General features: G+C 43.1%; 3 protein-coding genes across 3 annotated transcripts; all 3 read right to left on the bottom strand.

The window, feature by feature from the left end:
- Window positions 1-9,319: 9,319 nt before the first annotated feature.
- LOC8040147 (acetylcholinesterase) lies at window positions 9,320-14,156 on the bottom strand. Its single transcript, XM_040221378.3, has 2 exons — window positions 12,610-14,156; window positions 9,320-9,473 (listed from the first exon to the last, which is right to left on the bottom strand). The coding sequence occupies exons 1-2, from the start codon at window positions 14,154-14,156 to the stop codon at window positions 9,320-9,322; spliced, it is 1,701 nt and encodes a 566-aa protein (XP_040077312.3).
- Window positions 14,157-23,731: 9,575 nt separating this feature from the next.
- LOC121836738 (acetylcholinesterase-like) lies at window positions 23,732-27,516 on the bottom strand. Its single transcript, XM_042291872.1, has 2 exons — window positions 25,934-27,516; window positions 23,732-23,885 (listed from the first exon to the last, which is right to left on the bottom strand). Exons 1-2 carry the CDS (start codon window positions 27,514-27,516, stop codon window positions 23,732-23,734), a joined length of 1,737 nt encoding a protein of 578 aa, XP_042147806.1.
- Window positions 27,517-32,474: 4,958 nt separating this feature from the next.
- LOC121836737 (acetylcholinesterase-like) lies at window positions 32,475-34,145 on the bottom strand. The gene has a single exon (XM_042291866.1). The coding sequence runs from the start codon at window positions 34,143-34,145 to the stop codon at window positions 32,475-32,477; it is 1,671 nt and encodes a 556-aa protein (XP_042147800.1).
- Window positions 34,146-50,635: the final 16,490 nt, after the last annotated feature.

Raw genomic sequence — 50,635 nt, 5'->3', positions numbered from 1 at the left:
CGCCGTTCATGTTAGAACAAAACAAATACATTTGATGACGAGAAGTATCCGTGAATTCAATCCAAAGTGCTTCCCGCCCAAGCAATCGTGGTCGACGGCGTCTGGTTTTTCCTTTTCACGGCACATATCCACCTTCTCGGACGAACCGAGCACATGAAAACTGGCCTTCAAACCATTCTCGACTCTTTTAGTACAGCCCCAGTCGCGTCGTTTCGACGAGAAGGCAGGTTTTTGTCAGGTTCCTTTCAAAACAACGCAGGAATACACGTCTCGCATGGGGACTTCTACCCACAGCCCCAGACCGGAAGTGCGACCGACGCGCCACCACCGCGCCGTGACGTAACAGAGATGAGTTCGTGTATATTCCTGTTAAGGACATCCGCCCAACACTTCACTTCCGCTAGTTGCGGTACGGGAGCAGACGCCTTCACTTTTAGGGCGTTTTGATGCAGTTTGTTGTATGTCGTGTCCGTGTTGAGTGGCGCGGCGGGGCTCGGGAGTTTGTGACCGGTGTTATTCGTGATAACTGGTGTAACGCTAATGCGTTTTTTTTTTTTTTTTATACCGTTTTTTTTTCTGAATTTTGGAAATTCACGGGCCCGTGGCACTGCATTATGCTGAATCGCGAACTCCTTCTCTGTTGACGTCGTTATCCTGGTACCACTCGTGAATAGTGCAAGCGTTTAAACTGTGCACCGTCTCGCCTAGCCCCGGTGACGTACTCGACCTGTTGAAACTTATTGCTTCATAATTTTGGACTACGCAAGGCAGTTATCTCGCTGCTCTGGTTTCGCTTATAAATACAAGGCAAAACGCTCGTAGTTATCGCCCTCAGTACACGTTGGACATTTTCCACACTTTGACACCGGGTAACTGGATGAACGATAATTTACATTTACCTAAGAGGTCACTCTCGCCGCTTCCTCACCGTTGACCAGCAGGATCAGCTGGCGACAGCCGCGGATGAAAGGCTTGAGCATCAACAGCCCAATTGCACTCGGTGCCGATGCGGGCGATGCGGCTTTCTGTCAACCGGTAGGCCAGCACAAACCGTGACAGTTCCAGCTCTTCTTCATGACACGGTGTTGCAGAGAGCAGGGTAAAATGCAACTGCACGGACCACCGAAGCAAACGCATTTATCGTAAAAGTTGGCTTGTGATTGCGCCTTTGTAGATCATCTTATTCGATTTGCTGGAGAGACGCAAACGACGGACATAACAAAATCGTTTGCATATCCGCATATTTCGCAAAAGCATTTAACCAGTCACGTTGCCGAAAGCGCAAAACACGGAGTCCGCACCGTCCTGACTTCCCCTGTCTTTTACATGCTTTAGAGCAGTTTGTACCTGCTAGTACGAATAACTACTGAAACTGAAACTAGGGGCAGTGCCAGAGAGAAAAGGGACAAAGTTGGGAAAGCTTGCTCGCCCTCACCAATTTCTCAACTCTCAAGTGACTGTACAGTAATAAATGGACTAACGCCTTTTCCCAAAATAAAGAAAAAGCACTGTTTACTACGTAAAAAATGGTATCAGTTCATGCGTCTCTGGGCAAATAGAAAATCTTGCCCTAATTTATTCGCACCGCATGATGAGCGCAACAAACTCGTACGAGATTTACAGGAAAATATCGGTGGTGACTAGAGTTTCCCTGAAATTCTGTTAACGGATCGTTTGCAGGACCGAATCATCTACTCGAGCGGTGCGCGTCGCTGTGCAAATACGTCGCTGTGCAAACGCAGTCCAACAACACGAAGCATAAAAATGGCAGATCTAGGACAACAATCCGAATTTGAATTTAAATTGAACAAATTCTTCAATTTAAACGACGTAATTTTGTTGAAAATGCCCGCAGCATTTTATTCACGGTATGCGTCGGGATACTTCCTCATTTTGTAACAGAACGAGGAAGATTTACTTTTAAAGACGCTCGCTGAGTCCTCCCGGACCAGCTGGACCGGATCAGCTGGCGGCGACGGGACTGAACCCGTTGAACGTCAACCCCACACCAACCAATTCGCGCTCTGTGTTAGTGTGGCTTTCTACCTCCAAGAACCGCACCACACACCACGAACGTTTCAGATCTTTTTCACATCGCCGTGTTGCACCAAACAGAACGAGATCGCCGAGGTCAACACAGCGCTGTCGTGAACCTTGGCTTGTGGTTACGCACTCGTGGACCCTGTGACTCCCTTCGCTTTCCCAGCACACACGACGATTACGAATGATACTTTCCGTCTTCCGGGAACATCACAGGGGCACCGCGGGGCACTTCTTTGGTCACGTCTTCGCTACATGTGCTCGCAAACCGAGCAGCTTCCCCCCTTCCCGTCCAACCAAAACAATATTGGCGCAATGTTAAACGTGCGTTGTTGTTAGATTTTCTCCGACCAAATAAAAACAATGAAAGCGAACCGGCTCTAGCTTGCAGCGTACATCGGTGTTTCGCCGTGGGCCGTGGTCAGATTTTATCTACAGATGAAGCAACACTGGAAACTACGGAGCGCCGTAAATTCTGAAAAGGGTGCATGGGAAGCGGCAGTACCTTCGCTTGGAGTTCAAGGGTTGAAGCCAAAATGAAACCAACTGCAATATCACGTGTTCAGATCTAGGGCACGCTTTTTATATCCGTTGTAACTGTTTAAAACGAGTAATTAGACCCTTAAATTTATTTGTCGTGTGTAGGAAACAATTATCAAGATCCCTAAAATAAAAACAAACATGGCGACATGAGGGAAGCCGCATTGCCATCGACCAGAATCAATGGCAGCAATGGCGGTAAGCGCGGGGTTCGCCGCGTCCCGCGACATGGCGTAATTGCTTTTGGTGCATATCTGTCTCCGAGACAGGTCTCTTTCTGCGAAATTTGTCTCCACGGTCCTTTTTAGGTGTGCCCCCAAACATTCTGGTGCTTCAGTAGCCGGCAATGCTGCGGTCGTTGCCGGCGGTAATGCGTGTTTTCGAGCTCGGCTACACGGCTGTGCGTGTATGACCGAACCATAACACGTTTTTTACAACCTCGCATGATTTTTGAACGAATTATCCGTTACTAAACGTGTAAATTTATGGTAATTTGTGTAAATAGCGTGTTTTTCACCCCAAATATTCACCAAGTACGCGGAACTTGCTAACAGTGTACAATATCTTTTTGATCAGCATTAATAAAGATGTCTAAATGCTTGCCTCTGCTAGTTTTGGGAGTACGACCAGTCGATATGGATTGGAGAGTGGACGCGCCTTCGCGGGGCCTGTCGAAAAGAACTTTCTAAGTCGAAGGTTACGGGAAATTATCCAGTACATGGACCAAAGAAACTATGTCATATCGGCCTGTTGTGAGGCAGAAATTGAGTGCCCGCAAGACGAGCGACGACTCGTGGGTGGACCGTTCTATATTTGATAAGTTACCTATGTTAGTGGATTCGGGAATGCTATCCCACGTGTCTGGTTCGCACACTTTCGTCGGTGGATCACGAGTGTATAGTTCTACGTTTCATAAGTTAACTGCGTTATGGGATTCAGCGGTGCAGTTCTGTTCGTCCCGTTCACACCCTCGTCGGAGGAGATCCAGCACTGTCCATAGCCAGCTTGTTTTTCTTTACCTCACTGAGTATTCTCCACTTCCTGTCTTGAAACAGTATTAAAGCCACAGTTCGTTGTTGTGACAAATAATGATCACGGTGTAAATTACGTATGGCTTGTTTGACCGTGGTTGAAGTTGCTTTGAATGTCCTACAGTTATCCTCACCAAGAGACGCATTAGTGAGAACCGTATTCCATCATTCCAGGTCGCTCTGAGACAGCGCTGTCGTGCTAGGTTTTAAGGTAAATTGTAAGCACTTAGGGCTGATGCGCGCGTCAAGGTATTGTTTAAGTTAAGCGGCATGCAAATCGTGACGTACTCTTCTGTCAGCTAATTTTTTTAACTTTTACCGATGATGGCCAACGACGTATGCCTCACAAGACACGCATTTTCACGCTTTGACTCTTCGCACTCAACACTTCAGCCTCGGCAGACCAAACATAAGCCTGATGAGAACGCACTTTTACGGAGCGACTTAAACAACACTGCCTGCTCTCAAGAACCGGCGCCCGCCGCACAAACTGAATCAGCTCTATATGAACTTAGAGAACGATACTTCAAAAGGCCTTTGGTTGGTTCCCAACTAACCACCAAGCAACATAACGATATTAAACGCATCTTCCATGACCATATTGACCTCTTCGCACTCCATCCTCTGGATCTTAGCCTCTATGATAAAATTGAACATCAAATAGACCTCGTACCAGACGCAAAACCTTCCGGCCGACTGCCTTACCATTACAAACACACTAATCGACACTTTCTGGAAACCCAGATCGCCACGCTCCTCGAAAGAGGCGACCAGTCCCTCTCGTTAAAAAAATTGACGAGCTGGTTTTGCAGTAAACACGACCCAACATGTGAGTATAAGATTTTCACACTTTGAACTTTTGTGTGGGCTTTCGCCGAAACTCCCGCAGCAGAAATTTCGCTCTTACCAAGCGTGCAGCATTAGTGAACGCCTTCTCAAACTCCTAGGCATAAGAAGCGAAGCCACCAGTAACTAAGAACAATCTAAAAAAACTCACAAGACGATATAAGGCGCATCTCATCGAAATGCCCCGTTCGAAATCGGAGACCGTTTAGATGCGACGAAAGCAGCCTACGCCTCATGTATCTGAAATATTACCACCAGAAATTTACAGGCTTATATCAGATTACACACCAACGTATACCCATCACCTTTGATGTTCGCCACATCAACAGTTCTCTGACATCTGGAAGACGGGTTCGCGTCATTCACGCAAGTGAGATGAAAGCGTAACATTCACCATATGTGTACCGTACCGTGGTCCAACCAGACCAATCCGCCTCAGCAATCCCTGCCATTATAATTTCACAACAGAGCCGGAGACGGACTCGCACGATACCCCACCGGACCCCGTTCTCTTGGACTCCATCCCCTCGAACATCGTCCTCTCGGACCCCGTTCCGCTAAACTCCGTCTTCCATGTCAAGCCCAATCCCAGTGTTTAAACTATTAAGAATAAAAGCTTCTTTAACCCTAAAAAAAGAAGAAAAGAAAAGAAGTCGGATGTGAGCAGTGTGCCTGCCCACACCGCCAAACTTGCCTCAGAGATAGGTGAAGATGAAGGGGAAGCAGAGAACGAGAGCCAGCCCTTAGTCAGCCATCAGGCATAACTCAACAATCGCTTTAGCATTTTCTTTTATTTTTATTCATTACATGTCCTTTTATCCCACAATGTCTCACAATATTTGTATAGTTAAGGTCCCGTGACGTCAATTTCCGCTCTTAATTTAGCGGGAAAACTACATTGGTGCATAGTTCACGTAGCGTCAGGTTACGTGGCATCGATTTCCCCGCCAAATTCAGCGGGGAAACTTAAGTAGTGTATAGATCGTGTGGAGTCAATTTCTCCACTGAATTTAGCGGGGAAACTGAATTTTTGTGTCGTTCCAGTGACGTCAGTTCAAGTTACATCAAATTTCCCGGTAAACTTAACGGGGAAACAAAATGTGTGCATAGGGCACGTGATATGTATGTCCCCGCTAAATTTAGCGGGAAATTCATGGACGGACAGGCAACAATTTGGTATAAGTGGCAGCGTTAAAAAGCATTTTATGCTTTAATAAGAATAATGTTAAAATAAAAATATTAAATTTACAAATATTCATATACCTGTATCACTTTAAAACTGGCGTGGCCTATTCGGAAGGTTGTATTCTCACACCACGGTCGACAGATTATTAGGTTTGGCGTGCACTATATACTGCCTTCTTTACTACCCCCTCCTGAAACATTTTTGAAAACTTGATACGGATGAAGATAGATACAGCCCTAGAGGCTATAACAGGGCTATCGCATAGTGGGGCTATGAACCGATTACATGGGTGCAACACTCATTTATTCAGGATTGCGTTTGAGACCCCCTGAAATCACTCATATGTGAGATTTGTAAAGAGACTACTTGGAGCTGGTCAACCATTCAGGTGAGACTGAAGTACCATTTGTTATTTGAATTTCTAATCTCTTGGAGCAGTTCAGATGTTTTTATTGTAAAAAACCTGCCTTGGTCTAGGGTTTGTCAGTATATATTAAATCTAATAGACGTGAGTTTATAGAAAAACACGAGGTAGGTCGAAACAGGCACGTAGGAGTGGGAGGAGAACATACCCCCCCCCCCCCCGGAAAACTTCCACTTTGCTGGGGCCTCCTCTCCCACCTCCCCCTCACACAACATTTCGTCATGGGCGCCCCCCCCCCCCCCCCCCCCAATAAAAGTCCTGGCTACGTGCCTGAGTCGAAGATTCATTGTTCTCTTTCGAGGATTATCCTCTAGTTCGTCTCAGTGATGCAGAATGTACAAACTGCATTTGAAATGAGCAAGATGGATATTTTACTCGCAACCTTTAAAAAGTGGTTTGCTCTAGATTGTGCCTTGCTCGACATTGTGACTGGCGTTGTTTTACCATTAGCAGTAACAACATTGCCCGTTACCTCGGTGCAATTGCACGTTTTTAAGCTCTCAGTACCGTTGGAAAAAAGAAACAGCTAGATAAATAAAAATCAGCTGCAACGAGATGAGCGACCGGACTCTTGGGGCCAATGAGCCTAAGTGGTTGTCGGATAGCGCAGGTTGGATGGTTGCTCCTGTCCTGCCCGATACAGGGGACTTCTGTGTTGAAGTGGGCGTGGCGGGATCAGCTGTCGCAGGGCCCCTGTAAACGCGAAAATATGCGTTTAATTCTAAATCTAATTCACAAAATGGAGATTTAGGTTTTATAGGTTAACTTAGGTCGGCGAGATATTTAACAGGGTCTATCTTTTCTTAGAGCGTTTTGCTTGAACGATTATACCTTTCGTGTGGATATCATAAAAAAACAAGGTTTTAAAACGAGAGGTTTTTGACAAGCTGCATAGTTTTCTATCGTCAATTTTCGGTTACATGTACGGCGTCGCAACTTTTCTATTGTAAAACCAAAAATAATAAACATAGGGACGGACGGAACAGCACTGTCCGTCCCTATGTTTTTTCTTTCTGTTTTTATTTAACTTCAAAAACGCGCTCACGCCGAACTAAGTTTTCTATTGTACTTTTGAGTTTTCTTCAATTTATCGAAGGTTGTGAATAAGCTCATATCCGGGATTCGGGATAATATACCGACATTTGTGGTTGTAGTTTGTGTTTATCGAATAAATTACAAAATCTCATTGCTTGAATGTTTCAGCTGCTATAGTATAGCAAAGCAAAGCCTCAGGGCCCGAAGGCAGTAATGCCTTCGGGCCCTGAGGGAATAATAAATGAAATGAAATGAAAGTATTTGTTTCCTGTTTGCACGCTTTTCAAGACAACTCAAACACAACCTTGCTGAACTTGCACCGGAAGTGTCGACTGATAGTATGTGTTTTGCCAATAACAGAGGGATTAAGAAATGTCGCTCTCAATTGGATCGCAGTATTTAGAAATGCACTACTTTGTACAAAGCTGAAGTATTCTCGGTGCGACGTAAGCTCCGTGGGAATAAAAGAAAAGTTTATTTTTTCATGAAAGGCGCTTCGGTGTAGCAGGTGCTGACCGCGGTCAATAGTTCTTGGAGTTTTTCTTTTGGTTGTTGTTGTTTATTTTAATAATTTGCGAAAATTCCGCTGTGCTTTATGTAATTACATCAACCGATAAAATAAAAATGGGCAAAAAGCAATCTAGGAATGACGAATATAATTATATGATACTAATATTAAGATTCAATGCTTTCTTGCTACGTCTCAAAATAAGGGAGTGAAGATTATTCTACTGATTCTATAACTATAATATCGACTGCGTTTAAAGGATAATTAGATGAACTAAATATTAAATAATTGATTTATTCATTCATTTTTTTTAATTCATAGAAGCTGGATCAATAATTGCGTACGTTATATCGAGAAAAGTTAAAATAGATTTCAACGCAACCCTCAAGACAGGAGAGGGATGTTAAAGTAAACGTTGTATTTTAATCTGAAACAAAAAAGTGGCAAATATCAGATGAACAGCCATGTTCATATGCAAAAGTTAACTCGTGTTTATTTTCATGGACATTTGGTAGATTGACCACACGCCAATTTCCCCAAAAATAAGTGTCGTGTTATTATTTTAAATTCCTTCTACTAAGTCTTGCAGTTCTTTTCTTGCTGAGTGTAAAAAGATGATAAGAAATAAAGGTCAAATTTATAGAATCAGTAAAAGTGCACAGTTCCTGCTAAAAATATTGTACTAGTTAATCCCAGCCCCAATCACTAGAATAAATATTATAAGAGTAATCACCCTTATGAATACGCGAAATATTCAGTATGTGTAATATATTAAATGGCCTACATACAAAAAAAAACGCACGTCGCCAAACTACCTTTTCAATTGATTCTAAAGAAGAAACCGGAACAAACGGTGAAAAAATAATGAATAAAATAAATAACTAATTTATTTTTCTATTAGGCAAGAACATTAACGTCTCGAATTGTCTTAGGGTAATATAAATATATTACAATAACGAGATTGAAGAGGTTGTCTTTTTTGGTCAGTATTATTTTCTCGAGGATAGAAGTTATTAGCACAATAAATAAACCCATTAGTAATAGTTCGTTAATGAACAAAATTATCTACACTATATATTGTAAGCTTTACTGTGCTTACACGCATAATCACAACTTATAATTTTCGGTTTAGTACTGACTTTACTGCTTTCTGAAAAGATTATGCAACACATTGCCCCTAACAAAGTTGCAGCGACTGTGGTACAAGCCCTGGGGCTTAGGCGGAAGAAGAATAAGGAGTTACTCAGCTAACATGGACGGCTGTGCTTTCTTTCCTCACCGGCTACGTATACTACATGGTGGCAGCGGTGGGATGTCGTTCGCAGCTAGGCTTAGGTTTTTCGTGGGTTTTGGGGCCTGCAGTTGCGGCGCTTTGAAGTCGGGTTTGGTTAGCTTAGTTTTTTTTTTAAATATTTGCTTTATAGGTCCGTATTTAGAGAGCAAAATATACGCGAACCATTACCCTTTACTACTTAAGAGTTGAATTTCGTTGTTCTCACTTTTGGGCCCTCCTAAAGACAACATTGTAAAGGGGTGTTTGTTTTCGAAATGTAAGCTATTTTCTGGTTCTCACTAAACCTTTAAACGTACAATGAAAAACGGAAGTTCTCTCCATGAAAAAACAAACGAAGTAAACTGTGTGCGTCAACGGCCCAACAGGAATTCAAATAGGAAACACATTTACACAAAAAGACGGGATTAACATTTACTCACGGCTTCAGAAGGAGAGGTTTCCAAAGCTTACAAACGTCCCGCTTTTCCTCAAGTCCCACCTTGTAGTTGTTTGGTTGCAGACGCAGCAGCTGAGGATTTTCGACTGTGTAACGGGGCCATTCAACGCCTGCCACGGGAATCACAGGCTTCCTGCAGATATACAATATAGCGAAATATATTTAGAAAGCATTAAAATAAAGTAACAACGTCGAGAACACATCGATAAGTTTGATGGTGGTAGGAAATATCTAATGAGTAATAATATTTTCTAAAATTTAGTGCCTAAAATTTGTTTCGCAAGGAGTTTAAAACACTTCTGGGCGATACACAAAAGTGAGAAGCACATACTGCTACTATCTTCAGTGTCGAATTCAGATGCCAGCACTAAAGCCAATATAATATTTGACTTCACAGTATTCACCTACAAAATCGCGACGGGCGGGAAACGTACCTTTAAAGTAATAATTTTGACGTAATTATGGATTTACCAAACAATTTACAAACAAGACATGCTAGTTGATATAAACAAGGCGCAAATAAAAATATTGAATTCTTGATTTAATTTTAAATTTTAATTTGGTGACCTCTACTTAAAGCTAGAACTATTTTTTTTTTAGATTGTTGTAAAATTCAATCTCCACTTGAATCCGCGAGAACATAAGGTGTCAAAGCAACAGGTGCCTTGACATTTCATCATTTCTGCACACATCAGCGGATTGCACTATACGACCAAGGCAAAAAAAGAAGGAAAAACACACCACCACCTGGGAAGAATACAAAACCACTGCTGCTTTGTTATCACAGTCACCCGTGAAAAAGAAAGCCGAGTCGGTTTCCAGACATCTTCCCGTTTAACAATTTTTCAGAAGTCTTTGTGTTCATATTATAAGTCATATGGAGACTTCAGTCATATAGAGTCAAAATGCCTACTAGCCTACTCTCATTTCTATGCCCGATATGTAAAGCACTATTACACAATATTTGTGTCCCTATGTACTACGCTTTTAAACAGTGTTTACAATCTGGTTTTTGGGATTCCCATTCAAAAATGCAGAGTTTTCGCTCTCCTGTTCAAGGATTTTTAGCTCTTCTAAAATTTACCTCGGTAGAATTGTATGCTTTTCCGGTTATGTAAAACCTCACAGAATCCTATCTGCATTGAGATAGCTGGACTTACGAGCGCTTACCCAAGATACGTTATACTGAATAATTTGTCAACAATTTTGTTTTCTTGAGTTGAGTTCGTAGTTGACCACCTAGATTAGTTGCGAATGAATGTAGCTCTACAACCCTGAGCTGTCCCTTTTCCGAAGTATTTGTAATACATCGCTTGCCCTTAAATGTTAATATAAAAAACACACAACTCAAGCCCCTTTTCGATATATAAAAGACGAACAATAGACAGCTCTCGTATCTGTCTTTCTATTTCCTCCCACGTCAATAGATTATTTGCCTTATTTGTCGTGATCCAGAGAGGAGCTAGTGTTTCGTAGGCAAACTGTACAGTTTCATGGGGAAACTCAAAATTAGGAATCACAAAATCTCTAGCTTCGTAGCGCAAACCCTTAAATTTCTACAGGATTACTTCTTTACTTACCTCTCATAATCCCCCGTATCTAAACATGATACCGCTAGGCGGCAAACCATTTTAAAAATGTTAATCAATTAGCTATTTCGCTTTATCCTGGAACCAATCATTTGATAAAAATAGACTTTTATGCACAGATTTGTTACTTTGTTAATAAACCGCAATAAGTATATTATGCATCGTTAAGGCATATATTAGTCTTGCTCACGTTTTACGGCAATTCACATTTTGCTCGTCACAATTAGTAAAATTTATGTGTGCCAGAGCCTCACAAAACGCTAGAAAATTAAAGATACTTAGCATGATTTTAGATGTATAAAAAATAAAAGAGGGCAGAGGGGAGTGTAAGGTACTCCCATAATATTCTAAATTCTATTTTTTTTTTTCCTGTTCTAACCTATACTTCCACGCGTCGCAACGCTTCCCATTTCAGAAACGTTATTAGTGGCTGACATCGACATTCCAAGGCTGCAACTTAGCTTACTTCGTGCTCGCCCTGGCGAAATTGTAGACTCAGTATGGTTCGCAAAATAAATTCATTCAAGCTGTTTGGAGAAGGACCTTTATCAGCCTCATTTAGTCAACAGCACTGCCTTTTCAGAAGACTACTAGAAGACTTGGAAGCCAGGAGTAAATACAGAGTGCACGACTTTTATTCATACCAATATAAATGTTTGAAAAAAGCGCGCTAGTCTGTGTTTTATATTTATATTTACAAATTGTATCGTGGCTATACGTGTCGCTCACCCCGTAAGCTTTTTCTACGGCAAACAACATTAAAATGAATTTAAATAATTTTAATGGATGTATTTCTTCTCAGGCCGATATATACGACGTTGGTAGTTGCTTCAAACTAAAGAATTAAGCGCAGTGTCTTCAGGATTTATGCAAGACGACAGCAGTAATCTAATGCTTGGTGGCGTCTGCAAAGTAGTTTCTGCCGTATAATATGAGTTAATTTTGGCTGTTACTATAGCACTAGAAGCATTCCTTCCGCCCATAAAAATATGTATGTGTATGTGTCGTTCTGGATCTCCAAAATAAGCAATTTGAAACGTGCAACTTTTATTTGTTTTACATTCAAAAATTAAGAGCACTTACACAAGAATCGCTGTTTTCTTGATTCCCAGTGTCGTGTATGGATAGAGCTGGACAGTGTACATGATTTTCCCAAACACAAGTAGTAGGAAATGTTTTGTTGGAGTATTCAAGTCCGAACCTGTATAGTTCGTTTCACCTTACGTCTAGACGCAGCCGACGCTATGAGCTGATGGGACCAATGAGACAGTGTCAGAAGCGCGTCATCATGAATGGTATTATGTGTTCATCATCGCTGAACCAATCCTAATAGAAAAAGACCAGATTAATATCGCTTTTGGCGCCGCTTGATGGATCCCATTACCTCGAAGCATCGGCTGTGACTGGACTAAGATGAAACGAAGTGTAGTACGCACCCTAATATACTTTGCCATAAATTCGAGACCATCTCACTCCTTCAAAGCTCGATGCTACACCAGTGTTGACATAACTCTACTTCATAACTACAAAACAGAGCCCGAAATAGGATTTCATACATGCCACAATATACTGGGAAAGTGTTAATAGTCATCCCAACGCAAATTCCTTGTCACATTCATGCAAAACATGTCTCCTTACTCTCCCCAATAACCAGATGTAGGATAAAACAAACATCCTTACCCGGTTTGGACAAATGAAGTCCAAGTGCTCACAAGCTGCTTCATGAATATTTCTTCTTGTGTAGTAAAATTAAGTTTTGAAAAATACGCTCGTCCAGTTTTTCCGAGTGGCTCGGTGTATCTCGCTTTATCTTTCAAGAAAGGCAGTGATCCAAGTGTGAAGAGGAGCTCGTCGCCATGAGAAGCCCCAGTCCACTCAGGCCAGAAGCTGTAAGACGGCCTGTAGTCAAACAGGTATCTGTACGTGGTTATTCCCAGTTTTGCTATCGCATCAGTAAAAATCTGTGTTGGACAGTAGAAAATTGCATCTCCAAACATCTTGCTTAAATATTCCCCCATATCTTCATTGTTCTTTGGAACTTTATCACCGAAGTAAGCTTGAACGATTTGCTTTCGGTGAATCAATGACATATCAAAGACCCCTCCTAGTGAGAGTATGGTCGCCATCTGATGGTTTTGTGTAGCGACCTCAAGTAAACCCGGAAACCTGTAATTCAGGTAGTTTATGAACAGCGTACCTTCATTCACAAAGCCGCCTATTATGATTTCTTTGAATTCCAGATGAGACCAGTGTTCGTCAGACAATAAATCACCAGGAAAAAAGTCTTCTCCATCCACTGGCATGAACAGTTGTTGGGTTATGTCTTGAGTTTTCAAAGTCTCAAATATAAATTGCGGATCCAGTTTCATCAAGCAATTCACAATTTCCTGCTGCTGTTCGTCCATTCTCCTACGATATTCATAGCATCCCAGAGCGGCAATAATTCCAGCAAGTCTGGCACCACCTCTGTATGCAGCACCAAAAATAGTAGAAAGCTGTGTTCCGCTCTGCAAGATAACCCTCTTGAAAAGACCCCGACTGTGCGGAGAAATTGCGTGAAGTCCTGCAGAGATACTGCCGGCGCTGTGACCACATATCGTTGTCTCGTTGGGATCCCCTCCAAAGTTCGCAATATTCTTCTGGACCCACCTGAGCAGCAGGTTCTGATCCCAGAGACCCATGTTGCCAGGTAACGCCGGCGTTTCCAGCGACAGAAATCCAAATATGCTTAAACGGTAGTTGAACGTCACGAACACGACATCCGACATGGCCACAAAGTTCGCTGGGTCGTACAAAAAGAGAGACGAGTCACCCCACTGGAATGCTCCACCATGAATGAAGACTATGACTGGAAGCTTTTTGTTACAGGAGCTTGTTTTTAGACAAGATGATACAGGCCTCCAGATGTTCAGATAAAGGCAGTCCTCCGACGCACTCGAATAATTAAGTGTGCCATTGTCCATAAAATGGAGGTCCGATTGCCAGCATGGAGAAGGCTTACTTGTGGCATTGTAGATCCCATTCCATGGCGAGATGGGCTGCGGCTTTTTGAAGCGTAGTCCCCCAACTGGAGGTTTCGCGTAAGGTATTCCCAAAAAGGCTTCGACTTCTTTGTCTTCTGCTTGTACGCGTGTTCCCGCAATCAACCCCGATTCAATGTGAACGTGTGGCAGTTCGCACGACACTAGTGCCGCTAAACAAATCAAGTTCCATATGCTCACTGACATCACTATCGAGGAAGGTTTTTGGACGAGTCTGATACAACTACAAACACCACCATCGGTTTTCGGCTCTTCTGTTAGAAATGGAAGGTGTTTGTCCTCTCCCAACTGCAGCACTGAACGGTAGTTCATGCGATCCTTGCGGGACGAGGGAAGTTGCGTGACCCTGGTCATACTACGGAGAGAGAGAGTTCCGTGCACAAATATGCTAATCTATACCCGACTAAACCGGTTTTTTTTTTGTTTACTCTTAAGGCTAGATAATAAATTTTACCTGCCAACTTCGGCAACAAAAACGAACACTCGCATTTTTTTTTTTTTTTTGCGTGAAGGTTATAATATTTTTTTTTATTTTGACGGGGAGATAATCACTAGAAACTCGCGGATGTCTACCACTTTCCGTGATCTAATAGTGCTCGAACCGGCGCGCGTACGAAGGACGTTGAAAGATTTCGCGTATGGTTCTGTCGGCCCAACGGCACACTTACCACGTTACTATGAAGGAAAAAAAGAAGCGTCGATAATGATCCTTGACAATTCTCCTCTGCATCAGGCAGGTAACTTGGAAAGGGTTCAACTGCTCGATCCCGCAGTGGTAATAACTATTTTGGGCAAGAATGATTCGTTGCCAAGAAAACAAAGCTGGTTATAATGTCCTTTTCATTTTAAATACACGAAATGTATTCTTTTTTTTAAGTGAACGCTGCACAACAAAGAAGAAAGAAGTGCACGTTCTAAGTAAACGACAAAAACAAAAAATCAAAGCAACAACACTTACAAAACATAAAACAAATATTAGTTTAATGTATAAGGCATGTTGGTTACTAACAAGTACACTAAGACGATCAAAGTTTGTCCCGGTGATCAGAGAGGTCAGGCAGTACAAAATGAATAAGTGCGGCAGGTTAAACAGTGTTGACCATGAATAACGCTTTAGAGACCTTGGCAGAGAGAAACTGCGCAATACATGCGATGAACGAGGCAGAGAAAATATAGAAGGACATTCCGAAAGAAAGATTAGCTCTACGGTTTGGAATAAAGATGCTGCAAATCTGGGAATGCTCAGAGGCAATAAACGCGTAACATTGTTTTGAAACGCTTCTATTTCGGGGATAAAATATGCTTGATGAGGTTTCAAGATGTTCGATGTCTGCTCGGAAATATATCAAAATAAACACATCTGTGCCAATCTTTTTTTCTTTTTTTCCTTTTTTAAGGCAGGGAGTAAAATTAATATCACGCTTTAGGCATTCCAAGAAACGATATCATTTTTTATTTTGTTTTTGTAGCTTCAGAGCTTAAATGTGTTTTTACCTGAAATCTTCTGTCCACACGACAACATATTGAGGTCTGTTATATCAGCGAAAAACCGTACATTTGTGAATATGGTCTCGGGTTGGAAAACAAGGCGACCAAACGGGATAAATAGCACATAGCCATTTGTTTAATCTAGAAACTATTTTAAGAGCATTCAAAATAATGGTTTATCTATATTTAATACGAGCAATGGACTCCATTTTGTCTATTGTTCACGATATATTGCGAACACGATGTTTTTTTTTAATTTTGGCAGCGGTGGTGGGAAATATAGGAACGATTTAAAATGCATAATGCTTTTAGCCCACTTTGTCAAATACGGTGTCCTGGTCTGACTGGTGTAAATTGTAACATTGGCGCCAGAAAATGGCGCAATGGAAAGTTCCTGAAACCCGCATCCGGTATTCGCTGTAGTTCTTCCTTTTGTTCAACCTTGCAATGCTTTGTACTTAACACCGAACTCCCAACTTACATAACGTTATGTTTTTTTCAACTGGATGCGTTTTTTTATCACCTGGAAAGATGGCAAAAACACGTAATGTAAATACCTCTGATGTGCACACATGAGTCCAGATGCCCGCCACATGTCTCTTTTTAAACGCGCGCCTAAAGCATTACCGCATTTGTTAATTACATCATCAGAACACCAGCCCAACAGGTGTGACATTACGGTGAATTGCCTGCGAAAGGTGCATGTTAATCACGACAGCCAAGTATGAACTATTGTAAATACGTCCCTCTACATTGAATCCTGCAGTAATACGTCTGATATACATACAACCGATAATTTCCAATGAGTGAGGATTGTGAACCTGGATGAATGAACAGGGCAATAGCGACTGTGAATAGCTACGTGTAGATAACAGGAGCACTTTTCTTAGACACGCCGAAAGTTTCTCAACACTCGTAACACTGTCTTGCAAATTTCCCGCTCGGTTTAGAATTCGTAGAGTGTACCGGCGTTTTTATCTTCACCAAACGCAATCTTAATACCAAAAAATCATGTACAGTCGGTGACAAAAGTCTCCAGGACACGCGAGCTGCGACTGAAACGCATTGCTCTGCCATCTGCCGGCGGGTCGCCTGGTTTCGAGATCACAGAAAAGCGCATGCGCGTCCTATTCTGCCTGCCAACACGTGCGCTTTCCCGCTCTTCTGCGGCGCGGCGCCTAATTCGGAATCAGGCGCGTGGTTCCGCCTCGGAGATAGCGCTTACTGACATGGCACCTATGAAGCAAGAAGTCACGGCCGCTCAACTGAGCAATAAGCTGAAGAAGAGTGGTTGTTTGGGCGAGTTGGTTTGACATCTTATACAATCGTGTGCGCAACAAAGACGAGGACAAAAGCAGAGAAGAGGACACAACAAGGCGCAACTTTCAACTGAATTTTATTGAAAACGTGTTCCGGTATATATATAGTCTCAACCATCGTTACAATGACAACAAAAAAAGACAAAAGTATAGGAAGAAAAACACCATGACAGAGCATAACTGGGAAACAACACTATCTCGTTCTCAGGAAAAACAATTCCTTCTCCGATAATGCGAATGCCCACTCGAAGCTAGTCAAAACTTTTGACTAGCTTCGAGTGGGCATTCGCATTATCGGAGAAGGAATTGTTTTTGAAACACAGGTTAACAATACTCCTTTTGACTCAAAAGGAGTATTGTTAACCTGTGTTTCACCAATGTACTAAAAAAGTCCTGTGAGCATTTGATCCCCCAGGGTTTTAATCAGCAAGTTTTGCGCTTGCTCGCAGCTGGGTATCCAAAACACCTTCTTGTTGCGGTCGCGGAAGGCCTTCTAAGAAAGCGCTGTCTCGTAGAAAACAATGAGAGCCAGCCGGTAAGACAAAAAGGAAAAGTTGTTGTGATTCCGTATGTACACCGAGTGTCGCACAATCTAAAGAAAATAGCAATGCGATCCAATGTAAAGGTAGTGTTTTCTGCGCCCAATAAGCTCATGGAACTGTGCAAACTATCAAAGCCTGGCGTGCGTGCCAAACACGGTTGTGAAAAGAAGCACAGAACGAAATTTGTCGACTGTACAGATGGCGTGGTTTACCGCATTCCGTTGTCCTGTGGCAGCCACTACGTCGGGCAGACGGGGCGCTGCCTAAATGATCGGCTTCGCGAGCACAATAACAACGTGCAAAAAAAGAACGGTGGCTTTCTTGACTTGCATTGCAGGACATGCGGTTGTACCCCACTGTTGGATGAATGTGTAAAAATTGGGAAATGCAAGTCAGCGGTAACTCGCGAAATCATAGAAGCCGAGCACATTGATTATTTAGGAGACATGTGTGTTGCTATGCCGTCGATCGCATTATCGGAGAAGGAATTGTTTTTCCTGAGAACGAGATAGTGTTGTTTCCCAGTTATGCTCTGTCATGGTGTTTTTCTTCCTATACTTTTGTCTTTTTTTGTTGTCATTGTAACGATGGTTGAGACTATATATATACCGGAACACGTTTTCAATAAAATTCAGTTGAAAGTTGCGCCTTGTTGTGTCCTCTTCTCTGCTTTTGTCCTCGTCTTTGTTGCGCACACGATTGTATAATAAGCTGAACTGGTTATCAAGCAAGGTGCGCTGACACGGCGAAATGCGGTGCAATGCCCCAGGCGGTATCTGTAGTTTCAGAATATGTAACAGACGCTCGTAAGCTGCAAGCACTATCTCCGAGGCGGAACCCTGTGCCCGATTCCGAGTTACGCGCTGTGCCGCAGAAAAGTGGGAAAAAGCACATGTTTGCAGGCAGAGTAGGGCGCGCATGCGCTTTTGTGTGATCTCGAAACCAGGCGACCCGCCGGCAGATGGCAGAGCAATGCGTTTCAGCCGCAGCTCCCACGTCCTGGGGACTTTTGTCCCCGACTGTACATTACTCTACATGAATAGCGCAAAAGACAGACAAGGACCTGCTTAACCAACTGGTCCACCTTAATATTTTAGTAAACGTCTAAATACATTTAATTATTTTGTTTGTTTCGCGCTTTATCCCTTCTCTTTTCTCCGTTTTTCTATCATCCGTGGGGCTGACGCCTCTCCCGCCGGTTTTGAGAAAATGGCGTCCTTCGCAACAACTCCAAATAACTCCCTTGCTTGGTCGTTTTCGAAAATCCAATCATCAGGAATCTCGAACGCAGCAAGCATATCACAAATATGTATGCAAGTGCAAGAGAGCGTTTCCAAGACAAGTCTCTCCTTGAAGTGCCGCAAATTGTAATTCTACTTTACTGTACGCTCGCCCTCTTCTGGAGTACAAAGCAAAACGCCTCTGAGTCGAGTTGGCGTCTCATAAGCGAAGGCCTCTCAATGTGAAGGTATCGAGCACGCGAAGCCTGAAGCAAGAGAGGGTTCGCGTACAGAGAGTAGTGAATGACGACGACGAGTTGCCATACATGAGCAAAACGATTTTGTGGAGGTTGCCGACGGATATCGGCTTAACGTTTGAGAAGAGGAAAAGGGAGACTTTGACTCATCAAACGCAGCGAAATTATTGCTGGCCGTCGAAGAGGCCTGAAGCCGACTAAGAAATCTTAAGGAAAGGGCAGATGTGTTTCTGGCTTTATATTTTTGCCACTGTAGCATATTTTTACTAAATTCGCCTCACGCATCCTCTTAACTTTGTATGCAACGTCATATTAGTCAAATATTCGAATAATCACACTATTTAAAAATGCGTGAACCCTTCGCGTGTGACCTTAAACGTTAATAGTCGCAAGCTAGAAAAAATGATTTCACATGAAACTGTAATTTTGTTTACCTTATACTTACTAGATCAGGTCGGAGGTAGTAAATTGTGCGGTTGTACGTTCCGTTGTTGTGAAAGAAGAATAAGAAGTCAAATTTAAAATAATCGCGTCCCTTTTTTGTTTTTTTGTTTCCTGCAGGCGCATTCTTTACCTGGCAGAATGCTTGGTTAACGCTACATGTACCAAGTAATATCTACGGCAGCACAAGCCCAAGAAGTTCTAGCAGTGTGATTTTGTGAAGGGCTGATAACAACAGGTCTTGCAGCGCCGTCAGGAAAATAACTCTGAATAATCTTGTTCATGATGGAGGCAATGGGACAAAAATAGATAAAAAAAGAAGATTGGATGTTCGTGTTTATACACCGTAAGGTCGGTCTGATTTTGACGTGCAGCGACAGTGGTTTATGCCATGGATGAGAAATTTGGCCAGTGCAGTGCCACTTCTGGCCTGGGGTCTTTATTCTGTATCACGCAGTAGTGATACACGACCGCACGCCGGTACGATCCTTATCCAGATCGAAACGGGCCTGGAATCTCCAGCGCGAGTTTTTGCTCCACGTGCTCTAAGCTCCGGTGAAAATGCTGCTGACTTCTTCAGAGCCTAAACAGGCAACACTGCAGACTACCACACTGAGATAAATAACAAAGGCTGTGAACGGTAGTTTGCAAGCAAGCTTCTCCCCAAACTTTCTCCCAACACCCTCAACGCCAACGCGGGAATGTGGTATTCAAGCAAGACTTACTAAAAAGTAACTTTAATGGTATTTCAATATAGTTAGGAATGAACTCCTTGAGCTCTCAAAAAAGGTAATCTCACTTGATATTGTATACCAGATTGGCACTATCGCGGCGATTCACGGCTACAAGCAAGTGCCTCCATACCACTGCGAGTTCAATCACATTAAACTGTTGTGGAACAAGGCTAATAGGGATCAGTGGCAAGTAAAAACAACACTATTAACTTTTTGCAAGAAGTAGACAAGGTCCGACCAGAATAATTTTTATATGTAATCTAATAGGGCTTGCGAACCTTTTATCCCTATATTTAGCGTGGGGAAGCAGAAGCGCGGGAAAGGGACGTTATTGTCAACAATTGACATCAGACAATCGGTTTCCAGTGTTGGTGAATCGAGTACAGACATTGCCATTTAATCTAGCTCATTTTTTGATGGAGTCCAGGTAAGGATAATAATTCCTGGATACGGGGCAACGAGGGGGAGAAATAACAAACAGAAATCTCCAAAAACAGCTAGGTAATTCGTGCGCGACTAAAGCGCCCTTCTCCAGGTATTATTATCGTTATTCCTGTCCAGCTTGGTGCATCTTTGCATTAATTACATTAGCATCAAGGTGCTAGCTGACGAACGAATGCATGAAAGGGATCGCCGCCTTTTCAAAATTATAGACATGTGACGGTGAGAGTAAAGTGTAGACAAAAGGTTTCTTACGAATGCCTTAATATTTTTTCTTAAACCAACTTGTGTGCAATGCTTGCATTGTTTAGTGAAGTAATGTAAGTAAACCATAAAACAAAAATCAGTCTTCAGCATATGTAATACCCTCTCACGAGGGCCTTTAGGGGTAATATGAATAAATGAATAAATATGGCCGAAGGAGGTGACCTATTCCTCATTGAAAAAAAACATGTTTGCAACCATTGCCTTCAGCATACTGGCTCTAACAATGTTATAAGTTTTTTTATGGGTTTTTTAGCACTTCGTAAGCGCTAGCAGGAGATCACAGCAGTTCATCCTGTTGAAAAAAGATACCACAACGAATTCGACCTGCTTGTATGCGTGAATTCTTGCTCAGACAGATCTCTGCAGTGATGCCCGGTATTCAACTTAAGCCAAACTTCATGGTAGTCAAACGTCTTGGCGCCTTGTAATTTCACCTGACACAATACAAAGGAACATACAGTCGTAGCCTATTCTGCTGAGCCTGTCGTCAATTAGGCCGTGCCTAAGCATGTAGTCAGAGAGTCTCTGTACATAAAATAATTTATTTAGTTTGACAAACATTTTGAGGTGCTGTTACCGAGTATATTAGCTTGGCCGTTACAGCTTTCTGGGAAACAAGAATGGTACTAATAAACCTGGGCAAGTTTTTTTTGTATTAAGAAATCAAATTTGACACGTTTTGACAAAATATGCGCTGTATGTATATCTTGATTGTCTCGGCGTTCTCGGTGAAATCTTAACAAAAATAATTCGCTCATTCGTCTGTCTTCACGCTTTTTTTTTTTTTTGTCTAGGTTGAAATATGTCCGTTAGATACATTTGAGTTATTTTTTGTAGCTTACGAACTTCGCAACAACTTCGTGCATTAATAAATTCGTTGAGCCTGGAAATGTTGCTGCGCTATTAAATGCTATCGTATTTAATGGCGCGGCGTCATCTCCAGCTTCGAAGCTGCACAGGAAACCGGTATGTTATACGTTGCCCTCGCACTACAAAGGTAATGAATGACGCAGCGCTATTCTATTCGAACTAATATTCGCCCACCTTTTGTAATTTGTTTGCTTTCAAGAGCCCTACTTTCGTATTTTCCACAACCATGTGCGCTAAATATAATACAGAGTTTTCAATCTACGTATAAAGCTTGGCAAAATAAAGAACATAGGTTTTACTTTTTTTAGGCTGCTAGCTTGACGCATACTCCCCCCTCCCCCCCAACCCAGTGTCTTGAACAAAAAAAAACAAAAAACTATGCACATACTAAACACAAACGCCTTCGGCTGTAGTCTTTGCAGGGTTTCGTGCTCTGTGCATAAATTTGCTTGCTTTTAAGAGGCGGCGAAATCAAAGGTCACACTCTGTGCGTCTTAAGGCTGTTCTATCTTTTCTTAAATGTGCTGATATGACTTACTTTTCGGGATGGAGTATAAATAATTTTTGGCAAACTTCTCTGAAGTTGTATATCATGAGTATTGCAGACACCAATGATGCAGTGGCATACGGGCAGGCATATAAGCTCCTCATAGTGCGCATAGTGTGCCTCATAGTGTGTTCGTAATCCCCATTGTGTGCATGGTCTTTAGAGATGTGTTCATAACAGACGTAATTGAAGAAGTTCCCAGCTCGTCGTGTGAATTTTTCGTTTTAGCAAAGACGTTTCAAAACTTTACTTTGACCACTCAAACTATTGCAATGTGTGTCTTCACACTAATCGAAACCAAACAAAAACTGCAAGCAAATCGAAGACCAGGACGGATGGAGACAAAATATATGACGACGAAATTGGGTGACTCGCTGGTCTTTCGTGCTTTGTGGACGATTTCTTTCCAGGTGGCGTTCTTTTGTTAGAGGGATCATCAGGAATAATAGGTGCGGCAGCCACTCCACTTCTGTAAAAAAAAATATATATATATAAATATATATATATATATATATCATTTTATACCTTTTTATGAATTAGTTCTACCTGTGGCACTTTTATGTCGTTTTCTTTTAGGTACCAGTCGTTTAAACCGATATTCATTTGATGTATAAGAAAGATAATTTAAAAAAAAAGCCTCTCTTTCTATCGCAACGTGTGTTGTTGAAACACCCAGCATTTTAGTCTAGACACAAAGCGGGGCGCTTAAAGAAGCATTTCAGAAATTCGACAGAAAAATAGGGTCGTTGTTAAATAGAAAAATTATTTCCTGGAACAAACAGTTAGCCCCTGCGGACATTAAGGATAACAGGAAACATATCATTTGACTAAATAATTAAGTTTACTGATTAACTTTTTATTTGTTAAGATAAACATACGGCTCCCATTAAAAACCTGCTGACAATCATTGAAAACTCTTAACTCAACTTATCTTAGAAAGTTATAAGGCTGACGCATCATTTTAGGGCGGGTCGAAAAAAACTTAATTTGAACGTGTTTCAGGTTTTGGTTTCCTAACTGAGCGCACCTATGCACTAGCGGTACTGCTCCCTAGCGCTTCGTTTTGTTATCCGCCCTATCTTCTGAAAGTTTTAAAATATTTTGCTGAAACACAGCGGTTGGTATATCTCTATGAGTAGTAGAGGTTGTGATATCGAAATCAAAAACGTCTGTTTGAAAACAGTAGGTATTTATCTACCAATGAAAGCATCAAGGCTGACTTTTATCTTGGGGCTTAGCTGAAGCATTCCTGTATTAATACAGTTACCGGCTTCTTCCGTAAGGTATACAAAACATTTTATAAAAACCAAAAGCGCAGCAGTCATCCATAAAGTATGCACGATCGTCCCTTTTGGCCTTCAGGAGACCAAAGTGCCATTGAGTCAGGAAGGAAAAAGTGATTGTGAATGAAGGCACTCAGACCTATTCAAAAGAGGTATTTTCTCGCAAGCTTTCGTGCGTACAGTCGCAGACACACTTAGCCGAATAACCCAACGGCGTGTTGTATTTTTCGCAGGGCGCTAGACAAGCGGCAGTGAAAAAACAATAGTTACTGAAATCACTGCACAGTGATTTCAGTAGTTGGTGATTTCGCATTTGGTGTCTTTTATTATAGTAAAGCTCCAATTAGGACACTTACTTTTTCATCAAGATAGACTTCCAAACATCACAGTCGCGTCGTTTCAACTCACGACCCCTCGTATAATTGTTGGGTCGAAGGTAAATATAGTCAGGATTTTCTGCGGAGTATTGTGGCCACTCGGCGTGCGACAAAGGTATCGTCGGCTTCCTGAAAAAATCAAAACAGTGGTTCAAATAAATACCTGTGAAATTATCGCGCGCAGTAACACTGAGAAGCAAGAACAAAAAAACAAAAAACAAAAAAAAATAAAGCAAATGGACGAGTGATAATCACACTTAACAATCACGAGCTCATTTACAAGACTTTCCCATGATAAAGGCTTGATGGATTTGTAACTTCACGTGCTGCACATACTGGCGTTACAGCAGTAAGTTTTTTTAAGCAAAACAATAAAACAAATGACACTTGGCACGTTCATTTGCGTACAATTATTTTAGTAGTTTACTCAAAATCTTTCTTTCATAGAAAACGAACGCTTGAAAAGCGTATAACTACAGTTTCATCATGCTTATGGTTCTCGTACATATTGTAAATAGTCTATTAAAACGTTTTAGTTGGTTTATATTGACAAGAAAAGTAATCTTCCGATCATATCGTTTTTTTTTTCTAGCTTATTGCGTTACAGAAAACTACCATAAACATTCGTTGAAAAGCTAAAGTAAATATATTCCGTTTTGCATTAGCCACCAGCAATTCCCCGGATTTCCTCCTTGTCTGGGGGCGTGATTGATGTTGCGTGTCCTTGCTAATGGTACTCTTTTAGGGTAACTGAATTTGTGTGCAATACACAGAACCCATTATCCGCACAAGGAAACTCTGAAACGCTAAATAATTTAATATATTTTTTTGCTGCTAAGCGAACAAATAATGTCGTGTGTAGTTTAAATAATTACTATAAGTAACCTACCTATTAAGTTACTTTTTGTGTAAATTTATTTCCTTCTCGGAATCCCAGTTTTGAAAACAAATAAGAGTTTTATGTGCACTTGTTTTTTTTTGTTTGTTTTTTTCAAGTGCAAATTATTTTTGTCAGTAAATTGGTTGTATTGCACCACATCATGTGACCGCGGTTTGGTGTTATAAATATTGCGATATTACCTCTTCATTTAGTTTTAATGGTATCTATGCATTTATTATATACTTTTAAGACTTAATAGGGAGTTTTAGCAGGTCGTTTCCACACGAACGGTTCGCCCTCGAACGCATCCGCGACGCCACTGCGCATGCGCGCGCGAGTCGTTCGGGGAGTCGGGAGGCCCTTCTCGTTCCTTTCTCCCATTCTGGCCGCTGGAGTCGTCACCGCAACGCACCCAGCACCGTTCACGACTCGGGTAAAAAAAGATGGCGCTCGGTTCGGCGACCGCCTTCGCCGACCCAGCCGAGCGTTAGGCTTAGGACAGCGGGAGGCGATTTGCCGTCCTGTTTAAGTCTGCTTCATTTGAGAGGTTGAACCAAATCATTTCGAGAACTGCTCACAATGGCAAGCGATCGTAAATGCTGTACACTGAGCATGCTAGTAAATCTTTGCGATCTGCGGACAGACTAGCTGCCGTGGCCACCGCGAGCAGACGAAATGATTTGGTTCGACGGCACACAACGTGAACGATCGTAGAAAGTTGAAGATGACGGAGACACACCACATACCTTTACGGTCGTTTACACTTTTTACTCTATCTAGCTTCGCAGTTCTTGAAATTCCGATCGGCAAATGTTACGTCGGCCGTCTTGTTTACATCAGTCGTACGCCGGAAACACGAACCGCCACTGCCGCCACTACGGTGCCCGCCACCGTCGCCACTGATTTACACGTTGCATAATGTTTCACATGCTTACTAGAAGATGGCGCCACCATTAAGCATGATCATCATCATCGTCTACACGGTCGCGCCACTTTCACGATTCGCTAAAGTATGTCAAATTTGACGTACGGTTTCACGGAACGGACCAGCTGTACCGTTCGTGATTTCGGAACCGTGTGCTTGAAAAACGACTCGCTAAAACTCCCTAGTATCGCTCACGGCTTCTTTTTATCTTGGTTGTTTCATATCGTTTGGAGTTATTTATATCTCACAAAATCGGAAAGTATGTTCGTTTGTAGTTGTTTGATGATTTTACTTATAAATTACGCAAGTGTAAATCATAACTTTAAAGCTTCTGCCACAAAGCAGTGAAAATATATAAATCAATTTACTCACCCTGTCGTCATGTATGAGGACAGCATGTCTGAAAGCTGATGCATGAAGTCATCCTCCGCCTTGGTGTAGTTTCGAAGTCCAAAATGATCATGGACGATACTCCACATATAAGGTGTGTGCTTGCTCTTTTCGTACATGAAAGGCAGCGATCCCATTATGAACATGACATCGTCCCCGTGCACCACGCCATAAGACTTGGGCCACACGCTGATTGAAGCTCTGTGATCGTAAATGTATCTGTAGGTCTTGATGCCAAGCGCCGCCGCCTTGTCCGCGAATAGCACGGTGGGGCAGTAAAACCCACCGTCGCCGAAAATATGGGCGAAAATTGTTATCACCGCCTCATCAGTGTGCTTTACGTCGTAGTCACCGTAGTAATGCTCTACAATGTTCTTAGCTTTGGGCACAGGAATGTCGAAGAGCGTGCTCAAACCAAACGTCAGAACAAATCGGTAATCTGCAGTAGCCAAAAGATTACCAAACTGCGACGCAGCCAACCTGATGTTATGAACAAAGATTGTACCTTCGTCTTTCACTGTCCCCAGAAACAGTTCTTTGGTGTTGATATCATTGCTTGACGCATCAACAAGAGGGTCGGTTGGAAGGAATTCGTCCCCATGAACTGGCGCATAGAGCTGTTTAATAGGCAATTCCTCTTTCAGTTTCGCAAGCATGACCTTAGCATCGGCCTTTTTTAAGCAAGTGATAACCTCCGGGATTTGCTTTTCTAGCTGTTTTGCAAAGTCATAACACCCCTGGCCAGCAGCCGTTCCAATGAACTTCGAGACTCCTTTGTACGCCTGGCCTACGATTATGGAAAGGGGAGTGCCGCTCACAAGAAACAGTCTCTTGAACAGACCTTTTCCTTGTGGAGAGATCGAAAACAAAGAGGCTGAAATCGAACCGGCGCTTTGGCCGCTAAGGGTAACCTCCGCCGGGTCTCCGCCAAAGGAACCGATGTTTTTCTGTACCCATTTGAGAAGGTGGTGCTGATCCCAGAAACCCAAGTTCCCGGGGAGGTCCGCTGTTCCAGTGGACAAGAAACCAAGAGCGCCAACGCGGTAGTTAAAACCCACCGTCACTGCGTTTGCCATGACCGCCAGGTTAGACAGGTCGTGCACAAAAAGAGCCGAATCGCCCCACTGAAATGCGCCCCCGTGAATGAATACCATCACAGGCAGCTTGGCGTCGCATTTTCCGAGTGAAGGGCAAGCCGCTGCAGGTCTCCAGACATTGACATACAAACAATCTTCCGATGAGTTAGAGTAGTCCAACACGGTGTCCGGTAAGAACGGGAAATCGAGTTGCACGCACGGGCTTGGCTTACTTGTTGCGTTGTAGGTTCCATTCCACGGCTTCGCAGGCACCGCTCTCTCAAAACGAAGGTCCCCGAGAGGTGGTTCTGCATACGGTATTCCCAAGAAAGCGTCAACCACTTTGCCACTTAGAGGGCTCCGCACTCCGGCGACGAGTCCAGCTTCGATCTTAACGACCGGTGTTTCACACACAGTACCTTGGAACAAATACAACAGCAAGCCAGAATATGCCGTTAGCACCTCGATGGAAGAAAAAAGCTGTTGCATCCTGTTTTCCTCACGTGGCAGGGTCCAGGTCGAAGAGGGTTCAACAATGGCAGGTTTAGCTCATGACAAGCGACCTTTTGCGCATTCCCATGAAGAGTGCATTCACCGGAACGGGTCTCGTCCTCGAGAATGCGAGAGACATTGGGGTTTTTGTTGCCATAGGCGCACGGCTCGCGTTCTTCTCGTAGAAAAAAACAAACGTAAAAAGGTTTTCAGGGACAAGCGGAGTGACGATTTGTATCTTTATCTAGAAATACAAAAAAAAAAAATTCATAGCGCGGCTGCTTACGAGAGTGAACGTGACCCTGCGGAGTCAGAGTAAACTGCTGTTCAGAGCTGTTTACTTTTATTGTGGTGAATGACATTAGCTCGAAGCTTCGCCTCAAACCTTTTGATTTTTGTTTTATTGCAGGCCTCTTCCCTCTCTTTACTCTCCACCACGCGTCGCTCCCTGAAGCTGCTGGAATGATGAAAGGAGTGCTCCATCATTCCGGCAACTTACCCTCACTCTTTGTGCAAAAGCGAAATGAAAGCTGCTGCGACCCTGAATGTGTGTGGCAGCGTGTCTGCTACTAGATTAAGCGGAGGGTGAATAGTAAATCATATTTCGGATAGTATAGTCAGCCGCATATGAACTTATGTTCATAAAATATGAAGAACACGCATAAAACGTTGCTGCTCGTTTACAAAAAACGTTGTAACCTCAACACTTCCATTTTTATTCGTTTTAATAAACCGGTGCTCATAAAACTTCAATTGAATCCTTCGTCTGATTACAAACTAAATTATTAAGATCAAACTATTGTTTATGAAATACCAGTATTAACGTCTCAGTTCGCTCACAAGATACCATCTCAAATGAGGAGACGTATAAAGATCAACGTGTAATTGTCTTTTCGTGTAAGGTCACGAATTCTTCGATTATACAATAGACAAGTTAGGCTAAACTTATAAACCTCTTATTCAACATGCTATTAAAACGACGTATGTGCTCAAGCGGATATTGCCTGTGCCTACACTGTGCTCAAGCGGCTATTGACAAACAACAATCCAACAGCTGACACAGAAAACTGCCCAATCGACAGATGGATGTAAGTCACAGCACACACAAAAAAAAAAAGAGAAGCTAAGAAACATTCTTAAGAAGAAAAAAAAGCCCCTGCATCTACGCAACTGTTTCTTGACAGCTCTAGAGAGTTCCGGTATGATACTTGGCCGTCCAGTCGATCTTGGAATAAACTTGTTTTGAAGGTTGACGCAAATGAGAGAAGCGGGTTTGATGATCTTGAAGGTCGAAGATGGTAGGCACGCATTTATCCCAGCACGGAGCACGACGCAATTTTGTCAGCTCTATAGAAGACTATTCTCAGAGTCGACCTTGATGAAAAACGCTGCGTGCCTTTCTTTTGCCGCTGAGGTCAAGTTGAAAAGGAAAAGTTTTGAGGAAACCATAAAAGAATAAAAGCAAGCTCACTCTGTGCGAAACGTAACCGATTCACGCGGTGTTGATGGCGCCCACAAGATCACGCAATGAATGTGCAGTCAAGCGCGACTTTTGTTTTTATGTATAAATGTATGTCCTAACGCTGACGTTGGTGAAAGAGAATAATTTTAAAAGTTTGTGACAGCTTTTTTTTTTCTTTTTGCTGTTTATGAACTATACATTTATATGCCGGTTTAATTGTTTATTCTTGTTCTTGTGGCAGCTTGTGCTATTTTGTTTTGTATGTTTTAGTTTACCAAGTCAGAGATATAGGCGTAACGTACTTCCGCGGACACTCTGAGCTGAAACAGTCGTTTGCGCTTTTTTGGCGAACATGCCAGTTTTTCAGAGAGCTACTGTCTAAACAAGTGGAATGCGAAGTTAAGGTCCCATACTCGGGTACTATTTGACGAATTGAGAGCTAGTAGAGTTTGTCGGAACCGCAGACGAAAAAAAAAGGCCAGATCTGGTGTTTCAGCTCATGTTGTCCGCGGTGGTACATCTGGTCTGCAATGACAGTTTAGGAGCACAGGCAATTTATATCAGTTTGAGCACCAAAGGCATTAAATAATATCTACCTTGTACAGACGTCATTGCAGAGCATGCAGTGCCCCGCTGCTGTCATGTTAGTAAACATGTGCAAGCGCAGTCGCTACTGTTCCCTTGCCACCTCATCGCTACTGTTCCCTTTATAGATGCTACTGCTCATGCTGGGTAAGCTGTCGCAAAACGTTTGACCAGTCCCTTCCGAACCATGCTCCCCCCTTATCCAGATAACTTGTACGTTCGCGTCACTGATCGCGCAGTCAGCGAAGCAGTTTCCCACAATGCACTCTTAACAAGATAACGCTCAAAATGTGTTTATTGTAAGTTAAAATGTGCTAAAATTTGTTATAGGTTAAATTATGTTAAAAAATGCGACGTCACTTGATAAAATCATATTTTCCCCAGAATACCCCAGAAAGCTGCTTGTGAAGAATCTTTCTGGCCCATCCGCTCGTGAAGAATTAGTACTAGTTCATCGGCGTAGAGGCATTTGTTCGTTCCAACCTGATAGCTATGCGCGTGTCGACATCTTCAGACATCAACGTGCGTACCACTGGTTCTTATAATCGTAGTTGAACTGTAAAAACCGTGTCCGCACAAGGGGCAGTGCAACGCGCTCCAGAGGGATAATAATGTTAACGTGAGTACTCGGTTATTTTACTTTTGCATGAACAAAATTATGGTCCGAAATTCAATTGCTAAGAAACCGGGGTAATGGTACAGGTGTTCAATTGACCAAGCGTCAATTAAAGGCATGGTGTCTACTAAGAAACAATTCGTACGGGTAAATTTTAATCGCAAGCCGTCCCTTTATTGGTAAGCTACAAGAAAAAACGAGCGTGTTTGACCACGCCATTAAACTTGCATTTCCCCGAAAAAAAGAACATTTGCGGAAATTGTTCACCGAAAAAATATATTACGCGTCGCGGAACGCTCATTCTCTTGCCGAAACATAGCGCTAGCGGTCCGGAGTAGATGCCAAAGCTTCAGAATTAGCCCGCCAGATCATCTTGCTTCGGAATTAACCGTTATCTTGATCAAACGCAATGTAATTTTCTCGAACTCTCAACGGGAAAATGAATTGGGCCCGTTTCCGGTCGTTGGCGCCATTCAGCCCCATGTATTCATGTGCTTCGTCAGTCATAATTTTTCCATTAAAAATTTCGAAAAATTGCTTATAAATGTGAAAAAGATAAAGGTTGTTTCTTAAACTTTGGCCTTTGGTCCGGACCACTAGCGCGACATTTGGACAGAGACTGAGCGTTCAAATATGCGTACTTTAGTTTTCCGGTTAACAAAAACTACTTTTTTTCTTTTTTTTTTTTTTTTTTTTTGGGGGGGGGGGAACAAAGAACAGGGAACACCCTGTTCTTTGCCATAGCCCTTCAGGTGAAAATGAGTTCATTCACCTGTAGATAGTGGGATTGCAGAACATGGTTGTTGATAGTGGAAGGCTTTCCAAAACACGTCTTGCATACGCAAGTTGTACTCGCGTATAGTTTCCATGGAAAGCGAAAACAAACAAAAAAAAACAAGAAAAAAAGATACTTTTTTTACTGCTCAGCGGAAGCTTCGCATTGCGGTTTCAAGTGTTCCGTGTTGAATCTGCGTTTCTATGTGGCAAAACGAGCTCCTGTTATCAACCCTACGATATTGCTAAACTAAAACTTTATAGTTCTGTTGAACACACACAACACAGAAATAAATTGCACCAGTATGGTATTTTATGACCCACAAAGAGTAAGGTTATGACCCGCAAATGCGACTGATTAAGAGCACCCTGAGCAACATTGGAACCTGAGCATTATAATAAAAAGTTACTTTGAGTAAAAATAACCAATAGCTTCCCATGGCATACCCAGGTCACCTACATCTTAAGCAAAGTTTCCCCCGGCTACCTACGTCGCTAGTTTTCTTAAGCACCTTCGCCTATCAAGCGGATTTTATATCGAACACGTATGCACCCGAAGCTCGAATACGCATCAGCAATATGGGACCCGGTCCAACGTTTTGATCATTCCAAAAATATTTTGGTTACGGGGCATATAGTAGTAAAATGGGATATACAGGGTGTGGCGATAATAATCCCTGAAGAAGGGGAAAAGGGGGACAAAGGACAAACACAAATCTCCAAGCCCAGCTAGGTGAAATTACTAACCCTACAGAGGGTGTGTAATTTTAATTCGAACATACTTTGAAAAAAGGTTGGTAGACGAGTTTCTTCTTCACCGTGTATTTTCACTCTCAGCGGATAGTGGATGAGGTGATAATTGTCATGGTAAGCAGGCTAATCAACTGCATCTAACGGATAAGTTTTTTATTATTAGTATTAGGCGACATGTTGCAATGTCATCATTGACGGAACTCGCTAATACAGGCCAAACCAATCAAAATAATTTGGAAAAACATAAGTGTTTTTTAGATATTAATTGATCGAGTATCGCGTTTTAGGTTCAATTTATAAATTCCATTCAAAGAAAAAAAAAAAGCTCCGCAAGCCCTGCCCCTAATCGCGTTTGGAAGGGTGACGTAGTCGTATTAGTCATGTCACTAAAATCTCGGCAGTGTGTCCTTGGTGGGAGCGCCGACGACACAAGTGACTACCGACGTGACTGGAATGACAACGTCGCCATTTTAAACGTTATTGTAGGCAGGTCTCGCGACGTTCTTTCAGTGCGCAATTTTTCAATGGGCTTAAAAAGCGTGAAACGTAATCAAATATTTTCTGAGAATCTAATATATGTTCTCAATTGTTGTTACTCATTTTTGTTATAACCAGTTTGAGGTAAAATCCGACAACCTGTATAATAAATGCAAGGATGTATCGCTAGCAGATGGGTTCCAGCAAGTCTCTCGAAAACGAAAATCAAACAGAAACTATTTTGTGTTATTTTATTATAGTATTTTTATGATGGGCTGATTCGCTTGGCTAAGCATTTTTATATGCAATCGAACGACAAACAAAAGCACACACGATGTCAACGGCGTAATAAAAATATAATACTGACCCTTTCTTGGCGAAGGCTGACCAAGCTCCGACGACTTGCTTCATAAATTCCTTCTCCTCCTCAGTATACGTGACATTTGCTAGAAGTTTCCTCGCTTCTTCTGTGAAATGTTCTCCGCTTTTGGAAAGGTCCGTAATAAACGGAAGAGAGCCCATCGTAAAAGGCAAATCCGTTGCATGCGTCACACCCATCCAGTCGGGCCAAAAGTCGAAGGACGGCTTGTGAGCGAAGGAGTATTTGTAGGTCGGAATTCCTTGTGAGGCGGCCATGTCGGCGAGCACGTTGGTAGGACAGTCAAACAACGAATCCCCGACCATTCGGGCGAATTTCTTGAGCACCGTATCCGTATCATATTCCACGTCGTAGTCTCCCAGGTAAACTTTAGCCATTTGCCTCGAGGTGGTTAAAGGAAGGTCAAACACTGCGGACACCACGAGAGCTGCAGCTACCCTGTAGTCAATGTGTAATCCGTTTCTGACCTGTGGCTTGTTCTCCAAGAGGTTGTACAAAAATAGGCTTCCCTCGCTTAAAACGGAACCGGTCAGTATCTCCGTCACGTTTAGCTTTTTGTAGGTTTCCAGGGAAAAGGGATCGTTCATGAAGAAATCATTGTCATCTACGGGGAAAAAAGGCTGGTTCTTGTAGTCAATTGTCATAACCTTGGAGTGTAGTATCTCTGCGTCGAGATTTCTTAAGCAGGCGACGATGTCAGGCACCTGGGTCTTTTCGTCTTTCTGTTCATCATAGCACTCCGTGGCTCTTGCTACTTGTATGAAAAGCGCCCGACGGTTTCCGAACAGGTTCATATTAAATGGCGATCCGCTTTGCAGAATAATTCGCTTGAAGAGGCCGCTGCTATGCGACGAAATAGAATGAAATACAGCTGAAATTCCTCCAGCACTCTGTCCTACCAGAGTGACTTCTTTTGGATTCCCGCCAAAATACCCGATATTGTCTCGCACCCATTTCAGAAGCAAATTCTGGTCCCACAAGCCAAGATTTCCTGGAAGATCCGGCGTTTCCGAGGTCAGATATCCAAGATAGCTTAGTCTGTACTGAAAGGTAACAAAAACAACATTTTCTAACGCCACATAATTCGAAGCATCGAACAAAAAGGTCGTGGCGTCTCCTGCCTGAAACCCGCCGCCATGAATGTAAACAACAACGGGTAAGATAGCGTCACACGTCGGCTTACCCGAACACTGCCCTGGGGTTGTTGCGGGCCTCCAGATATTAAGGTGTAAACAATCCTCAGAGTTGACGGTATGGTCTCGGGTGAAATTTTCACCAAAAAAGGGATATTCAATCTCGAATTGTCTGCATGCCAACGGCTTGGTGACAGCGTTGAACGTACCATTCCATGCTCGTACCGGTTGAGGCTTCCTGAAACGTAGCTCTCCTAAAGGCGGCTCTGCATAAGGTATCCCAAGGAATTCGTCGACGTCGCGGCCACCAACAGTGATGCGTTGACCAACGACGACACCAAGGCTCGTATGAACAGTTGGCCTCTCATGTGAGGTGCTCACCGCGAACTTAATCATACAGACAGATGTCAACAATAGGACGTTCCATGACTTGCAGCGTTCTTTCATTGTTCCGAAGACAGAAGGTCGTTTACGATCGCTAGAAACCTTGGGAACAAAGGGAACAAACAAAAGCGGCGGTGGAAGCAATTCCTTGGAGAACCACACAGCGTTACTCCCTGGTGCACAACACAAGATCGCGGAGAGACCTACTAAGAAATGGTTCCTACGAAACTACAAATGGCGGCGCACATGTCGAAATCGAAGTCGGGCTTGGAGGTAATCTGAAGACCTGCCTAATGAGGGTGTTTCTGCCTTGAGGTAAGTTCAGACTTCCTCCGCTCTCCGTCAATTGACTGTCGCTTCCAAAGTGAAGAAACCTGCTTCTTCTTTATTTTTATTATTTTATGGTGAATCCACCGTGCCGCAGGAAAGCTTGGCAAGAAGGAGATACAGCCGGCAAAAAATAATACTAATACTAAGACAAGGACTTCGCGTATACGCACTTTCGCAGTCCCCCTTGCCCAAGCAAAAGAGAAATCGGCAAGTTTTAATGCTCAAAGCGGTATCCGGATACCCCGCATAGTAAGTGCGTATTTTTCCCACGTATGCCGCGTGTCGGTGCAACGTCCTTTCGTATAACTCTGTTGGCGCAGGTGCATTTCAAGGGCATCGGAATTCTAATAGCTAATATTTATCCCCAGGGCAGCCTCGCTGCAGGAGAGTTGGTTCAGTCCGGAGAAGCCCTTCCTCTCCAAGGACGATGAAATACATTCTGCTTGTGTCAGGAAACTCAGACAATCAATAATATACATAACGGCGACTGGTTGGGATGACGTCAGCTATCGCTTGGCTAGTTCTCAATATGTTGGCAATCCAGGTATGTTAATGTCAAGCACGCTTCTTTTGATCAAGTACTGTTTTATCTGTTTATCATCAAAAGCCATCGCTGTTTGTTGCGCTCGTGTACAGTTAAGGTCTTCTGATATTACGACTTTTAGTTTCAATGTAGCTTTGTGCTGCCAATATGGCAGAAGTTTGTAGCATCACTTCAAATACGCGGCATGAGCCTGAGCACCAAACAGTTGCACTAAGCAATATCGACAAACGAAGCTACTTGCTCGCTTATGCAAAGGGTCGTCCGTTCGTCTTCGAAGAACTTTCTTTTATTTACTGAATAAAATGCAAATCGACCTATTGATGGAATGGGATTGTACTATGTCACTAATACAGATATCATTTTTTCACTTGTTGGTTGTGGTTAGTTCGACCTTTTTCGTAAAATGTAAATCAGGAATATAGTATTGAACAAGAAGCGACAATGCCCCTTAAAAGTTATATATTTAAATTTTACCCTAAGCATGTTTTTGTTTGTTTTTTATGCGAGGTGTGTTGCGAAAGGTAGAGCTAACCTTGCCCGGGAAAACAACGCATCCTAAGACAAATTTAATGTGAATGCAGAAAAATATATATTTCAACCCATTACCGCGACTCTCAAGCGGGGCCGGTTCACGTGCCCGTGCTCGCTGGCCCATTTGGTGCGAATTCCCATTTGGCTCAAAGTCGCCCTCCTGCTCACAATATTAGGGTTTCGTTTTTAATCGAAAGCTTGCTGGACGTCGATGGAAACCACAAAGTAATTGGGAATTCCACTGATAGATCCGGAGCGCTTTCTAAAATCCGCGAGGGAGACAAACTTTCGCTCCGTAAGACCCACTCCGAATGGACGAGCGGGAAATGGGCTCGCACTTTTGAAGCTGCCCACCGATTGGCCCGAGACGGTCGGCCATTCAAAATAGCCGCTGCTCAAACTTGACAAGCCGACCAACGCCTTAACCGACTGAGCTTTCCGTCGACCATTCACAACTGTCACTGTTTAGCTGCAGAAATAACAGGCGACAAAGGCCGGGCGAAAAGGTGCGTACCGTGCAGCCCGTGTCAAAAATAACGGAAGACGTCCGCGTCCGCCACCGTCACACACCTTTATGCCGCCTCGAAGCGACGGGGCACGCTGAGCGCTCGCCGTTGGTGAGTTCAGATCAGGCACGTAGCCAAAATTTTGTTCGGGGGGGGGGGGGGGGGGGGGGGGGGGGCAAAATGGAATTTTTCAGGGGAGGGGGGGGAGGGGGGCGGGTGCCCTGAAGGAAAAGGGCACCCCCTTCCCTTCTGGATATGTGCCTGGATCAGTTTGCACGTAAGACTACTAAACACAAAGAGGTAACAAATCTGTTCTTGCTTTATTGCACGAGAAAACGCCGGTGGCATGCAGTGTAAAAAGGTGAACAATCATTGGCTGCAAAATGAACAGGCCTAACCTTGCGTCTGCATCCGAATTTTTTGTCCTTTTTCTCGTTTTCCCTCTTACGATCACAGATGTCAGCGCTTACGATTTTCCACGCTTCAGTCCCGGCTTTATATCCCTGATCTACGCGGGGTGGAAGCGTTCGAGCCGTCACAATCCCACGTAAGCAACCGACGGATCCGAACAGAGCGAACTCGACGGGACTACCGGTCTGGCGACCTCGCCAACCTCGCCGCACATGCAGCGTATGCGCACTGCTGAGCACGCTCGTGTTTGTGTTTCTCTCTTGTGTCCGTCTTTTTTTGCGCAAAACCATGTATCCAAAGGAAATGACGTACGCCCTTTTGTCAACTTCCGCCAAGATCTGCGGGATTCCACGGAACGGTTGTGGCGCTCCACGGAGCAAGTGCTGCCAGAGATCTACGAGCGGAAGATGATCAAGTCGATCCAGATGTGCCCGCAGAATATGCGCGCTCCGGATGGAGCGCTTTCGGAAAGCTAGAAATTAAAAAAAAAGATTTCAGCCGTGTGCTGTGTTGTTTTCTCCGTTATTATGTATGAAAATTTGTTGTTTGACCTCAAATCTTGCAAACGAAAAAAAAAAAAAAATTAACTTTGGCGAGAAAAAATTGTTTTTCAGAAATTCTGTTTATAAAAATATAAAAAACGTGAGTTCTTTTTGTATTTTTTTTTTTTTAGTTATGGTGTGCAAGGTGGCCATGGTGGAAATCAGCCTTTATTTCCCACTTCTTTCTCTCCCTCTCCTTCCGTGGTTTTGGCCTACGTTATTTTTATTTTAGTCCCTTACTCTGTGGAAACTATAAAGAGATCAAAACATTTTTAGTCCCTTCACGTTTTTTTAAGGAAATCGATAAACTCACCTCCCAGGTCGATTTCTTTTTTTTTTTTTTTTTACTTTGATAGGCAGCAAGCAACCTGCGCCTGCTTAAAGGGGCGCTGACACCCCAAAGGTCGTATTTTTTTCGATTGTCTAAAATAATGCAAGCTGTAGTCATAGACACAGAAAATAAGAATCACAACGCGATAAAAAAAAACTTCTTTACGCGCGCGCGCCCATTCTTATCTTTGGCGTTTTTCTCTCCCTTTTCACACCTCCTTGCTTTTTCTTTTATTTGTGACGTAATCGAATAGGAAATGTGGAAGCTTTGTAAGCGACATTTTAATGATATTTAATAACGGAATTTGTAAAACATGTTTCTTAACGAAATTGCGAATGCATTACGGCCCTTCTTTTTTTAGAAATACCGAAACTCCCATCACTCTTAATCTGGAGCCGCTTATAGCCGTGACAAATGAGATCCAACTTGTCACGGCAAATTTTGGGGCCACCTAAAATTGCCAGCCCGTTTGCCGTCCCTTTTTAGGTGGCCCCAAAATTTGCCGTGACAAGTTGGATCTCGCCGATCCGTTTTTTAGCTGGCCCATTTTCTAGCTGGCCCGTTTTCTAGCTTGCCCGTTTTCTAGCTTGCCCGTTTTCTGCTGGCTCTAAAAATGTCCCGTCGTCCACTCCCCCGCAGAGTATCTCGGAGGGTCCAGCTGCGGTCCACAAAGAAAGCCAGGGGAATGAGAATTACAAGAAATTTTCACCGTAAAAATAAAGCTGTGATGTGGCACTGAGCCTGACGTCTTCTTGCGAGACGTCATGCACATAGTCACGTATTGGAAAAGCATTGACAAGCTCAATTTGCATACTTTTTTAGAGCTTGACTTCCCGAGTGCTCTAGAGGAAAGTAAATATACAGGAATTGTTTCAAGGGCAAGGCCGATGGTTTCTAAACATTTAAAAGAACAGTGGGTCCGCAGGTTAACATTCCATTTATTTGTTTAAATTAGATGCACAGCTGAAGATACAGGCCTCCTTTTTTGTAATAAATACCACATTCAAACAATAAAATAGAAAAGTATATGAAAACTTGTGTAACTTGCTGAAACATTGGTGGAAGCACGGTCGTTGCTTTCACTTGACACACCTGGTGAATTAGGACCCGCCGCAGTTGCAGGTGCGCTCTCCGAGCCAAATGTGTTGCAGTCTGCCGGAGCTTCGTGCCACAAGACGGGTGTCCACGGCACGTTGGAAGGCCAATTACCTCTGTAGTCAAGGCATGATGCTGCTGCGATTAAAAATTTTCAGCATATTATTATAAGTGAATAAGGGAGAGAAAACATGTTTTGTAGATTAATTACGTTCTAAAATTGAGCAAACAGCTGGTTTTTAGAAAGTAGCTCGCTGGACGTTAGAGTATATTCAGATGCTGAGTCATCGGCCACAAGCATGGCCGCTAACATAATGTTTATTCATATGCTCTACGGAAAACAAAAGAAAGCAAAACATATTCGCCAATTAGATAACCCCATTTGCTTTCGGCGGCCATGCTTGTGTGTGGTTACTCGACATTTAAAAGCAGTCTGACGTTATATGAATAGACCATATAGCTTTGGTGGCAGTTTGAAGAGCAGGAACAAAACAGTAAATTTTGACGCCACCAGGATGGGGAGCAGAGGCTGTCCACTTGCCAGGATCTACAGGTCAATGGTCATATCCTACAGGCCACGTCATGAAACACCGGCTAAATCGTTGCTCAAAAACTACACGTTGCACATAAAAAGCTAATTTTGTTTAATATGAACATTCATAAAATTGCACGTTCGGATAATTATGGTGTCAAAAATTTTGAATATTGAACTTTCTGTAATTACTAAATTTAAAAGTATGGTCAGGTCAGGGTAAAGACCTTTCTAGACTGCGTCAAATATTGTAAAACAGATAGTTTGACATTTGTTTTTCAAAATATTGTTTAATACATCTCTTAAATTCAGTTAGCCTAATAAAAGCTTATAAATTCATTCACACAAAAAAGAACCTTTCAGTCGACGTCGACGGTCGCGTGAGCAAACGTAGGTGCACGCACAAGGGCAAACTTAGTGTATTCTAGATGTTACATTCATCATGAATTTTAGTATACATGTTCCTTGTGTGGCCGTCCTCTTTTGCTCAACGCCATCGTCGGCGACGGCCGAGACGAGCGACTATTTACTTCGGACGGCAAGCTGATGAGTGCGCCGTATACGCCGTGATCTATCGGCGGACACTTCGGCAAGAGAAAAGTAGCCCCCATTAAACTATTTACAACTTTTCGCTGTAAAATGCTGGTGGCCACCGTCGAGGCATAGCCGGCTAGCTTTCTTTGCCTCACCTTACCATAGGCAAACCAATTTGGGCAAACCGTAAGGGCTGCGACTGTGACCCGATAACTTAAAAATTGTCACCCACCATGAGTGCTTGTGTACAGCCGAGCCCTCGTCAAACGTGAAGAATCCGCGCTTGTAGCCGTTATGGTAAGTCCATGCCAAGGTGAAACGAAGTAAACCTGTTTTCTGCTTTCCACCGGCGAGGCCAGCAGGTATCCGAATATGAAAACAGGCAATTCCAAACCTGCTTCTTAGAATACAAAAGTATTATGTATAGATACCTGTATCGTCCAGGACAGGGTCCTACTTGCCCTCTGTTGGCGAGAACAAAAGTTGGTAGAAAAGAACTCTTTCAACAATTGACTCTATTCCGTTGTTATCCAGTGAGCTACATAATTGCCCAGCCGGTTATGCTGAAGAAAACTGTGCACGCAGTAACAGCACTAGCCAAGTTGGCTCAGAAGTGGTGGTCGTGCTGATCGTGCCGTCAGATAAACGCGCCGTGTGAAGCCATGGCATTCTCATGTTTCCTCATGGTTACACCGCCCGCGTTGAATTCCTATGATGTCCTTCGACGTGAGCATCCTGAAGAACTAACTTACTGTCCCGCGGCTTCAGCGCACACTTTAACATAGGCTTACATCACCATGATAAGAAAACAAATGTCACCCGCAGATGCTTCCGATTAGATTCGTACTTCGTACGTTCAAAATTCGTCGTTCTTGCACACTGAAAAGAGAAAGGATCGTTAAGCGCATGCGTTCCCGCTGGCTGCGCCCGCGGGGCACGCTGGGTGGCCACAACTGCCACCATTTAGCGGTGAGCAGAGTGTTTTTTTTCCCCGCTATTATGCGCATAGCCGGCCCGTTTTTGCCGGCCCTGCACAAACGGGCCGTCAAAAATTACAGGGCCGCCTATGGAGCCACTTATATAGCCACTCGCGCCATCAAAGAGGGGAAAGGTCAGCTGCAGCCGTGACGTTGTACACGGCTATTTTGACGAAGCTGGATCAGTTCGTGGCTAAGTCCTGAAAACTTTGAACGTCACGGCTATTGCCGTGACGTTTGACGGCTCCAGATTAAGAGTGTAGTCTGGAGTGATGACGCCTCCTGGTTTTTTATCCTCCCTCCAAAAACATGGCGGCGCTCGGCATATGTAGCACTGAGGATGATCGGTGAGTTGGGGATCGGACGAAATTCTCTTCTTTAGCTGCCCAACGACCTCTCAAACTTCGAAAAGAGAATCGTCAAATGGTCAAAACAACTGGGTTTGGTGTCTGTGTGTCATAGTTTCGGTTTTGACTTTGACGGGACAGCCTTTCACATGCAAAACCGTCGCGTCGTGGCCCCTCACGTCGCGCACAAAAGTCCACTGCGCGTTTCTTTCGACGCTACACTTTTTTTTTTTTTATGAAGTTATCCGAAGCGACTGAAAACGATGCCTGGGCATTACACCGCTACACCGCGGGCGAACAATACACTTCGGATAGGGACGTTTCGGAGGCGTGAAAGAAACTCGAGTTGCAGGACGTCTTAATCTTTGGCGTCACTGTACTGTGGCGGATCGCGCGGGAACTTTAAAATCGGCTTCTGGGAGTTGTTTTTATACTTCCTCACTACCGAGTTCCCAAATTTTGAATTTTGAAAGTAGTGCCCAGGCATCGTTTTCAGTCGCTTCGGATAACTTCATAAAAAAAAAAAGTATTTTGACTTGTAAGTGCCTTTTTGAGTTCTTTTTGAGATATTCATTTTCAAATTCGTGCAGTAAAAAGGGTTAATGTTTAAACGCTTTTGTAAAAAATACGTGCTGGGCAAATTCTTCACAACGACGAAAATAAAACGCTTTGGTATCATTTCTTTTTTGAGCTTTCAATGTCTAAAGGACCAAAGGCAGACTTTCAGGTTTGGGAGAACGTCACTTGTCGCTTATTTCGAAGCCTCTCCAGGCTGAGATACCTTTTGCACAGCGAATAGTCTTTCACATTACCTTATAAAGTGCACTAAAAGCTCAAAATATTCATACAAAATTGTTTTAAATTCTGAAGCTGGCTTTTATTTTGGTGGTAATTTATCAAGTTTGGATGACTGTAACTTTTGTAATAATTTACTTTACTCAGAGAATTTTCTTTTCTTTATTCCCGGGCAAAAAAAAAAGAACAAGAAAACAAGAAAAGGTTTGTGTTTTTGTTTATGTTTAATTACCGCGTTTTATGTTTGAGAAGCAAATAATCTAGAGAGAGTCACAACTGTCTTCAAAAATATCTCAAGATCGCCTTTTCCGCTTTGGTTTCAAGAGACAACCAACATGGCTGTCGGCGTTTGCGGTGTGCTCGACGAGCGTGGCACGTGCAGCTAGGTAATTTTTATGAGCACGAGTCGGTTTTCGTTTATCGATGCGTTCCGAGGAAGATTTTGTCCAACCGACGTCGTTTGCGGCAAACAACTGTCACAAGTACGCGCCTTTGGAGGCGCTGAGCGGGTGTCTGTTTTCGTAAAGGGACTGGCCTATATATAAGCCAAGCATCACGCATCAGCTGTTTTGCTTCATCTGGCTCGATTCGTTCGTTTGCGCGTGTTGATGCTAAATAAATGTTCTGGTCCGTGCTAAAGCAGCCCTGCTGCTTTGTGAATTGTGCAGCCGTCATGATTGCGACCATGGTTTTAATACTGAGAGGATACCGATACTTACATAGGTAAATATTTCCGAGCCATTTGGCTGCAGGAATTCGGAAGTTCACCTTGCAACTGTCCACGTGTGTTTCCGTCATTTCGCTTCGGAAGGCACGTAGCTCTCAAGCTGCGCAGCGCATCTGACCTGCCGAAGCGAATATATCTAGGTCGCGTTTTAATTGTGCGTTAAGACGCTCACCCACCGTCTGACGGACGCCACTCAAAAATGAAGCCCAGTGACGAAAAATCTAAAGGGTGATTTCATTTGAATTCGACCAAACTTGTCGGGGGGGGTCTTTAGATTTAATCGTAAAAAATATATATGATACCCGAATCCTTGTGATGAAAGAAACTGCCTTTGAAAAAAATTAGAATTGTATAGTTTGAGAGAAAAAAATTCTGAGGCGCTGCAGGGTAGAAAACGTCCAATTCCCAATTTGATTTTATCTCGACTTTAGCCGCCATTTACAAAATATAGAATTCTTGCAGAATTATTATATTTATTACGCAATATTTACGCAGACTTGGCTATTTTTAGAGGTAAATTTCTGTCTTCTGTTATTTTAAATTAATTTTCTAAAAAATCTCAAACATGCAACCTAGAGCAAGTGTGACGCAACTTCGGACAGCTATATAAAACGAACGGTAGGGCGCAATGACGTGAGACAGATATCTGTGCGTAGCTATCAATGTAAGCTATCGATTGACATGTATTTTCTGGTTATTGTGTTTACCGTGTTGTTTTTATTCTGCCACAAATATAGACAAAAATGAAAAATATGCAAATTTTGAAGTCAATTTTCTCAAAAAAGCCATTTTTTATTTCGTTCATACTTTTTTAATTTATTGCCCAGATTGTGCTTAATAACCGGGTATAAATATTGCTTGACCTTTTTTTGTTGTAGTTTTAGGACAACCAGTTGAATAAGTCATTTTTATCGCGTAATACCAACCTCCGGCTCCGGTATGCGGGCTTCACCGCAACATTGATAATTGGCTCAGCAATATCAGATTTCACTGAAAACTACTTTACCCCGTTGAATTTTTACTAATATATTTTTAAAAAAATCAGTAACGTCATAAAGAAATGAGAGATGGCTGAATTGACGAAGTGATGTCTGCGAAGTCACAGCTTGCATTTTCGAACGTCGCCACGACAACGTTTTACTACTGAGGTTGCACGAAACTTATATATTTAAATTATTTGTTTGAACATTGTGCCGTGATAAACAACAACAAAAGTAAATTTAGTAAACATCAATGTTAACTAGCCTAAGCGAGTGGAGAGATCCAAGACGTTTCATCCGTTTCGATCATGTCGGGTTGCATTCTACGGCACTATCCAGTCCAGAAAAACAATATCCCCGTTTATGCGTTTCGGACAATCTTTATTTTATACAAACATTATCGGAAAATCGGCTCGAATTTTTTAAATTTACCGCATGGCATTCTTTCGCCTATCCTTCATTGGCCCTTAGTATTCCGAGGTACGTGAAAAAAAATTTACTACATTTTGTCCATCCTTCTGCTTTTGGACTACTTGTTGCATACGTTTAAATTTTTTGGGCTACGCACAGCATATCGGAAGTTGCTTTTCAGCTTACAGTAATCATACTCTTTTGTTGGCAGTATGCAATAAAACATTCATAGGTAACAGTTTAACAAAATCACTCTATTTATTGAGTAATTTATTTGGGTTAGCAAGGCACACCTATAGAAACACATAATTTTTCACAGAAGCGCAAATGTACAAGAAGAGGCTTTAACAACAAAACAAAACAAAGCCGTAGATCATCTGAGAGTTCCGCACGTGCACCACAGAGGTTCATGCATTAAGACGAAGATAGAACAGTTCGCTCAAGCTGCACTTCGCCCCTTTCGCGTCGCCACACGTGCGAAGCGCGGATGCCTTTCCGAGTCGGTACGCAACTCCACTCTGTTTTCTTGATTCTGCGGAAGTCACTCACCTCCTTCTCGGTTAAGTTCATGAGAGTTACGTTTTTGACACGCCTTCCAACCTTGTCCACAAAATCTACTGATGTTCGGACGAGCTGCTCCTCCGGTGAACGGAGGTTGTGCACCGTTGCGTGGTGTTTGAGAAGCCCTCCAACCCCGTCACAAGAGTTTTTACCATGCCCAGAGGCAGAAAATATCCACTTCAATTGGGTATGGCCCACTCGTTCGAACTCATGCAGCTGAAATCTATTTTTAAAATGAGCAGGTGCCCCGTCGGATATGTACGTTAGTGAAGCATAAACTGGGATGTGCTCCTCCAGCCAGTCTTCTATAAGTCTCAGAGCCAGCTGCGCATGGGAAGTGTCATGACATAAGTCCTCACAGACAACGCTGAAGCATTTTGAGCCTTGCGACGTGGATGCCACACACGTGAAAACAGAGAGCTGACGCTTGTGCCAGTGGTACTCCTGTATCTCGTGTGGCAAAATTACCGTCCAGTTCTCCGCAAAATCGAAGTGCATGACGATGTGTCTTGAGGTCACACTAGACTTCTCAATCCGTATGGCTTCCCGTTGTGTCCTACGAATAAAATCGTGCGTGGAAAACCTTGTGGCCCATTTCTGTAGCTCTTTCAAAAAGGCGCTGGAGTCGGCAGTCTTGCTTATCAAATTACCATTCTCCCATCTGAAAAATGTAATTTCCTCTTCAGGCACCATTTCCAATGATTCTAAGGAGAGTCTGTCAGTCGAGGGGCAGTCTTTGCATTCGCCTCTGAAACATTCGGACGAGGGTTCAGGGCAGAGGCACAAAGCGAGAATCTCCTCTTTTGTTATTTTTTCTTCTCGCATGCTGTTCAGGGTGGAAAAGCACAAATCGAAATTCGTACAGCACACACATGCACAGACAGTCTGTTCAGGGTTTAGCTTGACCCACTTTGGCCGCAGCGAGTAAAATTTAGTCAGACCTAATTTTGAGTCCGGGTTTGCTTCCTTAAACAGCCTGTACGTCTCTCGGACAGACCTTGTCATATACCGCTTCACGACCACATGTTCTTCGCCATCCTTCAGAAGCTTAACAGCATCTTTTTTGTTTGGGCTCTGCCGAGAACAGTCGAGATCGTCGTCGGTGTAATATTGCGTGGCTGCCCGTATGGTGTCCTCGCTTATGCTTCCACCGTGATAAGGCTCCGGACGCTCCCATACGCCGAACCGTTCACGAAGCTGCTTTGATTTCTTCAGAAGGTACTTCGATGCCTCAGGAATTAGCCGTTCTACCTCCCTAGTGGCTACGCCCTTGGGCACAAGCGTGAGGAGCTGACATCTCTCCTGGTAAGATGCCGCCTTCACAAAGGCCTCTCTGATGTTTGCCCACCACCCGTCGCAGCCGAGGCATGGTTGATCACTGCAAGAACTTGACCCACTCGGCTCCAAGGTATATGCAGTCACCAACTTTTTTCGTACCTGTCGGCTGTGTGATCCTTCAATCTCCCGCTGTTTTCTTTCAGCATATGCCTGACGGCTTTTCGGGTTTACTGCAGAAGGCATGCGCAAAGGAGTTGTTTCAAGCCCAGCAGCAGAAATCTCTTCGTTACGACCTTCCACTACTTCGTGCTCTTCGATGCAGCTTGCTGGAGAGCTCGAGCATGGATCACTGACAGATGATGAAAGCTTCTCACCGGTGTACTGGAAGCAGTTCTGGCAGAGCACGTCATCCAACGCAAGAGCCGCGGCTTTCGATGGAGGCAGGATCATCTTCAAGGCGTCTACGTTGAGATCGGTGACAAAACGAAAACGTCGGTTGCGGTATACCCTTCGCTTATGTCTCTCGAAGTAGTCCGCGCAACTCTTTCTTTTAAAGCTGAAAACTGCAGCCATGACTGAGTTCAAAATAACGCGTTCATTCCTCGGGAGGTTCCGGCTTTCTGCTTTTGACGCAGTTCCGCAGTTCTCTTATACAAATTCATTGCTGCAAGCCCTCTACTTATATTTTTTTTATTCTCTTATACTAGATGAGTTTGTCAAATATAGACACTGATTAGCGAATCAACCTAAGGACGCCAGAAATGTCATGGTGCGTGTTATTCGCTTACAAGTAAAAATAAATAATGGATAAGAGAAACAGACAGACCATAGCACCAGGGGCTCAAAGAGGACTACAAACATTAGTTCCGGAGAAAAGCGCTGCAACGAAGACACAAAATGATAAGCCAACCAAACCTTCCTTTTTGTTCTGATGCTCTTGCCGACACTGTGGCCATGTTTGTACTGGTGATAACTTGCCACCCTTGAAACAAATAAGTATCCGCAAAAGCTGTATGTATACAGTTACGACTCCATCGACCGGCGTGATAATGTCTAGTGTTTACTGCATTTGTTTTCTCCTTTTAACAAACTTGACCCAGCCGAGCTACAGAAACTTCGGGCACCAAAGAGTCTCAAGCTTCCGCCCATAAATTTATTGGGAGAAGGACAAGGACTGTTTCACACAGTTCCACTTCGCTGTGATGCATTGCGACAGCCTGTGACGACGCGAGTTCCACTCTAACAAGATTAGTGTAACCCTCTTGCAACGGCGCACGCCGAGGTCAACTAAGAGTCGCATGGTAATCTTCATGATAAGAATCGCAGCCTTTTGCTGGCGCTCGCGAAGATGTTACTGAACCTATACTTCACCTAACAACTGGACCAGTTGCAACTGATGTAACGAACATGGCTCTTTCTTTTTATGTAAAAACAAACATAAAGAAAAGCGCCAGAAAACGTGCATACCCAGCTGGTAAGCAACACACGGGAAATCAAATAAAAAAGTTTGAAAGAGAAAAAAAAATTTGCCTACGCCACTTGCCTTCTGTCATTTTTTTGTGACATTTCTTTTTTTGTAAAAAGTATATTACTAGGAATGCAACGAGGTAAAGTGGTTGTCAGTGAAATCTGATATTGCTGAGCCAATTATCAATGTTGCGGTGAAGCCCGCATACCGGAGCCGGAGGTTGGTAGTACGCGATAGAAATGACTTATTCAACTGGTTGTCCTAAAACTACAACAAAAAAAGGTCAAGCAATATTTATACCCGGTTATTAAGCACAATCTGGGCAATAAATTAAAAAAGTATGAACGAAATAAAAAATGGCTTTTTTGAGAAAATTGACTTCAAAATTTGCATATTTTTCATTTTTGTCTATATTTGTGGCAGAATAAAAACAACACGGTAAACACAATAACCAGAAAATACATGTCAATCGATAGCTTACATTGATAGCTACGCACAGATATCTGTCTCACGTCATTGCGCCCTGCCGTTCGTTTTATATAGCTGTCCGAAGTTGCGTCACACTTGCTCTAGGTTGCATGTTTGAGATTTTTTAGAAAATTAATTTAAAATAACAGAAGACAGAAATTTACCTCTAAAAATAGCCAAGTCTGCGCAAATATTGCGTAATAAATATAATAATTCTGCAAGAATTCGATATTTTGTAAATGGCGGCTAAAGTCGAGATAAAATCAAATTGGGAATTTGACGTGTTCTACCCTGCAGCGCCTCAGAATTTTTTTCTCTCAAACTATACAATTCTAATTTTTTTCAAAGGCAGTTTCTTTCATCACAAGGATTCGCGTATCATATATATTTTTTACGATTAAATCTACAGACCCCTCCCCCCCCCCCCCGACAAGTTTGGTCGAATTCAAATGAAATCACCCGAAAATGACTGCATACTTTTTTTTTAGTTTGTTTGGTCGGCTTTTAGCGCTCATCGACAGACGCTGACACACGCTTGTAATGTTCCGTGGCTCGCGCATAATAAAACGTTCTAGAGTGCTGCTTTCCCAGTCGCATCTCAGGGACATTTCAGACGGCGGTAAAAAGCGGCGGAATGCGCAGAGCGTACTGAGAGAGGAGGGAACGAGATCGCTCAAGGACGTCAGAACGTCGAGCACTGACTGGAATGAGATGAGTGGATAGGCGTATACAGCTAGTTGCTTTTGTCTCTACTCATTCTTCGAAGGCGTTCGAACGCGAACATGAAACGCTGGATGCCGGCATTTGATAATCGAAAGCGTTCGAAGTGTCAGTAGAGACAATCATTCTAACGAGAGCTCACCGCTCTGACTATATATGGTGCCTGGAGCGCGTCTCCCGCTGTGTGTTTACTGCGTTCAAAAGGGTGCTTTCTCGCTTTCCTCCCGATGACGTTAAAAAAGTGGCATGTTGTCGACGACCGCGATTGTGGCGGTGTCACAGAAGTCGTGCTGGATGTGGCAGACACCTATTCGCTGCAGTTCCCTCTCCAGCTTAAAAGAACACGTAAGTTTCTTCAGCCAAGAGTTGGGACGCTGCGACGACAGCGGTACTCGCACTTTTCTTGGGCTTTTTGCCGGAACTTTTACGGCCAACCATCAGGATCGTGACATCCGACAACAAGACGTTGCGGTTTCTGTGACGTAAATTGTAGCCACTTCGGGACTCCTTTGGACGGATGAGCGGAATAGGACGTTAAACCCGCCAATCAGAGACGCTTTCAGACACCGTAGTTCTGGCGTCCTCGTGCGCTCTCGTCTCCTCGTCTCTCTCTCGGTTTCTCGTCACATAGCAGGCGGACGCAGGCAATGACAGAGCCAACGCGCTGCTTTCATTGACGCACGTACTTCACGGACGTTTAAGGTGGTAGTAGAGTGTATTCTAATAGCAGACGATGTCGGACGCTGCGTGTGTATGCCTGCCCGACTAGCAGGTGGTATCAAACGGCAGCTTAGATGAACCGGATATTGCAACAGTGGTGACATTAGGCTTCCGAAAGTGTTCGGCCGTGTAGCCAAGCCAATCCAGTAGTAATGGGCGAGGCCACCGATCTGTGGGCGGCACCTAGAGCGGATCGTGACCTCCACCTAACATTGCGCATCGCAGCGTAAAGATGATCCTAAATATTTTCATTCTTCGCAGAAATTTATTGTACAAAATAAATATCTCATCTAAGCAAAATAAAAAAACGGTTTTTACTGGTGTTTTTTTCTTTTTTTTTTTTAGCTCCGATATTGCGAAATGTGTGTTCGTGTTTACCTAGAAATACAGGCAACCCTCGAGCTTGGGCGTCTGTGTGATTTTTAAAATGTATTGGTATTTATCTCGGTCCTCGTGAAGAGGACCGAGAAATGACGATGCCTTGAACAAAAGGCTTTCAGTAATCAAGTCTCTCTTTCTTTCTATCTCTCTCTCTGTCTTTCTCTCTCACCCTCTCTCATTTTCTCTCTCTCTCTCTCCCTATGGCGAACATCTTCGCCCTCTAAACAGTCCAAACGCCAAACCCTCTAATTTCGGCTGTGGCCCAACTGTTGGGAAAACAGGAACGATATCAAGACGGTGAAAATAAAATATAAAAATAAGAAAAAAATCTACGTGCAAGAAAAATGTTCCTTTGTCGCGTAGGAACTGTTACAGAGTTCGGCCAATACTGGGACGAAACATTATTTCTCAGGCGCCTCGGTTTGACTTTTTCCCGCGTTCCAACGTCCTCGCTATTGCCGTCCCGTCCCTCCCAAACTCGCCTTGACATCCACCCCCGATCATACCTTGGCGTATATTGTATAATATAAAATTTAAAAAAAATGATATTCTGCGACCAAATGCTCGTCTTAATTCGCGTCCTATTCCCCAACTTTCGGCCCCCGACAAATTTCCAGCGGCCGTGCTGTTTAAAGGTCCATGAATATGGGAGCGAAATAAGAGAATACAACACCGTGCCTTGCCTCCTCGAGTGTTGTGTCACGTGCCCTTCCGTTTGGACGTAGTAATGTGTAAAGCGCCAAGTCGCGTGACATATATACTCTGTGTTCTGAATTGACAACGGTGGCTCATGGCACAACAAAACTCAAATTTTGAGCTTGGTTTTGCTACGTAAAGCAGCTGTTATTTCACTTACACCGTCTCGGTCTTTCTTATCGCCTTAGAGTAAATCCACCGGCAGGGTGTGGACATTTCGCCCGAGAGATTTACCGATACACTTTGAAGATTACAAAGACGCTGAAGCTTGTAGGGTTGGCTCTTTTACTAGCTAAATGCAAACAAATATTGCAAAATATTGGGGCTTAAATAAAGGCCTTAAAAACGAACTATTGCATTTATAAGCTATGATTCTTTATAAAAAAACAAACATCTCTACGAGGACGAAAAATTGTAAAATAATAAAAATTGGGCTTTTGATAAAATGAATTTCAATCTTGTAACTTACTCAATTTTTACGATCTCTAAGTAATGATAACGGTGGAGATGATGCGCATAACTGAGTTATTTTAATATGTTTATAAATAACTTCTTTCGAGCTTTTCATGGACATCAAAAATATAAACATTACTACAGGAGGCTGCAGATAGAAATTTGTCAAATTTTATGAAACGTCCACCTAGGAGGTGAGTTTGGCGATTTATTTA

The sequence above is a fragment of the Ixodes scapularis genome, unplaced genomic scaffold (genome assembly GCF_016920785.2).
Source record: "Ixodes scapularis isolate PalLabHiFi unplaced genomic scaffold, ASM1692078v2 PGA_scaffold0__279_contigs__length_252992795, whole genome shotgun sequence".
Classification (NCBI taxonomy): Eukaryota; Metazoa; Arthropoda; class Arachnida; order Ixodida; family Ixodidae; genus Ixodes; species Ixodes scapularis.
The sequence above is the reverse complement of the archived record's forward strand: the minus strand, read 5'-3'. Positions and strand labels throughout refer to the sequence as shown.

Bases quoted from the DNA above. Each gene is read 5' to 3' on its own strand.
- LOC121836738 (XM_042291872.1), bottom strand. From the start codon at position 27,516: ATGCAACAGCTTTTTTCTTCCATCGAGGTGCTAACGGCATATTCTGGC. The intron at 23,886-25,933 runs GTGAGTAAATTG...TGATTTTTTCAG, and splicing joins TCCTCATACATGACGACAGG to GAAGCCGACGATACCTTTGT.
- LOC8040147 (XM_040221378.3), bottom strand. From the start codon at position 14,156: ATGTCAGTGAGCATATGGAACTTGATTTGTTTAGCGGCACTAGTGTCG. The intron at 9,474-12,609 runs GTAAGGATGTTT...GTATATCTGCAG, and splicing joins ACTTCATTTGTCCAAACCGG to GAAGCCTGTGATTCCCGTGG.
- LOC121836737 (XM_042291866.1), bottom strand. From the start codon at position 34,145: ATGAAAGAACGCTGCAAGTCATGGAACGTCCTATTGTTGACATCTGTC.